This window comes from Echiichthys vipera, assembly GCF_963691815.1.
Source record: "Echiichthys vipera genome assembly, chromosome: 6".
In the NCBI taxonomy this organism is placed as follows: Eukaryota; Metazoa; Chordata; class Actinopteri; order Perciformes; family Trachinidae; genus Echiichthys; species Echiichthys vipera.
The window spans coordinates 7,025,894-7,097,982 of NC_139831.1; the positions used below are offsets into that span (position 1 = coordinate 7,025,894).

Below are 72,089 nucleotides of genomic sequence, written 5' to 3' on the forward strand. Positions count from 1 at the left end.
TAATTACAAAATCCGAATAACATTTTTTCTTCTTTTTTTGCCAGAAATAAAACACAAAATAACCAACAAAATATTTACACAGTTGTCCTTGATGTCACATGTCTGAAAAGGAGTAGTAGGAAGAATGACCTATTTAAAACCTGGTCCTGATATTCAGCTTTGTGAGCTGTTCTTATAGCTCTTTTTTGAAGTACAGTTAGTGATTGTAATGTCGATTTATATGTGTTTCCCCAGACTTCTGCGTAGTTAATGAAATATGGCAAAAGTTGTAGTGACTTGTGATCCAGAACATGCTTAGCTTTGCTCAAATTTAAATGCTTTTTGACAGTTTAGATTGTAAATGTTTTATGTGAGATTTCCAATTGACCTTGTCCTCTATTATCACACCAATAAATGTAATTTCATGCACTATTTCAATGTCCACTCCCCCCCTATCTGTATCTATACTTGAATTGCAAAAGACCATGAATTTAGTCTTGGACAAATTTAGTGACAATTTATTTTTGTCAAACCAGCCTTTTATCTTGTCCATTTCAAGGGTTATCGTCCCTAACAGTCTCTGCAGATGAGACCAAGAACAATCAGGCATCGGCTCCAGCCCCGCGAGACCCTGCCTGGGACAGATGATAGATGGATGGATCTTTTTTTTTTAAACTTCGACTATCTCATTTCACAACTAAAATGAGGACAGAGAATTAAAAAGACATACAATGGGGAGACTTAATTCTTAAACACCTTTAAGCTGTAGAGGGACAGTAATTCTCATACACTTCTATCTTCCAAATTCCAAGACAATACCTACTTTCCTGATTTAATTTAATTTTATGAGACAATTTCATGTACAAGCTAATCATTTTATCGCCCATTTCCTCATTTGCTAATAACTACGCTGTTAGGACTTAAAGTTCCGTTTCTTCTTATTGTCTTTTCTTTTTGCTGGTTTTCATTTTCACCTGCACTGTACTTCTTTATCTACAACAACCTAAACTAACAAGATGGAGCTCGCCGATCACAAGAGCAGAGATCAGCACTGGCTGGGCTTTGTCTGAGGGACACGCTAACCGCTAATCACTAATCCACTAACAGGCCGGCTACCTGGCTGGACCAAACTAGTCCGTAACACTGTAAAGTTATATTAGTCAATGAACATAATTTAAATATAAACAACTGCAATGTTATATTGTATAAGTGTTTATCAGCCAAATACAATAAAATAGAATCCAATAATAAAAACCAGAGATAAACCATCAGATAAAATATACAAGGGCAACATACATTAGACAAAAGTTAAAACATAAAATACCACTTGCTACCTAAATGCCTGTCTAGAAATATGGGTTTTTTAGCTGCTTTCTGACAGAGTCTTATATATACTTTATACATTTTCTGACTACTGGTGAATTATTGTCATAGAAACTCTTGAATATCATAACCCTGACTGCACACTGTCCATAAATCGTACCCTGCTTATGTGCTCACTGCTCCCCAAACACACACAAGTCACCTATCTTGTCCAGAAGGCCTGTAGTTCCTTTGCTCTATGGTTGGCATCATAACAAATACTGATATTTTCATCTTGCCACAGATCATTCATGCAAAAAATTGAGACGAACAGGTTTATATCATAAATGCATGTCAACAATAGCAAATACAAACAGACTGTTGGAGGTGAGATCTGAATTTAAAGAGTTTTCCACCTGGCAAAACCCTCATGATAAAGTATGTTTGGGCTGACCAGATGTGTCCACTAACCATAAGCCATCTGATCCAACTCAACCCCAGATTGTGAGCAACCCCTCCCCTCTACTCAAGTGTTTAGATCAGGATATGTTAGCGGAGTGTGTAGCAGTGTGAGTGTGATTTTTGCCTGGGGCAAAGAGCAGCTTTTTTTGAAAGTCAAAGTCTTTCTACTCCCTCCCTCTTCAAGTCCTCCATCCCATGGGTCAAATACATAACATATGCACATTCTACAGTGTAGTGTATGTAGGTAAAACACATCAAATTTGGAAAAATCTGGGAAGAAATCAAATAGGGAAGGTGAACCCCTTACCAAAGGGAAGTCACTTTGGAATCATAGCACCATATTACATGGAGCAGTGACAAGAGTTAGCAGGGGTTAGCGGCAGAAAATGTTGCCTCACCTGGGCTTAAGGTTGAAACTCGAAAGATTGAATCATCAGTACAAAAAATGAGCTACTACCTAAAAAAATGAGCTGATACTTAAGCTGATACCTAAAAAAAGCTGATAAAAAAGGTACAAGCCAATGAAAGAGGATGATAACCAGCTACAAGAGAATATTAGGGTACCTGGTAGCTCAGCTGGTAGAGCGATTCGTCTAAGCAGTGGCCTGGGTTTGACTCTGACTTGTGGCCCTTTGGTAGATGCCATCCCTCCTCTCTGTCTCTCCCCAATTTCCTATTTCCCTTGAGCTGTACAGACAAGTAAAAGGCATACAATGCAAAAAAAAACAACAACAGTTAAGTTGCCATGTACTCAGAATCTGGCATTGATCCAGACCAAACTCATGGATAAAAACTGAATCTCAGTTAATTCTGCTTATCTAAGTCTTGGTTGCCATATCTCTAAATGGGCTATTGGTGGACTTCAAGGACCTGTGATTTTAACCTTTCGTTTGTTGCAAGGACCCCACACACCATTAGTCCACAAACTCAAGTGTTTTCATTCTACCATGGCTTGAAATTCGATGAGAGGATTTCCTCAGGGAGGCAAAATCAATCAGCACAAACCATACACGCTGAGTTCAACTTTTCATTTGACACATGAATTCATGCCATAGACAAAATAGCAAGCTGTCTTGCAGTGCTGACCTTTGAGGAACTGGAGAGCTGGAGAGGCCAAAAGGAAGGAAGCTTTCTTGCTTTATTAGCAATGTTGCACAATTCACTTTTATTTAACAGTTCCACAAAAGAGCAAGGGTTTGCAGACCGTCATAAGACCGGAGTCGATGGTAAGAATGAATAATACAAACAAAAAAAAAAAGTGAACTTTTATACCATTAGCTACCGGGCTTGGCTAATGATCTTACGGATTTGCTAACTGACCATTCTCTAAATAAATATCTGAAACAGAATATGTAGGCAATGCAACAAGATATTGGTATTAGAAACATTTTGGTTTCCCTTTGTAGCCTTAGTATTGTTGTGGGAATTTTGGATATTTGTAATTCATAATCATAGTTTTGTCAGGTCAGACATAGTTCAGTGTCTCCTCTGTCTCACATTCTTAATGGATAATGCAAATAACTAACTCATGATGATATATTGGCATATTTGTGCATCTGTACCCTGTGTTAGACATCTTGTGATGAGAGAGGTTCAGAATGTTCAGAATTGTAATGTCTAAGGCATGTTTTTGTTGGGTCTAAAGACGTCACCCAACCAAGGCTATTCGCGTCCTGTCCCTCTCCCTAAAAGACTGTGCGAGATTTGGCAAATCGTCATTCCTACTAGACTCTAACTTTGTGAGGATGTAGGGATGAACGTATTTTTGTCTGCAGAGGAAAATGCTTTGGCAAAATAAACCACAGAGAAAAAGCTGATCCTTTTTGTTGATCTTTATTGAAGAGTATTTCCACAACAATATATTACCAATTACATTTGAGTAAACATTTCATGTGGAGAGGAAAAGAGGTGGGATGCAACACCCAAAATGCAACCATGGAACACATTGGCTAACATCTGACATTTATTAGGATCCGAAAGGGCCTTATTGGATTTGCTAAGTTTCTTCTTCTTCTTCTTCTTCCTTTCCTTGATGAATTTGGTTTTTGGTGGCTTTATAATATTCAAACCCCCACCAAACTTCACAATCAATTCATGAGTGGGGAAAATGTACTTATTTTTATTGGTTTTTGTATAGGCCATGGCAAACTGTCTCGTTAGCATCCCCTCGAATACAACCTGTACTCCAAATATTGATGTCAATTTATGAAAACCAGGCATAAATAACTTTTCTAGATGCCCCAAAAAGCCTACTGGGGCAATATCCTGAACAGGAAGTCATCCATTTTGGATTTTATGGCAATTTTCTAACCTTTGCAGGTGTCATCCTTCAATAAACTTATCCTAGAGATTTAACATGATGAACTTCCAAAAAGGTCAGTAGCATCTAATGACAAGTCCGATGAAAAGTTTCTCGGAAAGGTCTACAAGAAGGATACAGCAGAGATGCTGTTTTTTGAATCAAGGTCAACACACTCTTATCACAGAAGTGTCTCTTAACAGGAATTACCCTCTTATACTGAGGTTTGTGTGCTGACAACGTTTACACGCCCCATCGGGTCTTTCCTATACACACTCATACATTTACCATCAGTAGGGTCTACTTTGAGTCCAGGTGTCATCATGCAGAAATATAATTCTATTATTCTCAAAACAGAATGTGTGCTTATCAGGCCTATGTCCCAAGTAGTCTGTGACCTTGTTCTGTTATTCACTTTCTCAGTCATGTTTCTTCCACAATTGTAACTTCACCATACGTTGTCCAATCTCCCTGAACTTTTTCTAAATACAACCCAATGTTAACATCAACTTAGTCATAGAGCCCCCTACTGGCAGAAAGGCAGTCACATGTTTTTATACTTTAACAAACTCCTCCTAGGGATTTAACCCAATCGACTTTAAAATCCATTGGTACCATATAAAGACATTTCTGCTGAAAAGTCACCTACATCTCAATATTGTAACTTAACAGGAAGTTAGCCATTTTGATTTGTATGGCCATTTTCCATCATTTGCAAGTGTCATACTCTAACGAAATCCTCCTAGAGATTTAACCCAACTGACTTCAAAATAGGTCAGTACCATCTTAAGACATGTCAGATCAAACAGCACTGAAAACTTTGGCTTTTCACTGCATTGTGTTGATATGGCGTGTCGCCAAGATCACTTTTTGCCATAAAACAGGAAGTTTCTGTAACTTGAGCATACATTGTCCAATCTGCCCCAAATTTCTGATACACGACAGTGCCACCATCGAGTATTTCATTTTGCACTAACTGCAATTGCAATAACTAATGTTGGCAAATACTGCAAATTTTCTTCTTCCCTTGCAAAAATGATTGGGATACACATTTTTTTCAGACTGTACTTTCTGTGATTTTCAGTCTGCCACAAAATATATCCTCTCTCCAAAATGCACAGATGAGGTACTACTACCATCAAGTTTCTTGTGTCATTGCAAAGTCCGCGCCCCCTTCTGGGGGAAAGAAACACACTCTCACATATGGAGAGAAACTACGGGAAAATACCGGAAAATTCACTGAGACTTTAACAATGCATATTCCCTGTCAGTGCTGGTGACAGTTGATGGATAGCTTGCTTGAGTGGGACAAGGGAAGACTGAGGGGACATGATGGCAATCAACCTCAATTTATCAAGGTGTCCCTTAATAAGATGCTCAGGTTCAGTAAAGGTTGTAAAACAATTACTATGTCTTTAGTTTAAAAAAAATAAAATGTTTGTTTGATAAATAATTGCATGCCCCCAGAAGGGTGTGTGGCATTGTCGATGAGGCAAATATTGGATGGGAATGATGACGAAATGCTTGATGGGATTTGTCTATTAAATTGTAAACAATCACAGAGTAAGTGTTGGCACTGTTGGCTACATCATGCCCAAAATATTGGCTGTTGCCCTAGAAGGCTACATCATCATATCTTATGGGTTCTGAGATTGACAGACAATTATTAAACCCATTAGCTTGGAAAACTTTATTTTTCTCTTTGTGTGTAATGGTAAACAAAATCCTATGGGAAAGTAAATAGCAAAGTAGTGAGAAAATGGTCAAAGCTCCTGGAGCGTTTGTTACTGACTAGCATTAGCTTTGCTGGGCCGGCCTGCTCACCAGGAAGCAGTTCATCAATCTGCGAGTATTCATTTCATTACCAATATTCTGGCCTTACTTATTCTGTGGTCGAGTGAATGTCATTTTGTGGTGTGAGCACTAGCATTAATACAGTAAGTTTGGCGACAACATGTTACTGCCAGCCTAGCTTCACCCAGCCTGAACCTGAGCAGAGGGCTAATCAGCCAGAGTCATTGAAAACACATGTGAGAGTGGAGAGCTTTTAACTGGAGAGTCTGAGTGATGTCAATCACTTTTGATTGGATTAACACTGGGTGAATAATGCTCATTTTATCTTAAGCCAGTAGGCAACTTACTTACAATATGATACTGTGCTACTAGTTTAGCAAGGTTGATAAATTGAATAATTCTGTCACCTCTTTTCCTACCTTTAAGACTCTGGCACTCATTGATCCTGATCGTCTGAAAGGCAGACTGCCAACATGTGGTTGTATTTAAGTAAATTAACTACTGATGTCCCATCTCATTTAAACCTTTCTGTCCATTTAAGATATTTAATTTCCAGGATTGATATATATATATACACACGGGTACCTGTATATTACAATACATGTGTTTTGTATATTATGTCACTTGTTGTGTGATGCTTTCCAAAAAATGACAGAAATAACAAGAGATCAGCCACTTTTATTTAGAAAGAGTCCCAAAAAATAAACAAGTTAGCACACATTCCATATACAAAATGTCAGTGAGAGTAGCCTGATTATGTGATGAAATTGATAACCAACTACGGCATATGTTTCTGTTGTTGATTACAAAAGCAACAGTGATAACACAACATAATACAGTTTGCCTCCCTTTGTGTTGGAGTGGAGTGGACTCCTCAAAGGTCAATTTCAGAAAAAGAAGATAACATAAAATGGCTTATTATTAGAAGTGCTTGTCTGTATAAGTTTTGTAAGTAACTTGGTAAGACTGCATAACTGAAAACAAAACAAAACTGTGTTTTCTGAATAAGTAACCAAATTTAGTATTAAATGGTAGCTTTGACGCTATAATAAAATGGGCTATAACTTTTCATATTCAAACTTTTTATATAAAATATATGTATATATGTATATATTGTATATATGTCTAACATTGTATTTCCAATTTCAAACAATTAACCTCACAACTTCAACATTAAAATGAAAACGCATGTTTGGCAGTAATGAAATCAACATATGTATAATTGCGGCAACAACATGCAAGTGGTGCTACTTTATTGTCAGATCAATGCAAAATACATGGAGACTGGAAAACAAAGCGTAAAGGCTATTGTATTAGCACTGTCATTGCCACCAACTGTACATCTAGTTACAAAAGTTACAGAATGTATCATTTACATTCACTGAGATGACAGTGATTGATTATATTAAGACTATATTAATATCTACTGGCACTAGAATTTGGCACTCTCACTTATTTGGCATTTTAAACCACCATGAAAACCATGTGGATGTTGATGCCTCTTTATGATGTCACTTCAAAGTGTGATGCGATAATACCAGACCATACAATTTTTTTTGTTTTGTATTCATGGCGTGTAAACAGGTTAATTTCCTCTTGAAATGAAAACAACCCTGGTTCTTGTCAGAAAAAAATACAAACAACAAAAGCACTGAAGCAAACAAAGGGACGAAAGTATAAAGAAAAATCGCTGCACCGACTCTAACAAGAAAAACGTAGAAGGCTTGATTCCAAATGTCAAGCATTGACATTATATTTCATATCAACACCAAATGTTAAAGAATAAAATATACAGGAAAGTTTAGAATAGGAATTAATTACATGATTTCAACATCTCAGCCCCATATGCAATGTATTTGGCTTTAAAAATATGGAACTAGAAGCGGTTTAATATTTTTTTTTTCGTTCTTAATACTCACACATTTAGATGTTTATATCCAACCAGTATGTAAGCAAGTTCATTTAAAAGCTATTTTGTGAAAATACATAAAAATCTTTTTTTTCCATAAACTTTTTTTCTATATTTTCTTAGTAAAACAAAGACAATTTCACATCTTTATGCAGATGATGTCAAGTGTGCTTGAAAATCCTGTTTGGCGGTGGTGGCTACAGAAACAATGTGTTTTTGACGACATCTTTCCCTGACACACACTCCCACACACTTCACACACACACACACACACACACGCACGCACAGTTGAGATGACTGAAACTTTGACTCCCAGAAGCAGCCATTGCCGTTAATCAAGCCCTCGTTTCCGTCTCAGTCCAGTCCAGACAGTTAGATAGGAAAGCATGGTGTCATCAGTTTAGAAAAAAAGAGCCTCCCTTTTATATTCCGAGATGTAATTCCACCCAGAGAGAGTGTTTTATACAGTGAGAAATAGAGACAGAGAGCAACAATACAAGTCTTTGTGAGACACAAAATGAAGCCTCCATCTCCTACCTTTCCTTTCTCACCAGACAGTGACAGAAGAACAGAAGGAGAGAGGGAAAGACAGAAAAAAAAAACTCGCTCCATTGAAACCATTGTAAGGCACTCAGAAGTTTCTCATTGATCAGGAAAGATCTGTCAGGCTGACGTTTAGTCCCATGTCAGGTCTCACGTAAGGGACAGCGTGGACAGCTTTCGGAAACTCTGGAGTCATCACCCGACCATTCTCCCCAGTACTCCCAGTGACGGAAAGTCTTGCTTTGTTCCTCATGGCGTCCCCAAAGGTCATCTAAACACACAAGAGACACACACACACGGATCCATACACAAACAAGGAGGCAACATGTTAGGTTAGAGTATTTCCACATCTGTAAGCCTAAAAGATTGTTAATGTTCAAAACATGACAATGTAGATGAGAACTAAATATGACCTCCATGGTTAAAACAATGCAAGATTCAAATGATCATGTAAATGCTTATGCATGGTCATTGCAAGCATTATTGTTGAAATGTGTTACTAGGACAGAGGTATTAACAAGCATGGCCATCAACAGTCATACATGAAAATGGTTTAAAATAGCAAGGAAACTTAAATGGACAAACACAGTTTTAATCTTTAAAACGGGGGATATCTCTCTCTCTTATTAAATCATAAATCACCAGTACATACGATCCTTTGGCCAACCTCTTCATTCACTAACACTGAGGGATGGAACGGATGAAGCCAAAAAAGCGTGCATTTGGGGGGAATTTATGAAAACCTCGTTCCCTACCCCCTAAATTTTTACACTTTCGATCCCATATACGTTGTAACCTTCCTTATAAGTTGCAAAATTCTGTGAATTCTGCGAGGAAGTTGGGTTAATATTCTGTGCATTCTTTGCCACCTTCATTCGTTTCGCCTCGGCTCGGGACTTGTAACAGAACTCAATCAAGGCCACCAGCATGGCCAAACCGAGTCCTCCAACCAGAATGTAGAAGACTCCAGCCACGTTGCTCAAGCTGAGAGCACTCGTCTTCTCCTGCGAAATGCACACGAGACAGAGGTCAGTTGCAGGGCAAGGGTCAATGGTCGAAAAGATTTAAAAATGCACATGAATAAAACAATCACATCCACAACAAAAACTAAAAATGCACAAAAATACACCACTATATCTAATAATGATTATACAATTTTTTGACAGCCAATAATATCTATAAAGCACAGAAAATACCAAGACATAACACACAGGTGCTTTTTCATTTGGGGTCAATTTAAAGCAATGTAGTGGGTAATGTTAGTACTGTAATCATAATGGAATGCAGCAGCAGTTTGTATGCAGTGCATATAAAGTCTATGTGTTGAGGATCTACATCCGAAATTTGTACTATAAAAGGACCATTTACACGGGTTGCCCATTACAAAGGGCGAAGCTGTTACAAACGTGCTCAAGGACCTTTACTTATAGACAGAGACAAGAAAGAAGACAGCTTAGTAATAAACCAATTGGGGTCTGACACATACAGTACAGTGAGTTTTGTTTAACTTATAAAACACCCATGTATTCATTTAAGGTGGATGCCAAATGGATACATAGGGCTCTACCTTTTCAAAGTGGTGCACAATTTATCTGTGTGTAGAAAAGTGACAACAGGACAGCCATAGACAACACAGTTACATGTTTTAAAGTCGGGAGTATTTAAGTGACAAGACAGAGGTGAGTATCAATTATCAAGGAAAAGAAACAAGTGCCAACTGAGGAAAGAGAATCACTCAGAACAAAGTGCTCATTTTTTTCACACGGATCGTTTCATTAATAATTGATGTCATTGATTTCATGAAGCTTAACACTGGAAAACGGGTAGGTGAGGGAGCGGTTTATTAATTGATTTTTTTTTTAAATGGTGGATTTCTCATAATTTGTGATATATTTAAAGTTATAAGAATGAGAGGTAGCTGTGAAATCAGTGTGAACTTCATTAATAATACACTAAGATCAACATGAGGCTACACAAACAAAAAAAACAACACAAGACTCACACAGTACCACACAGTGAAAGACAGTGATACGAATACAACAGAGGACATTTAACACCATTGGACACCCTTAATAGATGGTCCAGAGAATAGCCAATCACTGTCAGATTTCAGCACTCTTTGCTGTGAGCGTTTCCTTTGTGTAGTTGTGTCCAAATTTTTAAAATTCATAAATATCTCATGAAAGCTTTTTTGTAAGAAAAAAGCAATCCATTTCATTTGTCTTTGGAAATTGGGGAGCTGGAAAAAGAGGATTTAACCGGTCATTTTGATAAAGGAGTGCACATTTCAAGAATGACATTGCATGCATTACTGTATTATAAAATAATATAAATGGTATTAATCATTAGTAGGTCTGCAGGCATTAGTAAGTTACAAAGTTACATCTTACCAAGGCATCTCATGCTTTGTGCATTTGCTTGAAATGATTTATCATTACTTTAAATGGGGTCATTCCCACTAATAATTATGAATGTGCTTGAATCACATAGAACCTGCAGTGACTAACCTTACTTCCAGAGTCCTTGGCTCCACATTCACCCTTATCGTACCACCATTTGTTTTTCAGCTTGTCTAAGACTCCTTGCTCACTGAGTTTCAATACCGCAAGGTTTACTGGCGTTCTTCACGTGGAAAATAACATAAATAACATTATCAATGTTATTTTATGTTATTATTACATTTACACTGATTAAACTTTTTTTCTGTCTTTGATTCTCTTTCTTACATTTCTTTCTCTTCTTTCCGTTGCAGTGGCGATGGACGTTGATGCGCCATTTGGCCTAAGTAAAAGCGAGTTTTGCAGAGCCAAATGTGCATTAACGTATCGCCTGAAGTAAGCAGCAAGGGCAACAGATATACTGTATGTCCAAGTATAGTGAGCCAATGGGAAGAGGTCAAGTTAATGAACTCATGGTACGTCTTGCAATTTCTTTAGAGACCTGATTGTCAACTTAAGAATGTGTATGTGCTGATGATTGACGTTGCTGAGGGTTGCTAGCTGTGCAGCTGATTCAGCAGGTGACTGGCCTGCTGTCAGTGTAGATTGGGATCCTGTGCTGGTTTGCTGCTTACTTTTGGGAGTTGCAATGAGTTACCCATCACTTTGCTCACTGGGGCTGACCTTGGAATCACCTCCCCCGCTGCCGCACTCTCCTTTGTCGTACCACCATTTGTTTTTCAATTTGTCCAACAGGCCTTGCTCATTCAGTTTTAGTACTGCGAGGTTAACCGCATTTCTTGAAACGATAAAACATACTTGTAAGACAGGGTGAGCCACTTATCAATTGTCTGTTTATCACTCCCTCATTTTAGAGATTAAAAAAATTGATTTATGTCTATGCCCTCCCTCCCCCCTCATGGTATTTGGGTAGTTCTATCACAGAATAGCTATCTTATGTAATCAGGATCAAATGTGAGTGTGACATGAATGTTTGTCAAAGGTGGCAGAGCTTAGCCGTAACACAACAGAGAGGACAGAGTGCTAGGACTAAGGGGACTAGTGGCTACAGCAACGTACTCACATCCACAACATACATATAACAGTGTCTGGCAAGTGACTCCACTAAAAGAGAGACAGCAAAACAGTAGTAATGGGGAAAAAATGGTTAGACCTCATGGAAATATGTCAAAAACATGCAACATTTCCTAAAGAAATCACCATCTAACCCAACTACCCATTAGCTAGTTTAAATGTACTGTTTGAGGATGGAGGGAGTTTTTAGTGCAACTGATCCAATTGAGGGGCATAAGGCTATTGCTATCTTAATATATATACATATATATAAATGGCTTCAATAATCAACATTTGACAATGCATATCAAATACATATTTAAACCCAAGCAGTGCCACAGTTAACATGGGATATACAATTTGTGTTACTTCCAATTTTTTTCCCACAAAGGAAATGTCCATTAAGTTATTACATAAAAGAAGTGTACTGCAAGGGTTTGGCAAAACACAGTAAGTAAATATACATTTAACTATGCATTTAACTATACATTCCTAAAATATATTATCTTAAACATACAAAACTAATCAATCATTCAAAGATAATCAAGTGAGAAAAAGAGCAGAACGACAAGGCAAAATTGTTAAGCATATAGAAACATGGAAAAAGACATACGCTAGGACAATACTAGACATAAACACTATAGGAGAGTAATCTAAAGTTAGAGTCTATGGGTATAGGAAAGGTTCAAATTAAGATTCAAAGTCTTAGAAACCCAGCTGGAATTCAGTCTGGATAAGAGGAACGAGTCTCAATATACTCTGTAAGTCATTAATTGTTAAAATTTTGGAAACTATTGCAGCAAATTTGTCAATTATTCAAATCTAGAAAAAAAAATGAATAAACATTTTTTTTGCAATTTATCGACTTACAATAAATTGCAATGGTTTTTAAAGAATTTGAAGGGGAAGGGGCATTACCTCATCTCCTTATACAAACCAGAGACAAATAAGCAAAGCTACATCAGGGTAGGTGGGATACTATAACAACATTGGACACATTGTTATACTATTCCACCCACCTTAATGAGGATCCTTTCGGCGTGGCGATTCCGTAGCCTTTGGAGTCCAGGTTGCCTCCCACCTTCATGGTGTCGCAGGGTTTTCGCTGCTCGATGTACTCATTCATGGTGGACTCCAGCAGGTAGGCATACTTCCCCTTGGACTTACGGACCCTCAGAACCCCCTCGGCTGTGGTTTTCACAAACACAGAGGGCTCCGCACTACGCATGTATGTCCACATTTTGTCAAAGAGGGCGATTTTTGAGCGCTGTTATAAAAAAAGACAATGGAAGAAGCACCTGCTGTTAATAAAATCAGGTTACGAAAGTTCACAGATTGATTTCTGATTTCTTCCTCTAAACTATGTATTTAATGCTGATATGATTTTCACTGTCTCAAAGCATAACATTAGCATTATCATTTACATTTATTGGAGCATGGTAAGTTTTTTAATTCATGAAAATCACTTCAAGACTGCTTTGCCAGGTGCAGATTGCTGGTCTCCAAAACGGTTGTGTGTCGTAGTTCTAGACAAAACCTCACTACATACTGGAATTTTAAGATACTTTAAAAAAACAAATTTCCTTATATTCAGCAGAGTAGCATGGTTCACTGAGGAGTGCAGTATGTTGTATTTCAGCAACTAAGGCTAATACCTAAGGCCTTGTTACCACAGGTGTGGGCAACAAAGAGATTATCTCTTACCCTAAAAAACTCTTTAGTAGAGCCAGAGTCCAGAGTCCCATAGGCTATCTCCGTCTGTTTTGCCAGGTCCTCTGCACTTTCAATGGGGGAGACCATCCTCTCGACAGTCAGGAAAGCAGCCAGATTAGCGGTGTAAGAGGAGATGATGATTAAAGTGAAGAACCACCACACGCCACCAACAATGCGGCCAGACAGAGATCTATTGGAAAAACAAACACAAAACTTTAACAAACATTAACAAATCATTCAGTGTCAACAAAATATTCTGCGTCCGTGGCGAGTGGACATGATTTTATTCAAACAGTTTCCCAGAGGGATTTTGTGAAGTAAGTGAAATATGGCACCAAATTTCTGATGTTGTCAGATTAAAAAAATAAGCCACCCTTTGACTCAATCAACAAATGACATCTTGATTCGACTTACAACTTAAATGCTTGTTAGATGCTTGATTTCTTGTCAACATACTGCACAGTGTAAATAATGCACAAACAAAATATTCTACAGAAACGGTTCTATTCCTATCCTTGATATCATAGCTGACAATGAATTGTGAAGATGATGCAACATTATAAATATGTATTAAATACAAGAAGGACTGCCTTGCTTCAATTGGAAAAAAATAAACTAGCATAACACTGTCACCTGATTTAGAGCAATGCTGTCCATTGATTTTAGTCCATCAAAGAAATACTGATACTTCACTCTGGACTTAAGTGTTGAACCAGAATACAGCTAGCACTGCTAAAGATACACTTTGTTGTCTCACAAGTTACCAATAATCTCTGTAAGCAGTTATGGTTAGGCTTAAATGTGAAAAAGCACACCAACATTCCAAGTTATGAATCCATGAAGTAACACAGTTATTTTTGATTAATTAAACTGAGAACAACAAGGCAGTCATTGCTTTTTCTGCCCTACCTAGGTGAGATGTCACAACCTTGGCGCATGAACGCTCCAAGGGAGAACCACAGGCTGTTGAATATGCCAAACTCGTTAGTCGACTCATTGGTCTGGATCTGACCGTCCTCATACTCTTCAGTGTGCCACTCATATGGGCTGAAGCGGCTGACGAGGAACAGCACCACACTGACACCGATGTAAGCAAAAACAATACACATCCAGATCTCATAGGCCAACGGGTCCAGGAAAGAGAATACTCCTGGTTTGGATTTCTGAGGCTTCTTTATCATGATTGAGATTCCCAGAGACATGAAGGGTTTGGAGAAGTCAATCACCTCCTCTCGTACCAAAGTGATGGTCAGAGGAGCCACTGCAATGTCTGCTTTCTATCAAACCAAAGGACAACACAGAATAACCAGAATAAGTGGCATGTAGTGTTAATCGAAGACTTAAGTTACATCCTGTAAAAGATTACTCACCCCATACACTAACTCTCCAACCATTCCGTTCCAGATTTTGGTCTCCGCATCTCTGGCTCCATATTTTCCGTCCCCTACTATTTTCAGTTGATATTTGAAGCCGCAGTGCTTCGCTATCTCTGCAGCCAGATCTACACAGTAACCCTCGTAGCGCTCATTGTCTACAAAAAGGTCAGCGTTCTTTTTCAGCATTACATATGGAGCTTCCTGACAGACAGAGACAAAACCAGAAAACACTGCTTAGCACAAGAGGTTTGAATTACAATGAGGTCTGAAAGCAGCTTCAAAAACAAGGGTTTCACTTCAGGTTTGACGGTATAATTAAATGGGGCACCTGTGCACCAACAATATATGTCCACTTAAAATGCTTGTTTTTTGACACACGGCTCTGATTGTAATCATAAGTGTCTTACTGTATTATGGAAAGGTGGCGAAGCCTTGTTGTAAAATCTTGTTCTGAAATCTTGCAGGATGTTGCCGTGTTTGTTTGTGTTATGTTTGGGAACAAATTAGAATAAAAATAATTGTTCAGATACACTGCACCTTACAGACCATAGGGCCTGCAGTTTGACTGCGACACTACTGCCAGTCAAAGACGAGAAGAGATCTTACCAAAGCACATTTTCCTGAAGAAAAATACTGTTCCAAAAGTGGAGACACTTACTGCACACAGAGCGGAGGTAGGCTAATGCTATCAGATAAAATGACCATGTTTACCTGGCATCAGTAGCAACACACAAAAGCATGGTACGATAACGGCAGGTTCTCCATCTTTTGACAATCTAGTCAGACACTTATAATAACGATCTGAGCTCTGAACGATCTCAGTGGCAAATCCAAATGATTTTAGATGACATATATAGTCAGCGTTTAGGTGCCCCATTTCAATATATCCTATCCTGGTCCACAGTGGCCAGGCTGCGGCACTTGCACGGACTGGATCAGTAAAAAAGTTACTATTAGTCACATACACAGAAATAGAAGGGGGAATATGGTCCAGGTTGAAAAATACAGAAACTTTAAGGCTGTTCTTGGCATTGAAAAACGTGCCACCATATTTTGAATCAAGAACTATTTTTCCAGTTAACCCCAGGAGGGAGACAATATAAAGACAATTAAAGCAGTTAATGCTTTGTTATACAATCATATATTATAATATTTACCAAGATGGTGGTTACAATAACAGTTTTGTTTTCCATTCCTGTTGACTCATTTGCAAAGACATCAGATTTGGTTACAGCCATTTTGTCAACTTCATTCCAGTATCCAATCTGTGGGGACAGAAAACAATAATACTCATGAAACGTGTACAATCAACCTTGAGTGTTTCTGTAAGCGTGCTGTTTAATATAAAATCTATATTTTTAAAAAGCTAATCCTCAAGTTTAAACTATCAATAAGATAAACAAACCATTATATACTGTATATTTAACTTCATTTCCAGAGAAGGGGACCTCCAAGATGCCTACCTTCACAGGACCGTTTGTCTTTAATTCCATTATGTTCACTGAGTAGTTGACTCGCTTGCCATGTTGATCAAACTGGATGTTTCCTGTAAGGCCTTCCACACGCACCTCAGAGACAGAAAACATAATTGTCACAACATCTGGAAACTGGCTGACACTACGACTGCTCTATAACATGAAAACTGCTTTTTGATGTGTTTTGTACGATTCATCATACATTATTCTGATTGTAACAGGGAATGAGACATGTAAGTTTGGGAGAATGCTCTGAAAATGTACCTATTGGCCTCAAGGCATAGTGGATATGAGTGTTATTTCATTCTCTCCACTTCTACAAAGTTAGTACCATGAAAATGTAATGGCTTCTTCCTTGGCCTATGTTACACCCTTCCATTAAGTTTAATGAAAATCAGGCCAGTAGTTTTTCCATAATCCTACAAAAAACACAACCTCCTTGGGGGAGTGACCATCACAGTCTGATGGGAGAGGGGATGGCAGGATGTTTTGAGACTCTCAAAAGATATTTCCTTCCATCTTTCCTCTTATCGGCAGCCAACTTAAATATCAAAAGAGCCAAGGCAGGAAGGACCAGAATGAGGCTTAAAAGGTATCCTGTGGAGATTCCTGTGATACAGTTATATTTAAAGGCAGTGTTTCAAACACATTGGGTGTATCTTTGAACCCTAACAAACATAATGAATTGATTTAATTTCTTATGAAACATGCATAAAGCATTGGCAAATCATCTTCAATGTTTTATCCCGACACAGTCTTGGTCCACAGGGTTGCTTAAGGCAGCTATTCTTCATCTTGAACATGCATATCCAGACTTTATGTGTACCAGGTGATGACATCAAAGCCAAGTACTGATCAATTTTGGGAAAGAGACATTACCTACCAATGACTAAATCATCACAGAAAATTCACACTGAACATGATTTGCTTGTGGGCACCCATCTCTATGGTGCGCTGTGGCCATATAAGATCTACTGTAGATCAGACACTTCAGAGATTAAGGGAAAAACCAGGGAGCCTGCCGTCAGTTGATTGATTGCTCGTAAGAAAATCCAATATGATGACACTTGACCCTTGGTGCAACTTCATAGGTTTTCTTCTTTATAAAATATGATTCACATATTTGACTGGAATACTTTTTTTTCAGTTTATCTCCTTGGGTACTGAAGCTGGTACCCATGATGTAATTTCAGATAAAGCAAATGTTTTCAGAGGAATAACTACCTAAGTCCAGAGTTTCTATTGAGATGTTATCAGTTGCTCTTGGCTTAAAATACAGAATAACTTCAAATTTGACTTGTATTCCAAGTTCAGAACCTGAAGCCTCAATCTGAAAAAAACACTTTGGCTTCACTTGGCCTGTCAAGCTGCATTTCTCAGCAGGAGTGAAGCTAATCTTGTCCAAGCTAATTCAAAACTCAGAGGACAGTCCGTGGGCAGACCTCTGTTTCTCTTCTGAAGAACTGCTGCCAGTATATCAGTGTGTCTTTTTGGTGTTTGTGCACTCCTATGGGACATCTGCTGTTACCATGGAAACAGGTCTTCACCAACAAAAGGATGCATGTATATGTAATGTGTTACCTGTTTCAGTGCTCGCTCAATCTCCACTCCCTGGGCCCAAGGAACAGCAGGATTGGCCAGGCAGTCCCCGTTGTTGGCTCTCCTGGTGAAGTCGATGCGCTGTTTGTGCAGGTAGCGGAAGGCCTCTGTCATCACCTGCACTGCATCGTACGTCAACGCTGATGTGTACTAGAGCAGGAAGATGGGGAAATACATTGTCATTGGGGTTTGTCAGAGAGATAGGAGGTAGGAATCCCTTAGCCTACTCTTATATAGCCAGAACTATCTCCATAGTGCTGTGTAGTGCTGGCGTATGGTCTGTAAACCGCTTATCATCCCTTATCATTCTGGGATAGGGGGAAAAAACCTACGCAATGGTATGCATTTCTTTTAAGCAATCACAAACCTTTTGGCCTGGATGCAGTGATGGTGCTTTTGCCAAAAATATAGGAGGTGAGGGAAGGAGAATGCCTGATGTTCCGGATGTCCCTGTTATCTCAGCACTGTACGTAGGGTAGTCTACGTAAGGTAGACTACCATCAACCATAACTCCTAATTAGAATGTTAATTCTATCTTAACCCTAGCTTATTCCTGCGTACTAAACTCAAATTGTTGTTCAAGAACTATATAAAGTCAGTCATCAGCCATTCCAGTGCATCTGGTCAGGGAACGCTCTATACCAAAGGACACCAAAGAAATGAGAAGCAAAAGATCTAACCCTGCTGAGAGACTCCAGGACATGCTGTGGGTGGACAGATTTCCCAACAACCTAATCCCATTTGGGCAAAACAGCAGGAATGAGACGCCTTGCCTCACTGCAGATGACTTTATGACTTGCTGCGTCCATGTATCTAAATATGATGTGCAACAGTATGAGGCAAACTGCATTTGCTAGTTTTGCTAGAGTCTGTGCCTCGACTCAAACCACAGATCTCAAACACAACCTTGCCCAGTAATTTTTTTAGGGTTAGAATAATTACTTGACAAAAGAGGCTTACATCAAAGGGATAGTATAGGCAGTCAATAGAATACATAATTTTCAATGTTCTATCATAACATCCTGATTTGCATTGCATGCATATGAAAGAATATCATTTGTATGATACATGATAGCACCCAACTCATGGGAAAATGAGTATTAGTGTGATAATACAAACAGTGTGTGCATGAGGCTTTAAGGTTGATGCAGATGGAGACAGCATAATGTGCCTACATTATGAGCCACATTTAAATACTTTCAAAGACATTTTCAACCAACAATCCTGCCCCACAAATATGCTTAAACTCACCCTTATTTTACTGTCGGCACCAGGATACTCCTTTTCCTCTAGGGCCTCCCATCTCTGGTCAAACTTGGACACCAAAGGATCATCGAAATCAACAATCTGAAAGCCTGACACGTTGGCACCGCCATACTGGATTTTGGTTAGATCCCCATCAATGAAACCCTGTAAACATACAATTGAGACACAGATGATATCTCTCTATATGAGGCATTTTAGAAAAATATAACATAAGCCTTGAACAAATGTAGAAGTTGTATAAACCTACCAGATTGGCTATAATGTAGTGGTAGCCTTTAACATGTCTGCCAATTGTGATGACCTGCAGGGTTATGAGACACACAAAGAATAAGTTCCTGCTGGAATAAAAGTCTTGGGTAAAAAGATGGCATAATAAAACTGTTTTAAACAAGGTCTATTGTACAATTTTGACTTTTGTAATATAACACCATGTAATTGCTAGCTATTTCAATGTGTTTTCTGTTATCACTATTATTTGGAAAACTTACATTGTAATGGACCAAGAGTGTGACTTCCAGAGATAAGAAACTCTAAAGAAGTTACATCCAAACTACACAAATCTACTTTTATATTCACACATTTTAATTTGTCACTACCCAACCTAACACGGCTGACAGTCCTGGCCATTATCACTAAATGAAAAAAAAAAAACTGTGGCGTTCACAGTCACAAATAATGACAGACAGAGATATCCAATTCCAAATACACTTCCCTTATCAGTAGAGTAGAAAAAAATAAATATCTCAGCTATGTACCATTTCTGTATCTCACATAAATGAGACACCTGAAACTAATCCTGCTGCTTGACTGGCACCTCCGTTTGTCAGGGCCGCTACTTGAAGCAGATTTGAATAAAAACGCCTTGTATCTCCTACGTAAATGTCTTTGACATGAAGCAAGAAAGTTCCACCTGAACGGATTCTGTTTCTCACAGATAAACAGGCACTGAGGCTGCATGCATTGATTTCATTCAGCATTCAGTTAAACAGATGTTGGCATGCTTTAAATGCTAATCGATAAGCCTCTCTCCTGGGTAAAAGGTGGAGTAAATATAACCTGTTTATGTGCATCCGTTTTCCCTTTAATTACAGTTTTGTTTACAGCCTAGATGGACAATTAGTGTAATTGTTATGGTTCATTTCTACATCTGCTGGGCTGCCGGGTCCATGTGACAATGTTGTTTTTCTAAGCGCTCTATCACATGCACCTATTCTGGCTGTGTACCACTTTTGTTCTAAAGGAGTAATTCAAGGACAATAGGGTGGTTAGCATTCCCTGCCTTAACTCATTAGTCCTTCATGGTTATATTCTCACATAATGAAATATTTTTTATCTCCCCTACGTCTTGGCTGTTTTTAAACTGAATATCATAACCACATTCAAAGAGTGTACCAATTCTATTGTGTCAAATTAAGCTTTATTTTCTGTTCAATTTCATGGAATGTTATTCAGAAAAGTGTCTTTTTTATTGATTTGTGTATTGGCTTGACCACTAGCTTATGGTGGCCAATGCTAGCTAACGTTAGCAAACTTTTGGCAGATATTGCTATGCAAATAATGAGTCAATACAATGACTCTATGACTTTTCTCTACTATTCTCTAACATCCTGTAAATGTCCATTGTCCACTTTTCAACAACTGATATGTCGTCTTACTCTCAGGTGGGTCTTTATTTAATTATTATTTACATTATTGAGAGCCAGATGACACAATCATTGGTTACAATGCAACACTGAAAACACAAATAAAAGCATAAGTAACCCAAACCAATTCAGACAGTCATATCTTTAAAATATCTTTAGATAGTAACAGATATAGAACTGTTAATAGTTTTATTGATATTATAAAAATGTATTTATATTTATATTAGATAATGAATAGATTCACAAGTCACACATGTCATGCAGTTAGCAACAACAAGCCAAGCAAATGCATCAAACAAAAACAAAAAAGAACAAAACTATCCTATGCTATAGTAATATTTTTCATATTGGGAAACCAACATCACCAAAAGATATCCAGGCACAGCTCAGTAGATTATTACAGCAACCACACAACTCGAGGACTGTGTTATTAACAGTGTAAGCATCTATAGAACCAAAACCATATCTTCAAAAACAATAGTGTTGTGTGTAGTGAACAGGGGCAGATGCGGAAATAATTGTAAGGAAATGGAAGGAGACAGGAGCATGTGAACTATTATACCCTCCATGTCGCTGCTAATAGAGAGATTAGAGAGAGTATTAAAAAACAAAAGATTAAAGCTTCCTTGAGTTGCCAGCAAACCAGAGGCCTGCCTCACCAAGTGTTTTATGGCAACCTTAGATGCAATTTCAACACCAAATCAATGGGCGGATATAAAAGAAGACAAAATGGACCTGAGCAACTGATTGCCTGTAAGTACGTTATTTGTTTCTAACAGGGGAAAACATGGCAGCAGCACCTAACCTGCTTGAAAGTCTAATGTCATCAGTGAAAACAAAAGTGTTTCACTTTTTGACCCAAAACCCTTGTGCTAACAATGTTACAAAGCTGTCCAAATCATGTCAAGAAGACAAAGTTCTCAGTGAATTTATGCAGTTATTTAAGTTTACTTCTCATGGTTCATCATGTTAATATAAACAAAGAAAGTTCAGGTTGTTTTTTATTGTGGTATAGTGGTGGAGCTTTACCTGATCCATGATGTCTTTGACTTTGTCCTGTTCACAGTCTAAGATCACCCTTCTCTCTTTCTTGTTCTCCAAATCTTGGAACAGAGAGCGGTAGGCCTCATCCTTCCTCTCGTCCTTCAGGTTACCCACGTTGATTGCGGTCACCTGCCACTTCCTCTCTGCTGCCGTGTCCAGAACCACCTGCAGTGTAGTGAGGCCTGAGGATGGAAATAAAGTGGAATTGAAACATTAACCATACTCTCTGTGTGACTGATTTATTAAAAATAGTCTGGACTACAGAAGACCTTTGGAAAAGGTGTTGAGGTTTTAGAGATATTATGCTGACAAATGGAACTAAATGCATCGTACCACCTTGGGAAGGTATGAAAAAGAAAATATCATCCATTTGCTTCTAGACAGTTTCTTTTTTTTCTGCTCCTGGTATGCATTGGATTTGTGATTTCCCTGAAACGAGATTTCCGATAATGAGATATCTTTGGTTGTATATCATTGTCTGTGGGCTGCCACATACAAACTTTAGAAATAGCCACCAAAGAAGGAAAGTCATTACCACAGAGCAAAAACACATGGCAGAAACAGAAACAATATGAAAATAAACTCAAAACAAATTAGGCGTCAGACATGAGTTATTCAAAACCAGGGGTGAGCATAGTTTTTCTATTTCAGCCTATTCACTGTCTGCTTATTCAAACCCTGTGGAGGTTATAGACTCAAGCCTTATGTAAAGAGCTCTTCAAGATGAGTCACAGGTGTTCTGAACCTGACCAACATGTGGGAGGAAAGTGGATCAACAGTACACTTGACTGCATCAATACCAAAAGTTTCATATTCCTGATTGACATTTGAATGTTGGGTTTTGTGTTTTTTTTTTCTCAGGTTTTAAAAGACTAAATATTTTTGACAAAAACGAAGGTTACAATATTGTAACCCTAGTGTGCTGATAGAACAATAGAGGAACCTCAGTCTCAACAGAAACAGAACAATCTCTACCCAAGGACCACTTAAGATTTTCACCGAATCACACGGCCTTCGCTCAGTTATCATGGGGCTGCTGTAAAGACCCTTTCAATGGAATTCCATTGCTAGGCAACAGCCTGTGAACATGTTAACTCTGTCTGTGGGTTGTTGTTATTTAACATACAGTGAAACAGGAAATTAACTGAGACCAAATGTTACAACTTTCCATTATTTCTATCACTTGTTTGATAGAAATTCAGGGAATTTTCTGGGGACTTTTACTGTTTGCAGTCCAGAATTATCTGTCATGCTCAGTGTTTAAGCCAATAGTCTTACAAGTGCTCAGAAGTTTTTGAAGGTTTTACAGTTCCATGACAACTCACCGAACTTAAGGTATTTTCAGAAAGGGAGCAATAGTGATTCGTTGAGAGCTTGCAGGAAGGTAGGGAGGTGCAGGGATTTTCACAGGCAGAGTGACAAGCGAACACAATCCCATGAAAGTGTTGGGGTCGGACTCATCTCAGACACATGCTGCCAGAGTGAACTTGTCTTGAACTTCTTCTATGTTAAGTACTGTGCAAATCAATAAATGAAAGACCGATCTCTGCCACTTGTGGCTTCCCTGAAATATATAACTGTCTTGTTATATAAAGCAGCAGACTGGATGTATCAGGTAACAGTGCATGTAGTTTAACTAAAGCTAGGCCATAATGTTGTGACCGTGGGTCAAGAATGAACGAGCTCAGTTCAGTGGATGTGGATTCCCTTTCACCACCCTCATCCCTCACTAGCTTCACACCAGTGGATTCTCAGTTCTTTTCCCCTTTTATCAAATCAAATAATTGGTAATTTCTCACACTGTACTGTAACTTTTTTTTACCTGTCTTATTAGCTTTTTATTTTCTATTCTCTTGGCTTTTTAATGACTGCTTTAATTATTTTTAAATATTCCTTTAATGGCTTATGTAAAGTACTTTGAATTGCCTTGTTGCTGAAATGTTCTCTATAAATACACTTGCCTTGCCTAATGTGTTTAGTCGTAGCCCCAAGCCTGGCTGGAGGCAACTTATTCCTGGTCTTTGTAGAAGCGCTTAAGTGATAATAAAACAATCCTTTCATCAATACCATCCTATGAGCTCACCCATTTCATTCTTTACCCCCAAACCAATAAAACAAAATGATGCGCTAAAGGGCAGACGCTTTCTGTTGTATGTGAGTAATTCAATTACATGTAGCACCTTTCCATCAATCTACAGCGCAGTTTGTTAGAGGCAAAGACTACAGTCTCCATTTGAACTTATATTCATATCACACTCTATCTAGTTTCACAGCTGAATCTCTTCTGATATTGATCCCTGGTCTGCAGAGGGCAGTTTGAGAGCGGTTTGATAAAAAGGTTGAGTGTTTCATTCCGCCTTGCTGCAGTGAGGTGAATTACAGATGTAATCAATTTCATGCGCCACTGCAGTGGTTTTACGATGGTGGGGAGGGAAATGGAGGCTTGCTGTTTTATCTGAATGAACTATACATCATAATTACAGTAAGGTCATTATGCTGTGGTTAGTTTTGACTGTTTCATCAATGCTTATTAAATGAGATCATTTGAATTCAGAATGATTTACAGAGAAAATGGAGCAAGGACAATATCCAAATGTTAGTGTAAAGGTTAACGTTGCATTAATGGTGGTTAAGGTTAAATGATAATTCTACATGATTAGTGTCATTGGACTGTATGTGAGGGTGGGGCTGTCCTTCAATCACGCTTGTCCAATTCTGTATTATACTAGGTGATATTTTTATTTTTTCACATTTTGAATGGTATTTGCATTCTTTTTTGATTGGCCCTGATGTACTGAGGCCTCATCCCTGATCTAAAAAAACTGGAAGGCTACTCATTTTAGCTGTTAACACAACACACACAGGTCATGTTTGCCCAAAGGTTCAAAGTCATAGTGCCAACATAGTTTAATTAAAGGATAACTGGATATTGTCCAAAATATAAATAAATATATAATGTAGTTAATTTAGCTGAGGTTCAGGAACAAGACCATACCCCTCTCCCTTCAGTCATTCTACCACCCACGCCTCACAATTTAACAACCCGTGTCCAATTAAGCAACACCTGTTTCTAATTAACACAACCACCTGTGCAACCATATATATATTCGTATCTTACCCACCCTCTCTTGTTCGTGTCTGTTTTCACAACCCTTCCCCCCCGGAAACCCCGTTCTTCTCCTCTCTTCCCCTTTTTAATAAGACAGCGGCTCAGTAGTCCACACTACAATAGGAGGCTTCTGAACATGAACCCGGGGGGTTGATGAAGCAGCAAACATGAAGGCGTGACCCCACTTTGAGCCAAGCTCCATACACAGCTCGACCCACTTCGCACCACTCATCTTGATGAGCGACCCCGTTCTTCATCGCCGACGTTCGACCCACGTCCTTCATCCACGACGATCGACCCACATTCTTCATCCCTGGTGACCTACCCACGTTCTTCATCCCTGACAATCGACCCCTCTCTCATCATTCCCTCGATCCCACTCTTCATCCCACCTAAATGCACCCTCACCACACCTACCCGCATCCCCCGGCTATTCCTAATTAAACTCCTCTAATATCGTACAATAGTGTGGTCTTGTTAGTGAATTTCTATTTATCGTCATAACATAATCGACTCGCATTGTGCAGTTAAAAATATTCTTAAAACATTTGAAAAAATGAAAATGTAAATATATTTTTGGCTGGCAGGTTTAATCATAGCAACACAGTTTTTCTTCAGTTAAATCTAGATGGTGAAATGGACCTAACCATGAGTGAAAACAGCCTTAAGCAAACTATAAAACATATATGAAGATTTGAACAGAGCCTCAGGGAATTTCAGTGTTAGGTGGGATATTTTAAAAACTGTAATCAATCCCCCGTTTCGTATTAACCACTGAAAAATGTAATGTTTTATTGGTTTTTCATTGGCAAAAGATAGTTTGTGACATTACTTCCATTACTCAGTCCAGCTGCATCAAATGTGCCTTTCATAATGTGTTCAGACCCACATGTTACATGTACTGAATTAAATATACTGAATTTAAAAATAGACTATGACACATTGTGATTTAACAAGCAGCCATGCAACAATGTGGAGTAATTCACTGAACATTACAAGCATATAACATTATAATAACATTAGTTTAGCCTCTGCAATGGCACATCCCTCCAGAAGTCCTTTCCTCAAAGTGAAGCTTCAGGTTTTACACAGCCTCTAACTCAGAGCTTGTTTTCAACAGGATTTCATCTTTTGGATATCAAGTCTGTGTTTGAAATCTACTGCACATCTGTCTACTGTAGATATTATCTATCTCTACAATGGACCTTGTTATTACCAAATTATAAAAAAAACCCTTGTTGTTGAACTAAATCCAGAACTCAAGCTGAGACCTAGCTTTGTTGATTTCCTCTGCAGTTCACGTACTGGTGTATGTTGCATATTCCCCTTGGATAAGAATGGTTTTGTTTTCACTTCTGTTTAAAAGGAGACATATGTTGTGTCTTGGCTAGAAGCCAGCATCTTGCCATCCATTCAAACAGACACGGTGCTCCCAATGCACTGGAGAGTAAAGATGTTATCTGACCTCACATTTACCACTTAGTTAGCCTGGATTTAAAAGGTCAGGGGAGAATAAGGAGACATGGATCGTGTACAATGTAGCACTTTGTTATTCAGTACTTTGATAAAGCAAAGTGATGATCACAATGTGATGGTGGAGCAACAGTTAATCACAGCTACCTTTTTTCCTCACTGAGACGATTATTTTTTTCTCTTCCAGTGCTCACACATGCAGCTTTTACTGTCAAAGCTTAACTTCATGCTCACTGATCAACATCTCAATGAGTTGATGTATGGGACTGCATGAGCGTATGCAGAATATAATGCAAAACTATTCAAATGAGGCAAAAAAAAGGTTCATAAATAATGCATGGTGGAAAGCAGTTCGATACCAACAATGGAAGCTTCATATTAGCTATAATCTCTTGGCTTCAAGCTATTGTTTCCACTCTCATCCACCATGGTAAAGTTACAACATCCTTCCCCAGGTGGACGTGTCCACTTTCTATATAATAACCAGTTGCAGCACCACTTCCAAATCCAAATGGTAAGTGGTTATAGGCTCTGCTTAAAAGACACGAGGGCAAAAATCTGTGAGTGAAGTGCTGCCATTAGAGAATGAAGTTAAATGACTTCTTGGATTATTTAAATATGTTGATTAATATATGAACTATAAAATAACTAAATCTAAATCTAAATATTGTAAAACATAAAAGTTTAAACAATCAAATCATTTAAATGTGTATATAAAGTATATTTTGTCAGTAAAAGTAAAAGTTTTGTCATGATTGTAGCAACAACCAATTTAGGTATGTAAAATGTTATCATATACTGTAAAACCCTACCCTTGGAAAGAAAATGTTTCTTTTGACCACTGGGGCATGATAGAAATAAGCTTCAAAAATAACACTGACATATGATCACCTTGATATGACATTTATGAAAGCAGTTGCGTATTGACACATCCAGCAGATGTTTGATGTCAACATATTCTCATTAACAGGTTATATGAAAAATTATGAGCAGGAATATTTTATGAAGTCTTACAAAATATGGCATTATATTTTAGCAACCTCTTTCACAAAGTCATATATATATTACCCTAGTTTTAATGTAAAAGCCTGATGTTAAGGAAAGACCAAGGCTATGGTTAAAATAAAAAGTTGTTAAGTTGTCTGTGAGGGGTATCCCGCTCACTACTTAAAGGGCAAACTACTTACTGTATTGGCATTAAAGACATCAGATGTAAACTGTAAGGTGCAGATTCAAACACAGTTCCTAAGGATACTTGGCTGCTTTTATAGGAATAGTGACCAAAGAGCCAGGGTGTAAAATATTTGTTTATTTATTTGTTCCTATTCATCCATGTGGCATTCCTCAAATATCGAAGTTTTAGTGAGAAAAATAATTTCTAAAAGTCCGACTGAGAAAACGTCTGCATGTTCCAGCCAAATGAATGCAAAACACAACGCTCAGAGTGCCTGTCCACCCACACACATACATCCATTATTTTAACTGACTTAGCGACAGCAGCTCACAATGGTTGTGTTGGTTCATCCATTAGGCTCAATGTGTTAATATAATTCATCATAACCAGTGGCAACTCTATTGCCATATCTCCCACAGCTCCCTCTTTGACCCGCTCAGTCACTTACAATCTCTCTCTCTCTCTCTCTCTCTCCCTCCCTCTCGCTCTCTCTCTCTCTCTCCCTCTCTGTCTCTCTTCACACTTCGGTTGCCATGGGAATGAGGGGATCGCACTGACCTAATTAGACAGCCATGCATTGATGAAATATGCACAACAGACCCTTCAGTGCCATCGCATACGTACAGTAGAGACAGCAGGTTGGAGCTAGCATTACCATGAGGACATTCTAAAACGGCTGGGTGGAGTATGCCCTCCCAGTTAGAGCTGAGAATCTGGGAGAACAGGAAGAAGACCACGTGGAAAGATATGATAGGGAGGCTACAGCATGAGGGAGGTACTGTAGATACAGTAGATCAAGCATGAATGTGAGGGAAAAGGTGTGGTGGGAGACTTCAAGTGATGTGAAAGTTAAGGGGAACACAAAGCAGAAATGCATTAAATCCCTCCTAAGCCATTGGCACTAGATTGTATTCAGCCTCAACACTTGTCTAGAAAGGATCCCACTTCCTATTACTTTAAGCCACTCAGTGTATTCGTTCTGGTATAAGCCATCTTTAGGCATTCATCAAGTATCATTCAACATCTTCAAAGGGCTTTGTGAAAGCCACCCCAATACTCCTCCTTTTAATGTGCTGTATAAAAATGAAGAATAATTTGTTCTATAATGACAAGTAAAAAAATAAAAAAAACGATTCCTAGTAGACAGAATGAAAAAAAAAGACTTGATAATGCTATTCCACTGTTACTGGATACTAATGAGGTCTTAATTATCCTCTCTCATTGCAGTAGCAGTACTGATACAGACTAGAACTCTATCTGTAGAAGACATTTCCTTTTCACTGCTTGACGTTCCCTCCGTGCTGCAGGAGGTTGCATTGTTCTCCAATTGGGGTGCAAGTCACAGGATCACAATGAGCAGATGATGCAATCCAAATGAGTAACATGACACAGCAAAGCACAAGCAGCAGCCTTGTGTTCTTTAACCTTTTTGCCGACATTGTCTTAAAACTTTACAATCAGACACTAGATGTGTGCGTAAAAAATTGTAAAGTTTTAAGGCTGAAAAGGCACGTGAAGAGCCCTTCAGTCGATGAAGAAAAACTTGCTGAATGAATATTTCCAGAATTATATCAGTGTCAAAGTGAAAAAACTCACTGATGAAAGAAATCAAAGAATAGAGATGGGATCGATTTAAATGTGAAGTATATCTGGATATTAAAGTTTGAGGGTGGATAATTCTTTCATCTCGCATTTCATCAGTCCATGATCTCATCCAGGATCACTATTATAGGTGCACAGGCGTAGAGACACTTTTACATCTGACTGCAAAATTTATGATATTTCTTAACTTAAAAGTGCAGACTGATAAATAATGAGTGACCAGATAATCATCAGTTTAAATCCATGAACCAGCTGTGTGTGTCTGTGTGTGTGTGTGTGTGTGTGTGTGTGTGTGTGTGTGTGTGTGTGCGTGTGTGTGTGTGTGTGTGTGTGTGTGTGTGTGTGTGTGTGTATATGTGTGTGTGTGTGTGTGTGTGTGTGTGTGTGTGTGTGTGTGTGTGTGTGTGTGTGTGTGTGTGTGTGTGTGTGTGTGTGTGTGTGTGTGTGTGTGTGTGTGTGTGTGTGTGTGTGTGTGTGTGCATGTGTGTGTGTGTACAAGACTTTGGTGTGAGACCAACTGTCTCTTACTAAAAAGCACTATTGAACCAGAGTGCAAGACTGGCTAGCTCCCTGGTGTGAATGTGAAGCAGTGCAGAGCTGAAAAAGAACATAAACTCAACATTCAACAAACCAAACCTACATAAAAAACCACATGAAAATCAACGGTAACTAAAACTTGGTGACCAATGCAGTATTGGGTAACGTCCCCCCCTAACATTAAAATGTCCGCAGCAAAGATTTATTTATATCTGAATATTTATATCTAATTTCCTAAACAAATGTGGTAACACCTTAACAATGCCTGTTTGTTATTATCTTTGGACAATAAGCCTGTGAATGTTCTCATTCGTCCAGGTCATCGTTATCCTCAAAGCAATTTCAGTCAAAAAACAACTGGACTGGTTGTTTGTCTAGGAAGACGTTTCACCTCTCATCCAAGAGGCTTCATCAGTTCATGTACGCATCTGACCAGGCTGGGACTGGACCAACTAACTGGTGTGGAGATCCAGGTATTTAACCTCTCACAAGGCCGATGATGTAACTGACATCCTTTGTGCTCCAGGTGCCCACGCCCGTCGTTAGAGTGACAGTCCTTGGTGGGCAGTTGGTTTCGACTTTGTTAGTGCTCTATTGAGTCTGAACGACAGTCGTTGGGGTCACCCGGGCCATGTGTGAACAATGGCCCTGCTGTCCAATGCAACGAGGAATGCAAAGATCTTTACATTGGAGAAACAAAACAACCACTGCATAAACGCATGGCCCAACACAGGAGAGCTAACTCCTCAGGCCTGGACTCCGCTGTCCACTTACACCTCAAGGAGAAAGCCCACTCCTTTGATAACAGCAATGTCCAAATCTTGGACAGAGAGGACAGATGGTTTGAAAGAGGAGTAAAAGAAGCCATCTATGTAAAAGTGGAGAAACCATCGCTAAACAGAGGAGGGGGTCTGAGACACCACTTATCTCCAATTTACAATGCTGCCCTTTCATCCCTTCCCAGGAGATTCAACAATCTAACCTCAAAGAACAGCTGTTCACACATGGCCCGGGTGACCCCAACGACTGTCGTTCAGACTCAATAGAGCACTAACGAAGTCGAAACCAACTGCCCACCAACAACTGTCACTCTAACGACGGGCGTGGGCACTTGGAGCACAAAGGGTGTCAGTGACATCATCGGCCTTGTGAGAGGTTAAATAACTGGATCTCCACACCAGTTAGCTGGACCAGTCCCAGCCTGGTCAGCCTTGGATGAGAGGTGAAACGTCTTCCTAGACAAACAACCAGTCCAGTTGTTTTTTGACTGAAATTGCTTTGAGGATATCTTTGGACAGTGCATGTCAAAGTATTGGGTAACAGTAAGATTCTCTAAATTCCACAAATTGTTACAGCCCGTCAAAAACAACAAAAAAAGAAAATACTGCCTCACACATTGAAAAGCTTTCTTATTCTTTTTTCGGGCAGTTGTGGGTGTTTTCTGTTGTTGCCCCTGACTTTAAAAACAAAATCAGGCAATGAATCTATATATAAGAAACTTCAATTAAAATGAAGAATGATCATAGGAAACCAATTATAGTCCCTGTTTTCACTAGAAACTCTTTGGTAAGAGCCACTCTGGTGTCTGAGAAGCCCAGCTCATTTCAAGTCTGATTGGTTCTGATGTCATACAACAGGATGTTTGCATTTGAAGATTCTCCTTTGATACGACTGCATACTATTTACCAACTAACTGCATCATTTCACACAGGAAAGTGGTTTTCTATTATGTCTACCATTGTAACGTGCACACAGTTTCAGCTATGAATTTGAATGCACCTTTCTAGTACTCAGTGTTCATAACATCAAGCACATCATGCAAACGAATCACACCTCTCCGCAGAACAACGGCTGATGTCAACAACTGCAGGGCACTTCACCTCGACTGTATGTTAAAGATGACTCTGACTGCCTCCCCTCTGCTTGATATTACGTAAAACAGACTCTCAAACACAGGAGGTGCTATAGTTGATTGTATGTGACAAGGTTTTTGTCAGTAACCAAATTGCCCTTTACCTGGGGTTACCTGTTCTGTGCTACATTCATGTAGTGCTCAAAGAATCAGTTTGAATGAAGTAAAATGCCCTCTTTTTTGGAAATGATGCAATCACATTGTTTAAGCAAACGGCAACTGGAAACCAGATCTGGAAAGATGCTTTCAAATAGGAACAATGATGTGCATGACTTACCTCGATCACTGTCGTACAGGTAGGCAAACTTGTCCCACTTGTAGTACTCGATAAGGCTGAGCAGGGGCCCCTTGATATCGGGTCTCATCTGGATGATGAACTGCTGATTCCCATCCAGAGGGAAGCTGGGCGTAATGAAAGAGACATGGAGTGTCCCACAAAATGATGTAATGGTGTTGACAGACTTCTTGTCGTAGAAACCAAATATGGCGTACACCCCTCTTGAGAACTGTGAACAGACTGAAGCAGAAGAAAGAAATGTGTTAAGGTGTGTTAGCACGCATCCTCTAAATGTTAACGTCTTGTGGTTAAAGGGTCTCTGTAGTATTTTTTTCCATGCCAAAAATTGTTGTTTTGTTTTCAAAACAACATGTTTGCTTTATTGAAGACGTTTATTACAATCCTGTAACATTAGAGACAAACACAACTGTCAAAGGGTCCCCTCTTTCTGTTTCTCTTTCTATCAGATTAATAGATAGCTTTCCTTTAAGCTCTGCCAGGGGAGAGCTTATATTCAACTGTAAAATATCCACTGTACACCAGTCGCTCTATGAAACTTTCATGAGTCGCCCTATGACTTTTTGATGCAGTGGGAAGAAGATGTTTTGCAAGTCAAGTATTCACCAAAACTGGACATTAATTCTTTATATATCCATCTGTGTTGTACGATGATACGCTGTCTTCTGTCTGATTTCTGCTCAGGCAAAAAAAACATTTCAGCCTTCTCCTATGAGAACATGTGGGAGGGCAGATATGCTACAACTTCACCACCACCACCATCACCCATTAGCAGTATATCCAGAGTAGATTATTATTATTTTCTTAAAGCTATTAGACCTAAATGACCACCTTTGTTAAGATTATTTCAGGGTATACAACCAGCATTAAGATGACTGTGGGTTTGAATCAGATTATTTGTATTTCACCCCCATCTCATTGACTCCGCAAAATCACCTTTGTTCAATAATTCATGACCCATGCTCAGGTACATACAGCACCGTACCTTTGTTGGCCTCCAACATGCATTATGCACAAATCAGAAAAGGGCAAGTTGCTCTAAAGATAAACATGAATACTGAACATCTAAGTAATCCTGAGGTTGCAGGTTGTTTCTCAAACGTTGTACCAGGGTCAGCAGATTGGCATGTTTCTTGTAAATGTGTATTGATCAACTGCAAGTTAATCAGGCTGATTGACTTGGACATATATGTCCTCCAATGTAATTAATCTAATGAGGGATTTCCTTTTCCACCATATAACTGGAACAGCTTGCTGACAAAGGGAACTGGAGTCCATACATCATATATCAGCTGAATTGGTGTAAATACTGTAGGCATCCAGCCACTACAGTACTGAGTGCAGCAGCTCTTATTGATGAATGGAAACATACCGGGCAGCATAAAGAATGATGGTCTTAGCAACAGATTCACATAGAAGCTTTGCTCTTCAGCCTCTGTGTTAAGAGGCAAGCTTTTGGGAAGGTTTATACAACTCCTTGTTTTAATGTTTCACAAAGTCACACAGTGAGTACTCTTTACAGACACTTTCTTGTACTGTTAAGCACCAAGCAGAATCATTAATGAAGTTTGGGTCGAAATTAACAGCAGCTCATTAAAATTTGTCTTTGGCAAATGAATCAGGCAGCCTGTAGTATTCGGTCTTTGTCTATTCTCAGACTTTGTCCCTGCTGAGCAAGACAGACTCACTTGGAAAATGAAGAACTTCAATCTAACTGAAACCAATTCCTTCTGTCTTCCAGTTATGTTGGGCACAAATGGTTCCTGAATTAAAGTCTAATGTATTTACTGCCTATGCAATGGAACAGTATAGGGGACTGACAGCTTGTACGGACATGAAACTCTGGTTTAATAATCAATGTACTCAGAAACTGTGCCTTAACCAAGCCATCAAGAACTTCCGCCACTACAATGCCGTTACAGTCATTCCTGCACTGGAATGATGGAGCAGACGCCACGAGTGCAAATAACCCGGAAACGGCAATTAATCAGAGCAGATTGGGCTTTTTAGGAGTGAGAGTGGTGACAGGCACTAAAACCGAGCATCTCAGACAGAGAGTGAATACAGGTATATTCCTGCAGACAGTACGGGGGAAAAATGCTTTTGAATAGTAAAGCATGTAACTATGTTCTTGTAAAAACCCAAGTATTAACCTTAAAATTTGCATAATTTCCCCCTTTTAGATGAATTCACTTTCAGATAAGAAAGGTAAATGCTTATATTTTAGAGGAATTTGGCAACTCTAAGACAGTTTTGGTGATACTGCAACATACCGGGCAGCTGAGGCGCATGTGTATTAGTAGTATTTAAAGCCATTTGCCATACCAAGGTGATGGTAAAACATTATGTCTCAAAAATATAAAGAACATTACCCAGACTCCTGTTTCTATTTTGAAGAGCACTGAGGATACCGTGTAAGCACCAACTCTTCCCATTTTGCAACTCTACAGTGTAGCAGCCAGCTTCTGATGTTTAAGAGTAAGTTGATTGCTTTACTGAAGTACACCAAACTATATTTGTGAGGCAGTTAAAGTGCTACTTATTCACTTCAAAATTTTTACTACTATACTGGGGTATTCAAACCATTCACCTCATAATAAAAAAAAGCAGCTTCTCTATCCGTAAGACTTCAAACCCTGCTGGCATTTACCCCCAAGAGTCCGAAAAATATGCAGAGCTCATCAAGAATTGGCCAAAATAAACGAGGCCAGCTTTTATCCACTGCCAGTATCCATGTGGTGCCAAAATTTTTACCGACCAGTCAACTAAAGCAATTAAGTGTTCATCACAGTTGTCCGTGACAAAGCCTTAATGGCAGACCAATAGCCTCCATCACTCTGTGGCACCGTTCCTAATCTTTTTAGAGGATGACAGTGGCCAGTGATGAGGCCAAAGAGAGATCAGACCTCACTAATCTAATTTCATTTTTGTCTAACTGGGAGCTAATAGAACCCAAAGTGTGTGTCATCTGTTTAACTGTCACAATCTAATTGGAAAATGATTCTGTGCACTCCAGGGAGGGGGACTAAACATTTTTCAGAGGAAAGGTTAGGTTGTATGTTAAACGTGCCATGGAGCTCTGTTTACTGGTAAGAGCTAACTGAACTGAACAAAGCCCAAAACAAATGAGAACAATGAAACTTTTTTTTTATATTTGCCCCCAGAAACAACTGAATGATAGCGAGGCAGGGAGTATTAAACCAATCTTCATTAATTGTAACTTGAACCAACCAGAAAAACATTTTGCTTGTATGAAGTTTGCCATTTAGATGTAAGATAAGTGATGGTTACAATGAATTGATGCTTACGGTGATTGCTTTTCATTTAGCTACTGTGGTCATCACTGGGGTCAATGTAAATATGCACATGTATTATTAAACAGAGCCATTTTAGTGAGGCGGAAATTGGTGTAATGTGGTCACGCTATCTTTTACAAGTAAGAAGATGAGCAGCTGCATTTTGCACAAGTTGTAGGCGACAAAGCAACTACTGGTCAACATCAACATAGCCTACAACAAATTACAGTTATCCAGCCGTGTAAATCTCGGGCAGTTAAGACCAAAGAGCAGGTCATTTTCCAATTAAAATCTTCACAAAGGGAAGTTGATGGCATGATGGAAGGAACCTCACAGGGATTTACAAAAGAGTTAATCATGTTAAAGAGAACTTGACGCTTGTGACTGTGAGGACACGGTTCGATGGCTACTTTGTTTTAGCCTCTTTAACAGCTCTCTGATAGATGGATAAAGAAACGTTTAAGGTCTCTAAAGGGACATGGAGTTTGTCCTTCTTCCACTATCTCTCAACACGCCGACATGAGCGTCTGAGAGAGCAGGTGGAGTCATTCAACCATGGTTCAGAAAGTGCTTTAATCCATCTGGATCTAAGCGGAGCAACAGAATCTAAGATATTTTTACATATAGAGTTCAAACTGCTAATAAACTCCTCAGTGCTAAGAGCACAGTTTCCATCTGAGATCAAACATTCAGTAAAAATAACTGAGAACTGTGATGCAGTTGAAGGGTTAAATGTGCACAAGCAGCATACAGGAGGACACATCTTATCCTTCCAACAAGGTATTAAAACAGTGGCCTAAATAAATCAGGCAAGTGGTCCGAAATACATGTTGTACAAATCTCGTTTACACAAACAGACAGGCCAGAAGATAAAACCAGGTCTAAGCTGTGGCCCCTTTCCTGTGTTGGATCAGCCACAGACTGAACAAGAACAAGCACACATGGACATTACAATCACCAGAAATCAAGAAATGGTCACCTTCGACAAAAGGACAACAAAGTCATGTATTAAGTCCTTAAATTTTGGAGGATGATATACAACCAAGAACAACAACGGAGTGTATGGATTTAATTCAGCGCAAGTTGGATCTGTGGACACTGGAAGCTGGATTTGTAAACAGAGGCTCAACCTCCGCCTTTTTATCTGTGGTTCGAGGGGAGCGGAAGAAAGTGGAGGAAGAAGTTCGGAGAATGTGGTTTACTAACCAACAGGCAGGCAGGTCTCCGTCACAAACACAAAGTCCAGTTCACCAGAGGTGAAGAAGTTATTTAGCAGGAAAGTCTTGTTTGCTATTGATCTAGTTTTGTCTTAGTCATGCTTAGGTCGCTCTCCTCACTAGTCGATGGTGCAGCATGTTTCATCGGGCGAAGGAATGCATGGCTAACACCGTTTCTGCGGGCCTGCGACTGGCAGCCTCAGAAACGGCTCTCTGTCATTGGACCGGACACAGCACACAGACTAGACACTGCAGGTAGAGCGGGCCACGTAGGTGGAGCAGGGAGCGGGTCATTGAGCCAAGGAAGGCAGATGGAGCGGCAGCCACAGGGCGGATCCAACGGGCCCTGTGGTGCAGTGGGCTTCGAATAGCGGGAAAAAAGCCCCCATCAAGGAGGAGGTGAAGACCCGTCACACAGGAGCAAGTCAGTAGGGAGGCCTTAAGTCTCACTTGCACAACGCTTTCCCAGGGAAGGATGCATGGAAGATGAAGCAGGAATGCGGGTCGACCAAAAGCACGGGAGGAGGGTTCACTGACCTTCCACCCAAAAGGCCAGAGGCTCGGATGTTGAGTAGGGCTTGGCGATCATAAATAATGAAGCAAGCGAAACAGGCCACGCAGGAGGCTAGCAGACACAGGCGCCATCTTACTCAGAGCTGTATCCTTCAACACGAACAAACAAACAAACAAACAAACTAGGCCAAAAACATAACCTCCTTGGTAGAGTTAATAAAACACAGGGTCATTCGGCCCGTTAATGACTTCATTTTATTTTTTGATAGATTGATACACTTTGCTGATAATTCTGTACTGTACCTTTAAATGGATAGAGCTACTTTACCTCAAATAAATTATTCTACTTCTAATATCTCCTTCACCATCGCTAATGCACATTTGTGAATTATGATTGGGGCATAAGACTTTATTTTCAATTAGTGGTTTTCACTGGTTTCAATCAATTGATTTTCATACAGATTTTATGTCTTTGTGCACTTAAATGTTCCCCACTGCAAGAAGAAATGAATAACCGTAATAAACAGTAAATGATGAAAATTCTAAGCTCTTAAAGCAAAATGGTCATTTTAAATCTGACTTTAATCTGTATTTCTTGTATAATGGATTGTCCTTTGTGATATTTACCCATTTCAAAAGTAAACATTTTCTATTGAAAAGTAGAATTTGTAATTACTGATGATAGTTGGATGGTGCTCTGTCCAAACAAAGCTGATGGACAATTCAGAAACTCTCTGCCCACTTCACACCAAAAGAATATCATATATGCATATTATGGACTCCTCATCCTCTTTTATTCTCCAGCATTACATCCCTTTTATTACACAAGATTATTCACTGTAGCAGACGAAATAGGAGTTCATGCAGGTTTATGTCATATTTTGTGCTGCAAATCATGAGAATGATGAGGCAAAAGCTCACATCTGTTCTTAGAAGAAAAGAAAAACAGCCCGTCTCATCATGGCATTACAGAACAGAATATATATATATAGTACCCCTAATTGTCACCCCCTGAAGCTATAGAGTGGTCGAGTTTCCTTCTGTGCCTGTGTCATGTCTGTCTATTGTCATGTTTCTAAAGCTTTCTTTGCTGGCAGTCTGTCGCTGGCGAGCTTGCTGAATTTGCCCAGGATTAAAACTTTCTGAGCTCATGCTTAGAGACTGGTTATCCCCATGACTGTGCCGCAGCTTCTGCGAGAGCAAACAGTTTGACAACGTGTTACTTTATTACCGAAAATGGTAATTCACATCCAGAAGCCGCATGCACTGACCATTTCTCAGAAAGGATTTCTCTGGCTCTGGAATGTGACAGCAAAAGAATGAAGAGCACAAGGTTTTGAATTGGCGAGACCTCTACGTGTGCCTCTTTATAAGGAATTTAGAAATGGTTAATTAAGGAAGAAAAAGCAAGCCAGAAACAGTAACATGTAAAAAACAGGGAGGATTGTGGAAAAAGCCATTAAGCCACTGTCACATTTGAACACTTTTCAATGAAACCAGGGAGCATTTACCCTCAGAACATCCCCCTCCGTACGCAGAAGAAAGAAGCTATTGGGTAAACCTTTTTTTCTTGTGTTGATGAGGTCACCCTAATTAGTCACCACAAGCCAAAAATGTTGAAACAAATCGTATTATTGCTCACTGCTGAGTCTTTAAGCTGTGGTGGACCAAGTTTTCCCTCGCTATCTCTCTGTTCAAATAGATAAAATGAAAAAAAAAGAAAGTAGTTCTCACTTAATCTGGGAATGTTTAAATTAGATAAACAAACTGTCGACTGAGGGACTTGTAATCCTGACATTGTAGTTACAGACAATAGTGCATAGTACATAATACATGGCAACTTGTATTTCTGGTAAATCTGTGTTTGGTTTTTGGTGTGTTGGTCTAACATTTCCTCTCGAAAGTTTTTAATTCTTTCATCTGGGAACCAGGAATATCAAAGATGATGGATAATGTGAAGCATAAGGTATATTCCTAAGAGAAGGCTGTATATATATATATATGTAGTGTAAGCACAGAAAATGCAATCATTACTGTATGCCTCAGATTCATTTGGCTGCATTTAAAATACCATCTAAATGTGTACATCAGGAGAATAGCTGTCTTAGAGCATGGACTAGAAGATGGCCATGCAACATTTGAAAATCCAACATAATGAGCTTACGTATACTGTATCAACAACCATGCAAAATGACTACTTTTACTTCCACGGGGAGAGTACATTGCCCAAAGATAGATATGTTATGATTATTTATTTATGAGCCTGTTGGTACAGTCATACAAAAATGCCGTTTTTTTAATTGGCAGAATTTGATGTTATTTTTATGGATGCAGTAATGATGCCCTTGCAAAACAGATAGTGGAGATAGTGGAAGAGGCTCTTTAAATCCGGTAAGACAGACTTGGAAATCACTGACTTCACCACAAATGTGCCATGGACGTATTTGTTCAGTGTATGACAGTCATTGTATAGCCACATTAAACAGAACAAAAAAAAAATGTTCAGTTATGTTAGTTTTGTTTATGTTTTCTTATGTTCTTGTCAAAAGTTAGGTATAGATTAATGGCTTGACTTTAATGGAAAAGATTATCTTTGTAACAACTTCATAAATTGTTTAAGTACATTATTTGTATCACAGCTATAAGCTCCTGTCAGACTCTCTGTGGTCATCCGAAGGATCTCATCACCTCATTATCACCAGCATGTTTCATTTGTCGCAGCAGTGACTCTGGTGTTGTACCTTCCAAGGAGAAGGTTCACCTTTTGAAATATATTTAGCCGTCCCAATTAACTGACCTCATTTTCACCACCATGGCACTGAAGGCGCTCCACCACTGTTTACGTTGCTGCTCAGTCACTGATTTAGAGATTAAACTTGCACGAATTAACTGTTAATAAAACATCAGAATTCAGCTGACATCTAACGTGTCTTGCATCAGTGTGAAATTTTATCATGCATAATGGTCTTTTCTTTGGTTGTTTAGCAAATATGATTATTTTTCTGTTCACTTCTTTGCAAATTCATGTGGTTTCATGAGCTCATATGAGAACCCACAACCCTTAGGGGTGTACACCACAGTTTGATCACATTTGAACTAATTATAAAGCTATTATTTTATAAATATGATCCAACACCAATCACATTTAGGCTTTAAGACATTTGCAGTGTGTTTTATTTAACATACTAATAACCTGAAACAACATTAAGACCTATTGACTAAATATTATATGAATCCTTGCCATACATTATTAATTTAAATTACGTACTTGCTTTAAAAGAAATAACTGGAAAAATGAATTAAAACAAGCAAGGACATTTTCAATTGTAGGCTTTACAGTAGGCTTGTATCCAGCTCAAATGATCAGAGAGGACATCCACTAAATCAGCAGTGGACAACATCATCTGATATATAACGAAAGACCAACAGAGGCCCAGTGCATCAGCAAAATAATGAATCAGTTTAACACACACACACACACACACAGACACACACACACACACACACACACACACACACACACACACACACACACACACACACACACACACACACAGACCACGTCATCAGCAGTCCAGTCACAGCTAACAGAACTGACTGTTAGATATCTCACCTTTTCCAACACTCCTGTTCTCACCACAGAGAAAAGGCCTCTGGGCTTTGAGGCTTTTATGCAAAACTGATCTGTCACCAGTTGGCAAGGCAGCTTAAAGCCACCACCACACCTTCCGTCAAAGCAACATGAGCACATTTGTCACTGATATAGTTGCTGAATGGCTAGAGTTTTAACTTATATACCTCCAAAAATCTGGACAAGCTAGGTGATTGGGATTTATAAAACTGCCATCTGATGTTTAAGGTATGATTTAAGAAACTAAAACTGCTTGGTTATGGTTAGGAACAAAACAATTTCTACATTAAAGAAACGATATGTCATATATACCCTATATACTGAACCCAGATCAGAACCCACGTGATTTTGAACAAACAGCTCCAGCTTTCCCTTTTGCACTTCTTCATTCTTCTTCCTTTGATACCAAATGACAAATATTGTTTTGGGGAAAGAAATTGCAAATTCTGCTTTTGTTTGGTGAGGATAGTTTTTCGTGGGCAACGTCATCATTTATGAGTGTACGCCAAAGCGGAAAACCTTCATGCATTAATTTATTTATCTTCAACCGCTTGTCCCTGTCAGGGTCGCAGGGAGGGGGGCTGGAGTCGGTCTCATAAAAATAATATTCACGTACAAAAAAAAATGTCATCAGCAAACAGTTTCATAGGAAACATAAGGGTTTGTGTTTCTATATTGAACACATCTGCAACATCTTTACTATGAAAATATTTAATTTGTAAAACCTGCAATAACTGCTTCTGGGATCTAAAACATTCGTTTTGAGTGATTATGTTGGGCCAACCTCGTTAAAGGAAACATTTGACATTTTTGGGTAACACATTTTTACTTCCTTGTAGAGAGTCAGATGACAAGATTGACAGCAATCTCATGTCTGTACGCTAAATAGGGCACTGCAGGTGGCAGCTAGTTAGCTTAGCTTAGCAAAAAGACATGAAGCAGAGGAAAACAGCTATGGCTCTGTCCAAAGTACCAGACCAGACTTGCCAGACTTCCTCCTGGGCAGCGGACTACAAGCATTCAAAAAATCTCATGTTTTGGATCATCTCAACACATTTAAGGCCTTTAGGGATGATTCAAAGATGCTTCAGAAACCAAAGTCATTGCTGGCTTCCTCTTGTAATATCAGACTCTTTCTTTTCTTAGTATTTGCTTCCTCATCATGACTTCCTTTCTGACTTTAGGCTCTGACACAATAACAATTTTATCTTATTTTATCTTCTATTTTTGTCTCTATTGATACACTGTTTAGCCCTAGGCTGAATATGATTCCCAAAGGATTTATTTAGGTTAAATGTTTATAAAATACAAAAATCAAAATCAAAAAATCAAATTTATGGCGTGTGAGCAGTGTTTTATAACTTCTGAAAGCTTTGTCTGCAGCCCATTACAACATGATCTAGTTTATTTCCCCCTGTTGACTGTTGCCACGGTAACATATTTCAGCCATGTTCTCTCTCTGTGCTGCACCTAATCACTTCTTTTTATGTAACCTTGATGTTGTCAATGTCATCTTTCTGAAAGCAACTGAATAAATTAGTCGGATGGGTTTGATTTCTGTTCCAAAGCGCCACTTGTTTCAAGACAATTCTCAAAATTGACTGTAAATAAAACACGTAAAAGGGTTTAAAATTCCTATATGACAACACACATAAGCATGTACTTCTGAAAACCACATCATTATGAAATCCTTCCATTGGTAAGACAGGCATATATGCATTGCAGCACTGCAAGCTGTTGTCTGGGTGATAGCTCTCAGTCATACACTCGGTCCTGAGTGGCGGATATCAAAACTTCTGGGAGGTGTCACTGTGGGCCAGTGAGGCGCACTGGGAGGTGTTTTTGTCTGTCTTTGAGCATCTCTTCCGGCAGCTGGTCTCCAGAAGAACAGTATCGCTCAGTTCTTATCAACTTCTGACTGCCCCTCCTCCCTTCTCCCATCCTATTTCTTTCTCCTTCTCTCTTTCTCCCACTCTTGCTTTGTTCCCTGACCTGTTTCCTGGAGGCTTGACGGATGTAGATGGAGAATGTAGGTTTCACAAGAACAGAGTCTGATGTAAAGGCTCACTATGTGATCATTGCACAGCGCCCCCAATGTCCTAATCGTCCTTTCAGCTTTGCTTTTTGTTGTTTTCTTGCCACTTTTGAATGCTTCACCAGTAGTGAGGGGGCGGGGTGAGGAGCGACTGTGTGTGGAGCCTTGGAAAACGCCTACACAGCTGATATGTGCCAGTTGTTGACTACATCACTTACCACTAACTAACAATGGGCTGTACCAGCCAGCATTTCTCCTGTGAATTTTGAATCGATATCATTAACAGCAGTAAAACAGCTCCACTGATGTTGTACATTAAAGTCAGTGTAGTTATGATTAGTATTATTAAGCCAATGTAAACGTCTATATGTTATGTATAATTCTGTGGCTCTGAAGAGTCTGAAAGAGTAACCCAAGAGATGTCAGGGTCATCCATCACAATAAACTTGAACAAAAGGTTGCATTGGTGTAAGATATAGGGTTTTTGGAGCTTTATAAAACTCGTAACTACTAATTTACGATTAAGCAACACCTAATCTTGCAAAAAGGTTGAACAAAAAGTCCAACTAGTGACAGATACCTGTATCTGTAAAGGCTAATTTGTAGCTCATTCACATAACTATGCTGTGCTTTGGTCATGTATATCTATCTATATATGTACATATATATTGATTTCTTACATATATTACAAAAACATAGAGTAATTCTCAGTCATACATCTTCAATCTGAAAAAAGGGAAGCACTGTGTTGTTCGCTGCGCACAACAATCCATCCCACTAAGCACAATACAGAATTCTTCAGCGGTATTGATTCTGCACATTCAGGCCCATACATCACACACAGCTACTTTGTTCGCATTTCATCTGCGTCCTGTAATAACAAATACCGTATGGCCACTGACCTTTAATGGAAATACCAAAGCAGGCTTTAGATCTGCTGTTCTCTGTCCTAATGATCTTGGAACCTGCCCGAGTAAAATTAGTTACATCTATAACAACACAGCTCCATCCAGCATGTGAGGGAGCAGCTGCCATAGCAACCGGGCACTGAGTGTTCGCTGAAGACAAATAAAGACCAACTCAGAGAGGTGGAGACAATACACATAATCCTGCCTTTGATGGTTCCTGTTCAAATTGCTTTTCCTAAAACAGGTACGCTAAATCTTCATATTTTCAGGAACATTATAAAAGGTCACACCATATTTAGCTGTACCCAACCCTTTTTCTCTTTTGTTTGTCTCACATGTTTGTTCTGCTCTTTTCTCTCTTTCATTAGAATAACACAGGGAGAAGATGGAGCCACGAGGCATCCCATCAACATGAAGTTGCCACCCCCACCCATGAATGTTATCACCTTCCTTGGTCGCTCAAAATGAAGCCTTTCATCAGCTCACCTTCTCCATTTGACCCTGACTCTTCCCCTCTTTATTGTACCTAAGTTCCTCCCTCTGTCCCTGACCTTCACACAACCATGTATCCATCATCCTTTCATTTCAATACTTCAATAAGCAGACCCAGAAGCAAATTGAAACTACTTCTACTTTAACATGTAGAAACGACAGCAATGATGAGGCAGCGTGGTTAATTGAAAGCTGAGCACTTCCTCCTGCCAATCTAAATCAGGTATTCTCTTTGGCCATTATCATAGACTGTAGGAAGGCCATTAAACCATATCAAGTTGATTTAGATTCTACATTAGGCTCTGCAACCTCTCTCAAATAAAAGCCGGTATTTAATATAACATAAATCATTACTAGCCAGAGGAGTGGCCAGTGCAATCTTATCTAATGGTTAAAAAATGTAAAAAATTAGGAAGGGTGGAATTACTTGTACTCTACTACCTCAGATGATAAATGAGGTATAATGTACATTAAAGGCTCTGACACACTTTCTGCATTCGGGGTTGGCTTGTGCTGACACACACTGTAAAACTCATACCCCATTGAGGGTCCACATCATGTATAAAGAGAAGTGAATGCTATTCAAGAATGTTCAACGGCCGCATTTGAAAATACCCAGATGATCAGCACTGCTTCCGCATTGCGTGGCCCATAGAGCCGGCACACTTGAGACTTCTGCTGCCAAAGCCAGCTACTTCCGGTTCAGCGCTACGGTTAACTTGAATGGGGATTAAATGATTTAATCATGCGGCTCTGCTAGACTAGACTAGGGTATATATTTGACTGTACTATCTTGGGTAACAGATGATACAATATTATTTAACATTTCTGAATTTCAAAAAGGAGAAGATGACATGCAAACTGACATTATTTGCATGAAACATCCTACGGAGAGGAAGGCGGAAACTCCTGAGAATGGCTTCATTTTAATACACAGTGCTCTCGTGTGCTGCTTAAAACACTTTTGACATTGCTTCTTTGTCAAAGCTTTGAGCCAGTGAAAAGTCCCGTAGAAAAAAGATTGAGATTACACAATACTCCGACTTCAAAAGGAAGAAACTGAGTTATGACCTTATGAAGGCCTCGGTTTTCAACAAAGTAAGCTTTAAAAAGTATGTTTGAAGTTGCAGCTGCAGCCCTTTTCATGGGATTCGATGTCTTCCTCACAGTGGGAGGATTTTCATACAAATCTGGCTATTTTTGTCAAACAACCCTGTTATAAGGAAGGCTTTGTTGTGCGGGCACCATACAAAGCACAACTTGTTACTGGGTCATGGCATACTGATATTTTCTCAGCAGTAATTGTTTGGCTGAATAGTAAATAGCATGTACAGCAGTATATTAAGGTAGGATAGTAATGTAGTGGATGGTTTTCCTCTTAAAAATAAATTTTCCCAACTCAGTCAAACTTCCCTTGATCGAGCAAGTAGCTATTCTTTTGTTATCTAGATCTTTCTCATAAATATCTTCTAATTCCTTCTATTGACGTTAAAGTAGACTGAAGCATAGATCAGAGTGTACAATCTACTCTTCTCTGGTTTAACTGCTTGATTTTAGAAAGGGAATAGCATCCCCAGTTAGGTGGTCCACCACTTTGGTCCAGACTGGAATATATCGACAACTTTCAGATGGAATATTATGAAATTTTGTACAGACAGTCATGATCCACACAGGATGAAGCCTGATGACTTTGGTGATACTCTGCCTTTTCCTCAAGCTCCACTGGCAGGTCAAAGGTTTCACTTAGGCCATGCAATATCACAATATCCAATATACCAGATTGATCGCCACAAAATTCTTTACAGAGATTTATAACTCCCAGATGATGAATCTTCATGACTTTGATGATCTCCTGATATTTCCTCTAGCTAGTGCTATAATTATAACCTGACTCCGCCAGATGGATTGATTCGCATTTGCTCAGTATGTCCATCTGGAAACGCTCGTTTGGGGGTATTTTGGGAAGAGGCCAAAATACTGGTTGCTGATTGGATAAAACATCTGTCTATCACCAACATACGGGCCAAATCAACCGAACAGATCAACAAAGCATTTGACCTACTAACAGCATCGAGGCAAATCTCAGAAAGTAAACAACATGTGGGTAAAGGATATTTGCCGTTTGTGTAATGCAAATTTACAGATTACAGGCACAATTTCAGGTGCCCCGTCTATATTCCAACAGAAGGATCCAAGAGAAAAAAAGCTTTGATCGATAGCTGCGCTCATCTCGTCTGTGGAAGCCGTCAGTCGCTTCTCGTTACGTCACACTTAAATCCGCTTCAAAACCAAAGCTGATTGGTTAGTTCGCTTGGCAAACGGCTCCAAATTTTCTACACCGCGCGTTACCAGACTGATCTGTGAGTAAAATACAATGGATCTCCCAAGATCAGGATAGTCTCATGAGACTACTACAATTAGGTCGAGATCCGTGTTTTTTTAATGAAATGTCTTGATGGCTATCGGCAAGATTACCATTTGGTTCAGACATAGGGATTGGCCTCGATTAATATTTCATTCTTCAGTTATCATGGCCAAAATATCATCCAACTTCCCAGAAAAACTACTATTTGTGCTGAAATTATGTAAAATTACTTTGCGTCACTTTTTTACATTGGACTTAATCAAACCTAACAAACAATAAACAGTTTCCTGAATTACCAATATGTAAAATAACCATGCGTTTAAAAAATTAATAATATGATATAAATCTGAAAATCCCTGTGTCTATCATGTTAAGTCCTAAAGTCAAAGCTAAGAGACAATAAATGGTCAGCATTTGGATATAGGTTATTAAAAGTACCGCTGTTGCTCTGTATTTCTCCGGTTTATGCAACTGCCCCCTTTTCCCAGTGTTTCTCCTGCTGTTCACAGCAGGGGAGATGTGGAGCTCCTCAGAGATGTGAGGGCTGTTTGAAATGTTTGTGCTAGACTTGACCGTAACATCATAATGAAGGTCCAAACCCATCATGTTCCAAACTGAGCCTGTGTACATGAGCAACCTTGTACACTTCAGGACCAACATTCTCTTGTCTATCTTTAGTGACATAAAATAGGAGACGACAGTGCAGAGTTGCCTCTTGTCTGCTGCAACATAACATTATCTGCCTGACTGCTGCCTGGATGTATATGCAGCTGAATATACCTACTCTGAGAGTGTGTTTGATTGTGTCTGTTTCTCTTTCAAGACACCTATTGCACACAATGTCAGTGAAAACGGATGCTAACCTAGCTTTTTCACCCATGTTTATTTCATATCGCCTTCCAACTGTCCATGCCATTGTACATTTATTGGATTTTTGGAATTGTTTGTTTTTTGTTAATAATTTACCTTATCTGAGCATGTGAGGGTGATACTGCTGAGTACATTAAGTTAGATGATACAGTTTTCAACATATGCCATTTTATAATATTTAGCTTTTTGGGCTCTTTACTACACAAAGCACTGTATCATCTTGTTTTGTGTTGATTAATTTGCTCTCACAGAAAACCTGAGGATTAAGGGCTTTCCTATTATCATTGTTTCCCTTTCTGCTGACTACTACAGCTACTACCAATGGAGATTCAAAAAGATAAAGAACTAATAAATGCAGCATTAAAGGGTCAGTTCACCCACATCATAAAACCTATTACCGTAGTGATAACTAGCCATGCAGATGATCTTGAGGTGAATGCTATTTAACTTACAAATGATACAATAAGTGCTTTCCACGTGAAGATACTACCCAAAAAAATGCAAGAATCATGCAGATAAGATGGACACATAAGCTGGAATGCTACTGTAGTTTACCATTCAAAGTCTGTGGCTCTCTCTTAGCTTTGTCTCAGGCCGCTGTCAATCAATAATAGAATGATGACACTACAGTTTCTGTGGGTAAAGTGATTTAATTGGCAAGATGCTGATGAGTCCTCTTTTTATACGAAGAGAATCAATGTTGCTATTATTCAATTATGCTGGCTAATGCACAGAAATGATTTGCTAAGATCAAACCTAATATATGAAATAAACCAAAATAGATTTGAAACAGAGAACAGACCTTTTAGGGCATAATTTTAACCAGCAGCAGTTGTAAATTTATTCTTTAAAAACCTTGTGGTGGTTTTGGACTCCTTTCTGCTGTTGCTTTAACAATAACTTTGCAAGTTTGGCACAGACTGTTCTCTTCCTATCTCTGAGAGCAGGAGGGTAATAGACCAAAGGAACACAAAAAACATAAAGAACAGAAGAACATAAAAACACCTCTGCACCAATCTTCTTGACACAAAGACACAATGAAGCAACTGATGTATAGCCACCCCAAAAAAACAGAAAACCGTCCTGTTTCGATCCATAAACTCTCTGTGCATTCCACTGAATCTATTACTAACTGACTCATGAGATGGGCAGATCAAAGAAACCGCCCACAGACTGTGGTCTTACATGCCTTCACATGGCGAAACACCAAAGGTTCCTTTAATGGGGACAAACATCCTCTCAGAGGCAAGCAGTAGGGGAGCAAAAATGTTGACATGGCTGAAAACCAAGTCGACTCTCCCTGTGAGAGTTCACTTTAAAGCAAACAACTGAATTCATGCATTTCTCTTCTGTTTTCTGAAGAATGCTGGAAGTCAGTCTGGGAAATGTACAAAATCAGTAACTAAAGAAGTAGACAAGGCAGACGAAGGAAATGTAAGTCAAGTAGTATACAAAATGCTATTCGAACATAACCCCTAGAATGCAATGAACTTCACATAATGTCAGATTTTTTTTCCTTAATATGTTGCATTTGCGAGGTACATGGACAGTGTGATATACGTGTCACAGCTTGCACCTTTTGATGCATGAAAAAGTATATATATGTGATTGTAGAAAATGCCACTGACATGCCAACAGCTGCTGAGATGCCTTGGCTACAGTCCAGATGAGACCTTTTGTTTAAGCAGGCTGACCATCAGGGGACAGGTTCTTACAAGAGCACAATAGTACTGCCTGTAAAACAGACATTTCTTAGTAGCACTGCTGACAATATAAGGGATTGTTTCAAGTGGATTCAAAGCTCTAAATTAAGTGGACAAAGTTAAGAGACAGGGCTGAAAAAGAACAAGTTGGCTAGACCTTCAAGGAAATGTATTCATCAGCCCTGCATAATGATTTATTGGGTTGTTTGGAGGCTTGTCACTGTGGATTTTAAAGAGATTCATTGTTTAAGGTTAAGCAGGTGAGAAAACAGTTGATGCAAGTCAACATCACACAGATGAGACGGAGAATGATTTATGCTTTCAAAAAGGTATCTGTCAAAACAAAGTCCTGCAGTATGAATGAATATACTTTTTGAGAATTACGTAAAGTATATGTAGATTAATATCCTTTAAAAAAGGCACCCCTAGATTAATTTACCCTGATTGTAAAATAAGGAACATCCTCACCCAAAAGAATGGCCGTAGAAGTCGATGTTGTAACAACCCATATTTGCGGTTGTTGTTGTTGTTGTTAGGCATGGCTTGTGGCCATATTCAGCAAGAAAGTAAAGTGACGTAGTATAAGAGCCCCAGGGTCTGGATAGAGAGGGAGGTCACAAACAGAACTTTCACCCAGGACACACTTGCTCATGTCCTGTGTGAAACTAACCAAGTTAGCCACCTTTACGATGAACATAAGTCGATGACGTAGTACGCGACCTATTTTAAGCCAATCCATTATATTTTCCTAACACTATGTAGTTTGTATTAGTAGCCTAAACATTTCACAACTTTAAATAGAACGGCCATATATGCTGTTTTGGGAGTCAGTGTCAAACAAGCTAGTCTGTCGTTTAGGTCCAAGGGTTTGGTCAAAAATACAGTTAGCCTTTGGAAGCTCTCACCCATCTGAACTATTGGCTAGCATAGGCTTCACCCCTTTTTTTCTAAACTGCAGCTAATTACAGATGGTATCCACCTCTATTGACCTTTTTAAAGGACACAGCCAGCCTAAAGACAGTCGCTACACTGTCCATGTACATAACCTTTACATTTTGGTCGGGGACAGGTATCATTAAAATAACAGAGAACACAGGGACCTGTCTGTCTGCTCACCGCATCACACTGTAAAGTAATTCTGGCTGTCACACATCACGCGCACACATCTCCTAATAGGTTTGACAAGAACACGCTGTAAGACCAGACGAGGAGACCGGATCACATCTTAATCACCACAATGATCGGAGGGACAAATTCTCTTCAATGCATGCTAATGAGCATCCCCCTTCAGCAGAAAAGGTCATTCAGTGAATTAAAGTCATTTTAAGTTGTTCTCAGTTAGGTGAACTTCAAGTTGACTACAAAATATTTGAATGTCAGATTCATAAAGACCTAATGAAATGCCAGAACATCCTCACCAAAAAAGGTTGATTGTAACAACCCATATTTACATTGTTGTAAATAGTAATTAGTAATTATTGCAGGATCAAACCATTAAGTAGGGTGTAGTAGTAAGAGCCCCCAAGTCTATTTTGCATTCCATTTCACAATGTCACTCGTCAGGGTCACTGTTCTGAAGTGACACTGTGCCACCATTTCACATCGTTAAAGATAATGTATGTTGTTTTGGGAGTCATTTGTAGTCATTGGCAATCGACCCAGTCTGTCATTTAGGTATGAGGATGTGTTGAAAACCCATTGTTATATTGCTAAACACTCTGAAAAGCTAACACTGTTTTTATGATATTATTTCTGTAAAAACATACCATAACAAATAATCTAACATGCTAACTAGTATTTCCATGACAATAAAAAAGTAATAATTTTCTTTGTTTAGCCAGGAATTTTCCAGTCACGTTTTTTTTTTCAAGAATAATTCTGTAAAATTAAAGTCAGACTTGGACAACTATAATATGCCAAAAAAAGGTTAACATTACGTTCCCTGATTGATTCCCACATTAACATAAAATGAAATAAAACTCTAAATTAAATCTACTTTAGTTCAACATAGAGATATTTATATGATTTTGTGCAGTTTCCTTTAAGTTTTAAAGGGTGTGTTTGTGTCAATCGTCAGAGTCAAACTAATTCATATTTTCCAAGCCTGAATGACTCAAATGTTTTAAATATAACCATCTGTTTAAGTGTTATGTGTCTTGAAGCTGCTACTGAATCTACATTCAACCACACGCTCTATGGATGCAGTTTTGAAATGATGCTCTTCATCATATCAGTGATGAGTTCTAGATGACAGCCAATCTATAATAATTGTAGTTATCCTGCCCCCCTATGACACATTGCCTGACTCTTATGATAGATTAAGCTTCTGCCATGGTGGCAGCCCTGCTCTGAAGCCTGACTTATTCACATACTGAAACTGTGAGACTAAATGGTTGCTGGCATTGATGCTGTTGCCGCTGTGCAAGCTTTAAGAACTTGATAAAAAAGGTTGCAGAAGAATGAACGGGTTGTTTTTATTTTTCAAATGAAACATAAGGGACGGGACATCTAGATGGAGGGCCAAGGATAACGCCTCGGTTACATCTTTTTAGGATAAGGATCTGTGTTCTTAGTAAGCAGTCTCTGGATCTCTATTTGTCAACAAGACATGCAAAGATAAAAGTATTGTAGCACTGGTGCAGAGACACATAGTGCTGGTACTTTAGACAAGAGATAAATGTGTATACTGTAACACTGTAAGTGAATGAAACCCAGTTCCTAGTCAGTTTTCTGTGCTGCATGCTTGCTCAGCTAAAGGATGGGACCCTCCATCTGGCATTGAAAGCCAATAAGTTAACCTCCTATTGCATCAATTCTGCACCATGTACTGAATTTTAATACACTGCTGTTAAATGGTGTTTATGATCATGTGGCTGAGTTTCAGGATACTCATGTATTGAATTGGGGGTTATCAGTATTCTATCACTACTATAGATATGATGTGGTATGGCACTACTGTAACACCTAGTTGTTTCGGTAGGCCATTATCATCTATTGGTAACCTAGATCACCCACCCACGTGCTCAAAGCAACTGCTTGGCCATGGCACTTTAGATGACATAGTGTGAGTAGTGACAAAGAGAGGGAGTAGTATAAACAGCGAATATCCGCCTAAGGAGTAAGGTTGGGGTAGTGAATGGGTAAAAAAAACAGGACTTTCACCTGGAAGGTCCGTTTTCATGTTCTGTGTGATTCCAAAAGTTACTGTTGTTGGAGGTCAAACAAGTATGCTACCTGCCTAGTTTAGGGCAAAAATGCTTTGAGCCTCCTTCTTCGGAGGCACTGAGCAAAGTAAGTCATTGGATGCAAGACAGGAGGGTACTTCCAGCTGAGAGCCTTTGAATCATGCTGTAACTGATGCTATCTCAGTCTTGTGTTTTTTTGAGGACAAAGTGATAAGGGCTTGGTTCGGGGCTGTATTCAGGGCAAGCAAGGATCCACAGAGGGTTCTTTAGCCTCATTTTCTGACTGGCCAGCTCCCAGGCCTATTTAATATTTCACAGCTCCCTCTGAAATGAAGGAGAATGCACTTAATTAAGTGTGAACAATACATTTGCTATAACCAATGCTCTTCTGCACATATATGGTCAATTTAAGTGTTTCATCATTCAGCAAGGTCCCTGAATGTGTGTGTCTCTGAGATGCTATGTGCATGTAGATGCATGAAATTAAAGCATGAAGTGATTCAACCATGACAAACTAGAACTTTGAAGTGTTAAATCGCTGTCAGTGACCTCAGACTGCGCCGCTGCTCTCGGAGGAAGAAGAGAGGTTTGCTTTGAAAGAGGTGGGAGTCGGAAATAAAAGCATGGGAGCAAGCTATAGCAGATTATAATGTTTCATTTGGCAAACACAGAGACACACACACACACACACACACACACACACACACACACACACACACACACACACACACACACACACACACACACACACACATGTGCACAGTGTAGTATAAATGCTTTTTACTGCATTAAAGATAAGATTTCACTGCTACTTATCATTAATTTGTGATGTCCATTTTGGTATAAATACTTTAAATATTTGCAGTGTTACGCAGAAAGCATTTCAATTATGCTGTGCTGCAGTATATGCAGTTGTGTAAGTGTAAGTTCAAGTAACACCCAAGTTGGCATAAGAAGTGTCGTATTTTCACTGCCAAAGACAAAAGTGCAAGCTTTAGCTTTGTTCTGGAGACTGATAATTGGACATTCATGCAAAATTTAGACCTTAGAGAGGTTCTCACCCATAAGTGCTTGTGCCCCTTAATACAAAGCAACATTTACTTGTTAGCCTTCCTCACAGGGTACTCAAGTATGAGTTCAGGGTTCAGTAAAGGAATGGCTTTCCTTTTGTTATATTTGGATAATAATAATATGAGGCCAGTATTTCACCAGCAACATGTAAAGATAAGAGAAAGGCTGACAAAAGAAGCATCACTTTATATTCAACCCTGAGAATTATCTTATAATCATTTGGATTGATATTGTGATTCCTTGTGGGGGGCAGGACCCCCAGAAACTAAATCCTACTCTTGTCTGTTGATGGTTTACACATCTGAAATATTAAATCCAATTACAGTCGTTCATCTTTTTGGTGTTGCTTTTTCTATATAGTTGGGGGACTTACGTAAGAAGAAAAAATGGCAAAAATCTCAGCAGATATATGCTGTCCTGTAGAGTCAAGCTCTTTATATGGCCATTCCTGCACAATGCAATTTGATAGCACCTGTCATTAGACCCTCCCTGCAAATTCAAACAAAGACTTAATGCCCCTTCTTCATTATGCAGGCTTTATGTTAAAATTGTCCAAGCTGGGGCGACCGGTGGCTAAGTGGTTCGAGCAGTCGCCCCATGTTAAGAGGCCGAAGGTCCTCGAGGCAGCGAGGGCTCTCCCCCTCTCTCTGTCACCCCATTTCCTGTCTGTCCTATCTAATAAAAGGCTTGAAAACGACCAAAAAAAATATTTAAAAAAAAAAATGTCCATGTTGAGATGACCCTGATGACATTATAAAGGGGTATTTAGTCAACCTTCCCTCCAGATCCACATAAAACACCATGCAACTGGCTGAATTGGACTTGTTGGACTGACTGACTTGACTTCTATGTGTAATCTTCATTGCAGCTGTGCGGGAAATATTCCAGTATGAGCCACAATATTTACATGGCAGGATGTCCACACAAATAAGGAATACACTATAAGGTGCATTTGTGTTATATATAATTTGCATTTGTTAATGGCAAGAACATAATTCAATATAGATAATAACTTGACAACCAAAAGGTTATCCTTATTAATAGATCATTGCTGAAAGCACTAACTAACCACTAGTTAGGGCTTACAACCCTTAGTAAAGTATTTAATTCGTTATCATCCATAAATATATATTATTTGTAACAGCAGTGTAGTGTTTGGGTGCATTAGTCATTAACCACACAGGGGCCTCAGAGGTTTTCTATTCCAAGAAGTGTGAACAAGAATCTTTTCAGTATATTGCTCTGGGTGGACAGAACACCCATATAACTGCACACACACACACACACACACACACACACACACACACACACACACACACACACACACACACACACACACACACACACACACACACACACACACACACACACACACACACACACACACACACACACACACACACACACACACACACACACACACACACACACACACACACATCCATGCACACAGTCAGAATGACTCCTCTGGTCTTGGCAGCAGATGCGGGCTTGTCCAGATGAACTGTTATTGATGGAGGAATTTATCATCCTCCCTCCCACTGTCTCTGACACTGCACTGATGAAGTATGCTGCTGCACAGGTCGAATATAACCAGAGTGTCATATGTCTGTGGGGTAACACCGGTCCTTATGTTCTCAGTATCATTTCATCATTTTAATAATGCCTTGACTGGCAAGGAAATAAAATATGTATATACTTTATCAGACCAGTGGGGTATACAATTAATTAAATTGTGATATAAGACAGAAAATATTGTACATTACAAGGTTAGCTAGTTTGATCAGGACCCGAATAATTTTTTTTTAGATTAACTACTCATAAGAATATCTGCTCCTTCAATATTTAAGGAAGCAACTATATGAGGGAAAATCTGTCACTCTGGAATCAACTTCAATAACATTAATTTAATTTTGTTCTTCCTTGGATAAGGAGCATGTGTGAATGTCTGTGTGAATGTCTGTGTGAATGGGTGAATGTGACAAGTAGTGTGAAAGCGCCTTGAGTAGTCAGAAAACTAGAAAGGCGTCATATAAGTACAAGTCCATTTCCCATTTACCATCTAGAGCTCAACAGGAAGCTTACTTTGAGAAGCTGAAGTTATAAAGTTTTAGCTTTCAGTGTACCATGTCAGCTTCAGTAGTTCTCCTTTTATTCTCCACTCTCTGCTGTCTCATGAAGTACATTTAGATAAAAGACAAAGTGGGGGTGTTAATGCACTATAATTACACACGGAGGTGGATTGTGAGGCAGACTGCCATCTACCGGCTTAAAAGCAACCCCCCCTCTAACACACACACACACATACACGCACACACACACACCTACACACACATTTATACACGCATATATACACACACACACACACACACATACACACACACACACCTGCCCTTGCTACCCTCACCCCTCCTGTTTTAACTCCCACTCCAGTAGTCGATAAGAGGACGGAGATAGCGTTCATGCACACACGTTTTTGAAAAACCAAAGGAATGCATGTGCACACGTTCAGCCTCGGGGCTACACTGAGGTACAAAATAAACCTTAAGACTATTAGCAGCAGTTCAACATCACAAATCAAATCTACAGCCATCCATTCATTTGTTCATTTTCCATACCCACTCATTCCCCATTCAGGTTAACTGGAAACTTTGTGCAGGTTTCAGTCATTTGCCGTTCAGGCTGAACTGAAGCTGTGCTGTTGAAGTGAAAGCGAACCAGCCTCACAGTCCGTCTCCCCTCCAGTCTGATATATCACAAGTGTCAGTTGCTTAGCAAAAACCCCCCGCACAGGCGCTTCAGTTAATTGCATGCACACTAAATACAAAAATAATAGCTCAAAGATTCGACGAGGATTGAACCACACTGATTTAATCAAAACTGACTTTATCTGATTAGTAATCAAGTTCATTTCTATAAGGATATGTGGAAGCAGCAGCAGAATAGGACAACAAATAAAAATGAATTTGCTGCAGTTTATTAGTATTTGGCGGAACTGCTTCACACTGCAGTTTGTGTTTACTTTCTGAATTGTTGCATCATGCTCACTCCATGACCCTTAGAGCATGTGCAAAATCAAAACATTTAAATTAACCAGAGTATGGTAATTAATTACAAGACTGCCACGTGTATTTATATCTTTCAGTGGGTGAAATTCATTCAAAACACATGAGTTTAAAACAAACAACAGATAATATGCTGTTACATTTGTTGGATACAGATTTCTGTCAACAGTAAATAAGAAAACTATATTGAGTCCCCCAACAAACTCTGAGCAAAGATGCTTTAGGGCTGTTATGTCCAACGTGTTAGTGTTGGCAAACAGGGGATACTGCCTTTAGTATGTTGGACATCGACATGGCTCTGAATACAACGAGGGTCTCCAAGAAGGAAGCTTTTATATGGTAATGAAATCGATTGGACGAATGCGCGCACCAATCAGAAGCGTTTGATAGAGACTGTTGAGAGAGGTAGTCGCTTAGCAACCGCCTAATGAAATGTACGAGCCGTGGTTATTAAAAAAGCGACCTTTTAGAGCCTATTTGCTGCCTTTTGTTGCCGCTAGTTCAAAGAAAATAGTCGGCTATATCGGTTGTGTTGATGAAAGAAGGGCATGATTTAAACTGAATCTCACTCTCCGGTGTCTCATCGGAAGCCGGTGTACGAAGTGATGTGAGACAGGCTGTCTTCCGAGTCGTGATTTATGTTTGCTCCATCATCCCCTGCATTTTGCTCAAGGCACTGGCAATCATCCCAGGGCCTCTGATGTTAATTCATCGCATCTTATTAATCCCCCGGTGTACGTTAAAGCGCCGCTCAGCCACTTCGTGATGCAAAGCTGTGTACCTGTCTTATTTATAGGAGCCAGCAATGGAAGAAAAATACGAAAAGACGTGACACTGGTACACACCGATGAATATGTCCATCTCAGCAACTCCTATCTCTTTTTTTCCTTCGCGAAACATGAAAGAAAATGACAATTAATGCGCTGAGATGGGTTGAATGTGCTTGTTTCAAGTGCTGGTTCTCTCTTTTCATGGAATAAGGAAGGACAAAAGTCACATCTACATTGGCAGCCAACAGAAATGACATTTGGTGTAGAAACAGGTTGATGTTCATTGGCATCAAGTGCGATCACGCTGCACTTGTTCCTCCGCTCACGTTAGTAAAGAAAGCACTCGGTTTAAAAGGCAGATGGATGAAAAGAAGAAAAAAACTAGGGTCGATAATGTTGCAGCCTTGTTTGATCTCTGAATCTGAAGGAATGGAAATGGGAAGGATGTGACTGACTGTTACTGTGGAAACCAACTTTCCCCTGCCTACGCGATTAATTCAACAACAACTGCCATAGCTCAAAGCCTCGATGTTTGCTGCCAGAATAACAGATACAACAGCTCTGACTATTTCTACCCAAACTCATCCAAACGCGCAAACAGGTTTGATGGATGGCACGAGCACTTGTACGAAACGTTTATTACATTTAAAAAAAGGGGTGGGGGAGGAGGGGGTGTATTGTCACTTACAGCAGTTGGTCACAGCAAAACTGTTCGCCACTTCCAGATTGTCAATGTGGGGCGTCAATCTGAATTCCGAGGTGCCAAACTGAACCATTCCTATCCGAAATGCGCTGTACTCTTGATCCGCGCCCCTCGGAAAGAGTCCCCCTGAAACCGAAATGCAAAAATCAGCCAAGCTTGCACATTTTTCTCTGGTAAGACACATTTTCCAAGCACATTTTCTCAGCATTTTACGCGCAATCGTTGCTTGTTATCCAATTTGTTTTAAGGTTTTAAAAGCAGTGATACCTACCAATTTGAACACTGGGCGAGCCTCCGAGCGCGCATCCCCATAAAACCAGCAGAACTGAAACGGATAAATTCACTATCTTTTCCATGTCCACAGTTTATGTGTCCACATCCACCAGGGGAGTCTGATATTCCTCGATTTCTCCGGCGATGTTAGATCCGACACATATTGGACACCTTCGGACCTGGAGAGAAAAACAATGCAATCTGCAAAAAGGACCGTTTTTTCTGCAGGGGGGGTTGCTGTGAAAGGACACTGGCAGTGAAGGAATGGTCGCCTGCAATGTAGGTCTGCTGTTTCTTCTTCTGCTCCTCCTCGTCGCTCCCCTCCTGCCGGCAGATGATACCTCCTCTGAACGCACAGGGACACTGCGCGTCTCCGCTCGGCGCGCCGGAGATCCTTTCAGCATCACACCCACAAGTAAAGCATGTTAATGAGAAGGCGGACAGAGACGAAAAGAGCCGAGTGGAAATTACTTGGTTACAAGAGTGAACACTAGATCAAGCTACAATGGGAATGAAACCCCCTCTCTCTGTTTTATACATTGCGAGGCTTTAATTGGGAGCAGTAAGGCATGCAAACGTGAACCCTTCAGTGATAACACCCTAGGGTCACTGCTGTATATGTGTCCATATGTTTGATGGTCGTCTCTACAAACACATGCTATTTCAGTTTTCCAACAGGTCATTCTGTTTTTATGCCAAAGCTTAATTGTCCAAAGGCTTTCCAGCGCAACACAAAGAGCCTCCTGTAGACTGATTACCATGTCACCCTCTCCATCTGGCTTGTGTTAACTGAACCTGCCTTAATTAATACATTTGATTTAATGTTAAAGTCATTTTTTCAATAAAGTAACCGAAATGTGTGCACTCTAAAAATGATTCAGGAGGTTAGTTGGTATGACCTCAAAACATGAGCTATTTCAGCATAAAAAATACTATTTGTTACATGTCCGCATGACTTTAATGGATAATAAACTCCTGGTTAACTAACTCCTCTATCAACTAATTGGTTCATAGTTTCAGATCTGAAGGCTGATAAAGGTTGCTCAAAAACTCTTCCTCACACAGGAGTAAGGCTAATGACCTCAGAAGTATCACTTCCAAAGAGCCTGTGAATGTTCTCATTCGTCCAGGTCATCGTTATCCTCAAAGCAATTTCAGTCAAAAACAACTGGACTGGTTGTTTGTCTGGGAAGACGTTTCACCTCTCATCCAAGAGGCTTCATCAGTTCATGTACACATCTGCCCAGGCTGGGACCCGTGAAACGTCTTCCTAGACAAACAACCAGTCCAGTTGTTTTAGACTGAAATTGCTTTGAGGATATAATTTCCAAAGTTACATTGAAGATGTATGCTTTATTTTTAATTTATACTTGACTCAATGTGCTAAAACGTATGGCCTATGACCTGGTAAACGCAATCCTTTTACCTCCCCCTAATACTTCTTAAATGCACAATGGAATATAACTGACAATATTTGCAACATAAAGAACTGTTTTGTAAAACTGACAAAAGCAGAAAGCGTATTGAATGGACAATTTTAATTGAGACCTTCAAATGTTTTTCAGTAACTTGAAAATCAAGTCCCGTTAAAGGCCAGCATTGCATACTGTGAAAACTCATCAAGTGCATCAGCTGGAGGCCATCACTCACACCCTCCAGGAATACTCATCAAATGAATCTCCTCTTTAACTTTGATCTAGCGCTTTTTTCCACCCTCTGCATACAAATCAAGTGCAAATCTACGGGTGTTTGTACCTGCCATGTTGAACAGAGTTAAATGGAGGAGAGCTTCCTCACAGCTAACTGGAAATAAATGGCCTTCCTGTCCCTTTGTTTTATGATATGCATATCTCAGCCAGCATGTGCGGATGTGTATTAATCATTGGACAGTGTGAGATAGTGGTACTAATGAGGCTGAGAGGCAGTGGGAGCTCAGGGTGGTGGCAGTTAGAAGCAACAGTACGTGTCAGATTTCAGCACCACGGACAGCACATCACATGTAACACTGGGTTCTCTGCAAATAATCATTTAGCGCTGTGAGAACACAGGTGTGTGGATTTTAAAGTACATTTTCAGTTTATCATAATTGCTGTTGTATGGTGTTGTCCATTATTTCTATTGGATATTACGCTGTAGTCACCAAAGTAACTGCTTAAATCAGGGATCACAGCCACATTGCTACAATAAAGTACAAAGTATAAAGTGGACGTTTCCATGAAAACCCAACAATATTTGGTACTAATTATAGTGATACCCTAAAAACATTTGCTACATTCAAAGCCCCTTAAAATATTGATGTTTCTTTATAATGATGATCAATTTCTTTTCCCCCTGGACAGAAGAAACACACAAATATAGAAATCTGTGTGCCTATGGTGGGATAGAATAATGGTTTTTTCTAGGGCTCCCTCACTTTTAGAGCAAATTGAGATTATTTTAGATTTCTATTAATTAATTAATCGTATCATTTTCGATTGGAACATTACTTTTCATGTTTAATTGTATACTTGCCTGTTTTACATGTTCAGTTGAACTGCTTTTTCCCTAGCTAAATAAAAGACTCTCAAGGTTACATTGGCAATTAGTTGGAATTAAGTAACTGTAAGTGTACTTACTGATCACTGACTCTATTTGCTTTCTAATTAGGACCGTTCTTTCCAGGAAACTACTTGTAAGTTAATTATTTAGAATTACAGACACGTAAAACTGGGGTTTGTTTAAAACCTGTATCCCAGATTGATGCAGCTTATTGTTTGTATTCCTTGCACAGCCATGTTCTCAGATTTCAGCAACAGGTACAATTGTATTACTACAGTAACAAAAGAGACTCAAGTTGAATGAATGTCCCTCTTACTCCTGACTCCTGACTCCCAGAGTTTAAGTGCCAAACTGTTGCACATATGAATTAGACCTCTCATTGAAAATCTTGCTCATGGCAAAGTACAAAGCATTCTCAAGTGCTTGTGTTTCACATAGTCATATATGTGTATCTGTTTGACCTTGCCTGGAGGTTCTGTCATGCATGATTTCACTCTTCTGCTGCTAGATTGAAATGTAATTTCAGTTTTGATTATCTTACGGCGCATTCCGCAATCAAGAGGATATGCAGCCTGCAAGATCATTTAACTGTCGCAATGCTGAAGAGCCTTCTAATGAGTTTTTGGGAATGAAATGAGAGAAACTCATAATCAAATCACAAACCCGCTGGCTGTGAGAGAATGTTTACCTTTGAGACAATTTACACAAACAAACCTCAAGGAATAGAAATTGTACACATGCTCATGAAAACATTTTAGTCTTCCAGAAGAATCCAGCACCTTACAGCTGCTCAAACCACAGCAGTGACCTTTGGAAAAAGGTTTAATCCACTCAGATTTGTACGTCCCAGAAATCCTGTGCAGCTGCCTTCTAGAGTTGGTGCTCTTATCGAAAGAGACTAATAAATAGGTATCATTTTAGGGTCTCACTGAAGGGTTATGCAGCAAGACACTTAGCTTGTGATGGCAAAACACTGGAGGCTGTTGTGAGCATCTGACACATGGCATTTGCCAGCAATAGCTGCAGTACACGGAGACAATAGATACATGTTTCTTTGAGGTTTCTCTTGAAGTGGAGCCTGAAAATATGTCTCTTTTCAAAATGACTTCCTTCTCCAAAATTTGTTTTATGTTACATTTTGGAGTTATGTCCTAAATTGACCTTCAGAAATGGGTTTGTAGGCAATCTCGAGAGATTTGCTACCCTACATGTTTTTTTTATAAAAAAAAAAAAAAAAAAAGGATTATAATGAGGTGAATTCTAAATCCCCTTGGATGCAAGAAAATAGAAGGCCAAAAGACTGCACAGCTTGGAGTATGAACTTGTGCCTTTCATCTTATAACATGGTCAGAAGTTATGAAGAAAATGTTGCTGTGTCATCCCTTTTTTTTACCACCTTCCTTATTGTCAAGAGGCTTCATCAGTTCATGTACGTGTCTGACCAGGCTGGGACTGCTCCTGATGAAGCCTCTTGGATGAGAGGTGAAAAGTCTTCCTAGACAAATAACCAAGTCCAGTTGCTTTTGACTGAAATTGCTTTGAGGATAACGATGACCCGTACCAATGAGAATATTCACCGGTTTATTGTCAAGATGTTCCACAAGGCTGGAGCCTACCCTAGCATGCACTGAACAGGAAGCATGGAGACACGGCATTGCGGACACATTAAACACTGTGCTAACACAGAAAAACAAGCACTCCCATCCAGCTGAACTGCATGTCTGCAGGAAGAGAGCTGGAATTAAAACCATGAGTTGACAGAGTTGGCCACCAAGACTCCAATTGGGCAAATTTAATGCAGGATTATTATATTACAGGAAATAGTGCACATAATGCATTTGTGATCAATGAGCCTACGTGTCACTCCAATTCTATTGTGCTATAACATTTTTATTACCTCAGACAAACCACTGATGCCAAGTGCACTGTGTTATTAAACAGCTGAGCACCATCCCTACAGGACAAACCAAATTAATTAAGATGAGTATATTATGACTGTATTATGTATATAATCCCCCCCCCTCTGGGATTTTTAAAGTATTTCTGATTATGATATTTTTTTGTATAAAGATGTATGTAGAAATATTCACACTTTTGTAGCTAATTCTAGGAACTGCAACAGGAAGTTATTACTCAAATTAACAAGACTTCGATGATTCTTTATGTTGTGCCAATTGATCAGGAATTTAAAACATAGCAGTGCCTCCCTGTGAATTGTAGTAGAGTCCCTGCTGACGTGACAGTTACTTTAGAGTAAAGTAAAGAGGTGATGTGAATACATAATAAGGCCTTTGGACACACAGAAGTTGCCAAGCCAAGCATTTACCCCCATTAGAACAGTTCTGGGGAGTGAGACCTGCAGGGATCGGTCCCAAGGTCAGGAAGAGTGCTGAGAGTGGACACTTTGACTGCACCAGCTTACGTCAATATCATTCAATCTGGACCAATGTTGCACTCTGAGCTCTGCTTATAATTTGACCCCTAAAACAATGTTTTGCAGCCTCAGATCAGATCAGAGCTTTATAACAATTACAAACCAAAAAAAACTATTCTATCCTTACATAAGTAATATCAAAATATGTCATCAAGGGGAAATATTAGGAACACTGCAGAACTTGTATTCCAAAAATTGAGTATAATGATTCCAGTTTTAGTCATATTCACTCACAAAATGCATAAAGGGCTCCTAGGTATGACAGCATGTGACTGTGCAAATGTGAAGAAGTGTCATTATTCGCTCATTAAGAGGTGTAATACTTTCCAGCTGTCTGCATTGTGTATTTCATATCTTGCATCTATTTTGTATATCCCTCTTCCTTTCACTAATGATGCATCCTTCTGAACCCCTTGCTGCTTGATGGTTTTCATGTTTCCATCTCAGCTGCTGTTTCAGGACACCATGATCATGAAGACCCATTCAAAATATCTGTTTTAATACAGTAAGAGGTGCATAAAAGTGATAGTAAAATTGTTTCCAATTGTTAAAAATATAAGTAGAATTGAACACACAACAGTTTAATCTGAGATGGGCACATTTCCTAGCCATCGTCTCCTTATTTCCATCAGGCTTCTCAGACTTGGTGTTACGTCACCTTCACAATCATCACTCTGTCTCTCTTCATCTTTTCTCTGGTTTGGGCAGAACTAACTGTATTGCAGAGACCCACAGTCATGGCTATTTTACAGATTGCTCGAGTCTGGCTGGAACTGAGCTTCTCACCACCTTGGCCCTTGACAGGAAATGGCATACTCCACACTTTCTAGACAATTTGAGCTTTGCCAAAAGTGCCACCAAACAGCCACCGCACCTATGAGGGAGTGGCGAATTGCGGCTGACCTAAAATTCAGGGTATGGCCTATTATGTGTCAGATTTGAGATAAAACTGTAAAAATAACCTAATGGCTCATGTGACAGTGAGTAAACAAAGAAGCCAGCCAACAGATATACTCATAATGATTGATGGTTAACCACGTTAATTACTATAACTATGACCTAAATTCTGTTATAGAACATTATTTACAACACCGAATATATGGTAACATTTAGCCATGTTACAGGTGTGATTTCTTCAATGCTTACTACAGTATGTGTTTGTGTGTTTTGGAGTCTAGGATGAGGTTGTAAAAGCACATCACTGATGTGTGAGAGCCTTGTTCACAGTAAATGAGCTTCCAATAAGCTCTGTGGCCTCTCCTCCCCCACTGTTCCACCACTAATCATTGCCTGACTGTCATGGTGGTTTTTCTTGGTGGCACGGGTGGCAGCCTGGTGAGAGGTCATGTTGGATTAGAAAGTACCCTGTGTGATATAGGTTACAGCACTGTGCTGCTTGCAGGGTGCAGGGTGCTGGGTGCTGGGTGTGGGGGTGGAGCGTGCACGCACACACGCACACACACACACATACAAAGACATGCATGAGTCAGACCAGTCACACCAGTGATAAGAACTGTATTTGATACGTATACTGTTATTGCGTTGTGGATTAAATCATCAAACCCTTTGATATTGTCCCCTTACACCATTGGTGCTGCAGATGTTGCAGGTAATAGCCTCAGGAATGGAAAATATTAAACAGGATTTAGGAAAAGGTAACTGCTAACATGCTCAACATCACTTAAAGGTTGAATATGGAGAATGAGCAGAACACCGCCATCTAGTGTCTCAAGATCATAGTCCCAACAACAAAAAATAATGACGGCAGTCGGGTTGCCAGGTTCATTGCCGAGTGTGTCAAACAATCAGCCTGTGCTATGATGAGTCATACAGGGTAACGACTGATTTCGACTAATCAATTAATTTTACAACAGTATTTTACATTGGCCAGTCTTCAACTGGAAGTCTTTCTTTGAGGGATGTGTAATCGATTAGCTAGCTCTCAACTCAAAATGATTCCTTGTTTCTGTAGCCTAACAACAGACAACCCTTGGAACCTGCAATGCCAGCCGCCATTGGCTGGTAAAATGAAAACAGAACGTGAGAGGAAGTAATTGTCAAACCCGTCAAAAAAAGAAGTAAAATATTAAGACTAAATATATTTTTTATGGAAAAGCAATACTCTCATCCTGTACCATTTAAAAATATTTGTCTTTTAATAAAGATTCTACATATTCAACCTTTACTCTCTTCTAAAGGTTTTTGACATTCATAATTTAATTTAGTTTTACCACTGAAACTATCTCCTGATTATGGTTTATGTACCAAACTGAAAACATTTTTGTGCATACACTTGTATTTTAGCGTGATGCACAGTGCAGTCTGGCAGTGCTATTGTCATACTTTACACACAATCTGGCACTACATCTGTTTCTTTCCCAGGAGAGCATTTTTATCTCATTATTACATTACAAACAAGTATAGATTTGGCCATCGGAGGGCACTGCAACGCAGAATCTCCCTCATCTGAGATCCTGTCACAACTAAAAATATCTTCAGATCATTGTTTCAGTAATCTGCAAAAACATATGTATCTCTTGATGATTCACACTTCCCCTGTGCTTTTATAGGCTCTCGCCACTTGAGTCTAGTTGCAGTCTCAGTCTTGGGCAGGTTTATGGTAGTGACAGACAAAAATCCTTTCCCATGTCTGTAACCATGGCAGCAATAGAGAGAGAGAGAAAAAGATGTTTTTTCTGATTTTTTTTTCTAACCAGAAATGAAGCAATGAATTTCTCTCTCTTTACAAGAGAAATCCTGGTCCAATTTACCTCATATTTTAGTATTAGGACCCTGTTTTTATGACATATGGTCGGAATCTTATATATACATAGTCACAGCTCACTGGAATCTATTGTACCTTGCTTCATTAAGCTGTAGACAGATTTCATATGAGAAGTCTCTGTTTTCATGAATAATAGATGGCTGGTTTAGTGGGTGATGGTTGATTAGGATAGGTCAAGCCTCAGTGGAATAAACAGCTCCGTTGATGTTGTGTGATGTGCAGCATACATACAGGCAGAGAGAAAGGGGAAATGCGGGAGACTTTTTTCCACCAATCGCAAGTCCATCCAGGATTAGAAATACAGATATGTGTGATAAAAGTGCAGGGTTGAGTTTGATGAATCCAGACCCTCACTGATTACAGCCACAAAAATACCATGCAGCGTTTAAGAATTCATTCATTTCATTTTAATTACATCAAATGGTGAAAAGTAAGTTGATCATTTATTTGTCTTTGCTTGTAAATTTCATAAATACATGGCCATAGCTCACTAGTGACCCATTTACACACACACTACAGGTGGGTGGTGATTCAAACATCCCATTTTTTGGAAAGGTGGCAGTGTCACATAACCATCTGAACAGGAACAGTGTTTCACATATCCAATTATCTTCTCAAGAGCAAATCATAACAATTATACAATTTAATAAATACTCTCTCTCTCTATATATATATATATATGTGTATATATATATTTAGAATCTTCATATACATGCAACTTTTAACATGCAATGTAGTGACATTTTTACACTTTGCCTTGAAGCTCAAATAAAATGTGTTTAACTTGTTAAACTTGCGGGCAGACTCCAAGTTAGCATGGGTGAAAAATCAAATAGCTATATACAAATGCTCTTTTATAGATCTGTGCATCTTCTGCTCAGCTGTTATGCAATCGATGTGTGTGGATCTCACAACAGTTATAGCTGCATTCCTGTATTAGCCTCTCAAGTACCATTATCAATAAATTAAATAGTTTAATATAAGATGCATAATAGAAATTTTAAGGTAAAGAAGGATTCATTTATAATCACTGTTTAATGCACAAATTACGATAGTTGTCTATTTTATATAAATGCAATAATAATAATAATATACAAGTTTTATTTTCTTCTCAGAATTTGTTTTTCAATGGATAAGAATTACATTTCTCTGAGTGCACCAATGTGCTTCCTGGTTATGTTAGGTTTTTGGAATATTCCAGTTATCTTTTGAGCATGTAAACATCATATCCTTTCAGAAACGTGGATATGCTAGCTGGAGTACTTGGATAGAAACCTGGATACCTTGGGAAAAACCGGCAGTAGATCAGAAACCTGGATACTGTACTGATCAGTTATACAAGAATAGGAATAGCCAGGTGTTTCACATTCCATGTAAACGCCATGTCCCGAATCAAAACATAGAGATCTAGTGTGCATGTAAACACACCCAATGTTGACTTTAGAATCCAACTTTTTTGAATGTATTCAGATCAATAAAGAACTCATGGGAGCGAAGAGGGGAGGGGGGGGGTAACAGTGTCAGATAATTTCAAAGTAAATCACAAGTATACAGACCAATAAACCACATTGAAGAAGAGGAAGGAGAAAGGGAAGAGGGCTCGGGCGTACAGGTCGACTCTTTTGGCAGCAGAGGGAATCACTGGTTTCGGAGGAGGAGGTTTCTTGTTGTTCTTGGCCTGGGATTTGCCGAGAGCACTGGCAATATCGATAGGCTTCCCGTAGCAGTCAAAGTTTGACAGCTCAAAGTCCCGGGGGAGCGAGCCCACGATGCTGAAGTCGTTGGTCCGCAGGTCGGATTTAGAGGTGCATACCTTCTTACATCGAGTCTCCGCCACCTGGGTCCAGGAGAAAAACATGAGGGAAAATAGAATTGCTTATTAAATTCTGCAGCATTTCATCTGAAGCATATAAGCCAAGATAAGATTAGACTAATAGACTGAAAGCTCTAGTGGCAGCCCCCGAGACAGTGAACACACTCAAGTGGTTGGAGATGAAACTGTGAGCAGTAGACTGGGATTACTGTACATAGAGCCATGCACTCTTGACACGGGCACCAACAAAGAAGAGTCCATCTAACACAGGTGTCAAAGTGATCCAGTAAAGGGCCGCTGTGGCTGCAGGTTTTCATTCCAACCAAGCAAGAACACACATGACTCGACTCACTCAACCACCTGAATTGTCTTCACACAGTTAATTTGTTGGACCAGGTGTGTTTTTGCTTGGTTGGAATGAAAACCTGCAGCCACAGGATCAGTTTGACAGCAGAATAAATATGCTTTAAGAAAAAATAGTAATACAGTGCAGTTAACTTTACTTGTAATTGTTACTTAAAATTGCAGAGAAGTGCACAGACATTGCCTCCAGGACAGGAATGTGAAAACACCACTCTAGTGACAAAATTTGCTCGGATACAAGTTAGAATAGTAATGTCAGATATTTTAGAGGACATAAAGAGAAGAAAAACACATGAGTGGAGGGGAATTTTAAATCAGCTGAAGCTCCATTTACTGTTAAAACAACCACATCCAGCATCTCAGAATAAAGCAGAAATGTTAGCATTGATCTCTGGAATTCTCACCATATCCATTTTGCTTTTTGTTCCCTCTCTCTACCTCCCGTACAGGTATATGTGTCTATCAATCTACCGTTTATGTGTACTGGACGGAGACATGTATAGATACATTGATAGATATGTACACATACCACTAAAATAGATCAAACAGACAACCACTGCTAAATGATCCCTTTCTGAACCACAGCCATCAATTTATGTATATCTTCTTATTTACTATTAATCAGTTTTAAATCATTCTGTCAAGTGGGAAGGGTTTTAAGAGTTGAAGCCAAATTCTCAATTAACTGTAAACTGTAATAAACCTCCCCCAGACAACAAAGCCCAAAGTACCTTGTAAACAACATACATTTGTCTGACAAGATAGATCAGGCTCAGGCTGCAATGACTAAATATAGACTTCCTGTCTATTATAATACTAAATGTGGTGCAGTTTGTCCCTGGTTCAAATCCATGTCCTCTCTTTATAGATTCCTTTGTTCTGGACCAAACTGCACAGATCATCATGTAGAAACTGACCGTGCAACTTTTCAATCATACATTGGGAAAAAGTCAACTGAATGCTCCACTTTGTGACTATACTACAAAAAAATCACTGTGTCCATATACAGTAGCAATGATGTCTCTAAGACATCACATTCACTCAGCAGGTAAGTTTCATTTGAACTGTAAGGAACATTAAAATAAGGAGTACACTTTGAAAAAAACAAGTAAAGGATTTGTTTGATCCTGAAGCTCGGACAGAACCCATGCTGATAAATCAAAACTACTGTTATGTTAAGAGAAAAAAAGAACACATTTTGGAGCCAAAATTAGATTTACTTTGTGCTCTACAATGTTGCCTAATATGGTCACTGTCTCATCTGGAGTCTTGTAACTCTCCCACACCCTCCATGTGCTATCACAGCAGAAAAACAGAGCGTATAAGAACTAACAGCAAAAGGATGTAGTTTAATGTCGTCCAAAAAATCCCTTTCATCAACTTCCCTGAAGGCCTGTGGGGTGAACGGGATCCAATCAGACTATGGATGCTTACTCGCTGAAGTCATTAAGCTCATTAGAGCTTCATTATTTTGATTTGGTTTTGACAAGAAAGCCCATTAAACCTCAGTGGAATAATGTAATCCTCTCAAACCAAATGTGGTCCGGACTAACGCAGACTCAGAGGTAAATTAATTTCAATTAGGCGTACAATAGAAAGACCGATACACCACACTGCATGCCTGATGTGCATGTGAATGTCAGACTTGAGTCCTGACCTAGCTGTGTGTATGTGTGTGTCAGTGACAATGCCAACTCTTAATGATGGATGTATTATGTATTATGTATTTAGATTAGATCTCTATGCTTCAGTTACAAACCTGCGTGCATACACGGTTAGGATACAGACAGGAAACAAACCCAGAGATGGGGATGTTGCAATCATATGTTCTCCCTTTTAACCAATTAAAAGCAAACAGGAAACCCCCAAAAGGTCAAAATTGTTGATGACCAAGGGGCAAAATCTCAATTGGCCTTAATGGATATGGGAAATATCACTAGTAAGAACAGATTTTGCGAATTTGCAACTTAGTTTGATGTCTGTGCATACTGGTTTGACTGGGTAAGAATACACAGTAACTCTTGTAATCCACAAATGTGACAAACATTATCAAACAAAATCTACTGACGTGCAAGGTGCTGACATGCAGCGGTGTCCCTCCGGTCCCATTGACCGTGTTGTTCTTGGCTGCGGGGCTCTTTCCCGCAGCCTTCTCCTTGGCTGCCATTTTGGCCTTCTCGGCCTCGATGCGCTTCGGGCTGTTGAGCATCACTTGAACCACGGCGTACTCCACCAGCGAGGCGAAACCAAACAGCAGGCAAGCGATGAGCCAGATGTCGATGGCCTTGACATAGGACACTTTGGGCAGCTCTGAAGCCAGGGAGGTGCACTCAGAGGACAGAGAGAGCACCGAGAGGATGCCTGAACAGAGGAAAGTCAGTTAACCTTGTCAGTCAACAAGGGAAGGGGGTGGGTTGGATGTAAAATACTGACATTTTCCATTATTTTGTGAAGTCTGAATGTTTGTTTCCAAAGAGGAAAAGTATTTCATCCACTTACTGCTGAGACAAAAAAAACGTATACATTTCATCTAAAGTGCAAAATGCTGAACAAATGAATCTCCCAGTATGCAAAAAAGCACATAGGGTTTCTGGCAACATTGCTGCCACTCTCTCCAGATGGTATTATAACCACCTATGAATGCTTCCCTCTACTTTCCCTTCCTGTAATGATTTTTTAGAAAGATAATAAATACAACGGAATGACCAATGGATTTTGCCTCCAGGCCTCATTATAACTCATCAAGGGAAAGTTCGTACAGGGTTCAAGATTTCTAATCAAGCTGCTCCGTCCTCACTGGAACAAGCTGTTAAACAGAGCACTGTCATCCTGGGAGCCCACCTATTATCCATGAAGAGAGATGACAAGGTGGCGATACTAAAGTGGCTCTGTTTGCCTTGTTCCCCAATGACACACTCAGCTGTGTGTACAAATAAACCTGGACTTTGTATCAGACAGAAAAAAACAAAAAAATGTATATTTTCCGGATGCAATGTTAACATTTGCTCAACCGCCGATGTGGAAGGAAAACACACCGTGTGTACATGAAAATGCACAAAAACACACATCCTCACTTAAATGGGCACATGGGCACACATACACATGGACACACACATAAATGCAAACACAGAGAAGAGCAGTAAATGAGTGTCGTCCCACACCTAAATGTTGACTGACCTGGACTGATCCCATTTAGAGAGAAGTCAGAGGAGGCTTCCAGGAGGAGTTGGAGTGATGATGGGATGAAAAGAGGTGATAAACAACTAGAGGGAGGATGGAGAGAAGGAGGCAGTGGATGACTGGAGTGGGATAACAATGGATTATCTTTTCCATGCAGCCCTGCACAAGCTCAGGTGCCTGTGTGATACTGTTTGGGGTGACACTGACATATTACACACACACACGCACACAGGTTAAATTATGGTGGAGGAGGAAAATGTAATTAGGATTAGTATTTTCCAGCAAACACAAGCTTGATCGAGATTTGTATGTCAATTCAACCATGTGCTGTGTCAGCTGGCACGTGTGGGAAATATATTAATCTTAGGGCTGTAACAGTTTGTAAATTAGGGCCATCCCCGGTCAGCTATAACAGCAATGGAGAAAGAGCACATTCGATCAATGAGATGATAAATGGTAACCTGACAGATGGATTAACTCGCAGGATACGCATTTGCTCAGCATATCCAACTGGAACCTTTCGTTGGGAGATCTTTAGCGAAGGGGCGAAAATACTGGTTACTGATTGGATAACCCATGTGTCTATCACCACCTATGTTGTGATGGACAGGCAAATCAACCAATTAGATCAACGAAGCGTATGAAGTACTAACAGAGCATCGAGCAAAGCTCAGATAGTAAACATAATGGTAGAGGATATTTGATCTTTTCCTCCAAGTTAAGCCTCCAGTGCCATTTTTTTGCTCTTCAGAGAAGGAAAACTATCTAATTCTGATGAACTAATTAACACTTCTACTAATGCATGTTTACTTTTTATTATTCTATGTTGCCTATTATATATTTTCAGTTTCATACTGTAGC

The 72,089-nt window shown here is 39.4% G+C and overlaps 2 protein-coding genes across 2 annotated transcripts in view; both read right to left on the minus strand.

Moving 5' to 3' along the window:
• Window positions 1–8,453: 8,453 nt before the first annotated feature.
• Window positions 8,454–58,248, minus strand: gria2b (glutamate receptor, ionotropic, AMPA 2b). The gene is made up of 16 exons (XM_083915129.1): window positions 58,114–58,248; window positions 57,828–57,968; window positions 32,001–32,240; window positions 21,902–22,098; window positions 19,477–19,530; window positions 19,215–19,373; window positions 17,946–18,113; window positions 16,353–16,457; window positions 16,047–16,154; window positions 14,884–15,090; window positions 14,423–14,790; window positions 13,505–13,703; window positions 12,820–13,067; window positions 10,796–10,910; window positions 9,044–9,292; window positions 8,454–8,559 (listed from the first exon to the last, which is right to left on the minus strand). Exons 1-15 carry the CDS (start codon window positions 58,196–58,198, stop codon window positions 9,047–9,049), a joined length of 2,640 nt encoding a protein of 879 aa, XP_083771255.1. The 5' UTR covers window positions 58,199–58,248; the 3' UTR covers window positions 8,454–8,559; window positions 9,044–9,046.
• Window positions 58,249–67,412: 9,164 nt separating this feature from the next.
• glrbb (glycine receptor, beta b) overlaps window positions 67,413–72,089 on the minus strand; it is a gene marked incomplete at its 3' end in the record, with an annotated part of 23,089 nt that continues 18,412 nt past the window's right edge. Inside the window, exons 8-9 of the mRNA XM_083915878.1 lie at window positions 70,117–70,409; window positions 67,413–67,709 (exon numbers count right to left, since the gene is read on the minus strand). Of these exons, the coding sequence (XP_083772004.1) occupies window positions 67,413–67,709; window positions 70,117–70,409 (590 nt within the window). The remainder of the gene's footprint in view (window positions 67,710–70,116; window positions 70,410–72,089) is intronic.

Bases quoted from the DNA above. Each gene is read 5' to 3' on its own strand.
- gria2b (XM_083915129.1), bottom strand. From the start codon at position 58,198: ATGGAAAAGATAGTGAATTTATCCGTTTCAGTTCTGCTGGTTTTATGG. The intron at 16,155-16,352 runs GTAGGCATCTTG...CTGTCCCCACAG, and splicing joins AGACAAACGGTCCTGTGAAG to ATTGGATACTGGAATGAAGT. The intron at 9,293-10,795 runs GTTAGTCACTGC...TGCATTTCGCAG, and splicing joins CCAAGGACTCTGGAAGTAAG to GAGAAGACGAGTGCTCTCAG.